A 72,089-nucleotide genomic window follows, 5' to 3' on the forward strand; every position below is an offset into this window, starting at 1 on the left:
TTGGTTTCCACACTAGCTTGATTGTAAGATGTAGCATCTGACAAGCTCTTGGTTCATTGACACACATTCCAAGCCAAGGAAACATAATTTTTTCGATTAGGGTTGAGGGGTATATTGGTGCACAAGTAGTATAGTCGTCAGAGTCTTAGTTTCATCTCTGGCATTGCTCCACTCCCAGTAGGCCTAGACAGTACCTCGGCCGAGTCACATAGGAACACAAGCATGGCTCTACTGCCAGTGAGCCTGGTCAGTACCCCGGCGGAGTTACTTGCATCACCTCTCTGCGTAGGAAGCCTTTCTCTTCGTTCACCTTATTCATTTTCATTTTTTCAAACTTTTTTCACATTTTCATTTTTTCATTTTTCATCTTCGTAAATGTGCATATAACTTATTCATTCCAAAGGCGGAAGAGGGATCCTGACTTATTGAGAGCAGAAGAGGTTGTTCATGCATAGAAGTAGTTTATTATACCTCTGATGTGCTTGTTAAGGTTTTCCCCATCACCTTACTCTACTTGACTGAGCTGACAAGGATTAACCCAAAAACAACTGACTAGAGTAGGTGATACTAGTTGGCGCACAAGCGTTGTGTCTTCACCAAGGTTCACTTTGAACAGTAGGTATTTTCCTTCGATGTATCATGGGCTAAAGTAACAAGTTCTTCATAAAGAGGCAAGATGACAGATAACCAAGTAGTGATAGCAACACAAGGCCTCTTGTACTTTACCCAGATTGCTTCAAGAGTCATACATGGTTTCATGCAAAACTAACCTACAAATGAAACAAGTGAACTAACAAACAACAAAGAAAAGCAAAAATAGAAGTAAAAGGGAAAGCAAACCAAGTAAGAAAAAAAGCAAGCAAACAAAGCAGGTAAGCAAACAAGCATGCAAGCAAACAACTCAAAATCAAACACTACTCCTACCCCTAAGATAACAGTGCATGGGCCATCTCACGTGAAGTGATACTTCCAATGCAGCCACCGGCGCATTGGTTGACCCATGTTGGTGAAGGCACGGTTGGTGAACAAGACAGTTGTGTGAACCGACAAACAAGAAAGATGTAACAGTGAAGACAAGCACACTCTGAGCTTACAAGCGACCACATAACAAAGATGAGCGAAAGTTCATGACATGCATTCTATGGAGCTGCCATGATGTTGTGCTACACTGCATGCAGATGCTGAGTGTATGCAATCTATTGACTGTGACATGCAAGAAAACGTGAGAAAGGTAGAACACTTGTGTTGTGCATGTGTGCACGTTGTGTAAGATTCCTCCAATGCATGAGAGATTGGATCGTGTAGTTCTAGTGGAGGAAGTGAAATTTGGGTGTTTGTTTGATCTTCTATGCAAAGTAGAGAGTGATGAGGAGCCTTGATTGTTTCAACAATTTCCTGACTCGAAGTGAAACCAACCTTAGGATAGCGAGGGCCTAACATAGCCATCAGCTCGGGCTGAAGCGCCTCGACAGTCTGGGGGGTTTCTACTTCGTTGACAGGTAGATCATCGTAGACCAGTGTCTTGGACAGATTAACAACGATTGAATCAACATCGTGATCAGATGAGAAAATGAATAGATCATGACAACCAAGATCGGAAAATTCGAGATGTTTGTCGACATCCTCATGTTTTGATGAATCGGGAAGAGGGGTAGATGGGAAGCAAAGATGTTCACCCTCTCTGTTTTCAGGAAAAATAGATTACATATTGGATTGATTTTCTGAGGAAGATGTGTCCTCTTTGCATTGTAATGGAAGAATAACATCAGACGTGTCCTATGAATGATCAGAAGTAGAAACATCTGGAAATGGATTTGCACAGGGAAAATCAATAGTGGTATAATCACAAGGGATGTCAAGATGAAGCGGATGAGGCGCGGCTGAAAGGGATTCATCCGTCACCATGAATTATTCTTTAGATTCCCGCACACACTCATCATGAATGATGGCATAGGTTGGCTGCATAACACCAACTCCGTCGACAACTTGATCCTTGTTCACAACAGGTGAGGAGTTCGGGATGGAAGAACACAAGACAGTGCAATCCAGAGGATTAACAGAACGCGAGGACGGAGGTCGAGGGAACAAATCCACGTGACAACCAACATGATTGCAAGATGAATCTACGCAAATATCAAGAGTAGGTGGGGTGGGAGGATGTGACAGTTCAACAGAGGTATGTGCATGATCTCCAACATCACTCCGCGACGGTGGAGTTGTATGATGAGGTGAAGGCGAAAAGTCACTTGTGATAGCGACTGTGCCTGCTCATGGTTGTGCAGTTCCATGACCGAAGTATGAGCGGGATTCGAGTGATTTCAAGAATTGTGGATTTTGAGATATGTGAAGAAGATACTAAAATATCCCATCGAGGAATTCCAAATCAATATCATCTTCGGGGAATCGGTATGCAAGATTAAAAAAATGTGTGTAAAATTGTTCAACGGATTCATCAGGTGCTTTCCGTAATTCAAAAATTTCTTTGATGAGTGCTTTATAGTTGAAGTGATTGAAAGCACGGTCTATCTCTACGATCAGATGAGCAAGAAAATGAATACATTTTTTGGGCAGTGTGGCACACTAGTGCATTGGGTGCCCTCGAAGCATGTAGACGAACAATGCACAACTCAAGTATTCTTTAAAGAATCCATGTCTTTCACATGAGCCTACAATGCTGACCACATGCCTAACCAAGGCTATGTAGCCTCCACCATTAAATGTTTTATGATACAAGTTATCCGAGAGATTTTCTGAGATAATGAAGTCATTTCCATGGGACATGCACTCCAGAAGAGAAACTCGGTAGTTAGTCATGATAGATGTGTAGAGATTCAAAATAGATGTGAGGACTCATCTTGTCATCTGGCCCTCCTTCTAGCGCAAAAGTGTTGACGGTGTTGGACCCGCCAACATGTAAGGGGATATCCCCGGTAAGAATTCCTAATTAGACCTCAGACCATTTGGTGTAGGAGTCCCAGCAGTGGGTCGTATGGTAATGCCTTGACCACGAATTCACATAGAGGCAAGTAAGATGACTCTATTGGTAGCAAGGGTGTGACAGCTGCAGTGAGTTAAGGAAGTTGCATGAGAGGTTCTAACACATGGTGGTTGAGATGAGTGCACCACTTGGAAACCTGTAATAGTACTCAGATGGGAAGGGAACACACGAGCGAAGATGCATCACAACCTGGAAAGAAAGTTAGCTGGCAATCCAAAGTGATGGTTAAACCAACAATACATTTCAGAAAGGTTCATACATACTCAGATAGAATAGTCCATACATGCATGCGTAAGACAGAAAATACATATGCCATTTAGAGTAAACAAGATAGCTGGAATACAATAGAACATATTCTATGCATGAAACGTGTTGGCCCTTATTATATAAAGAAGTGTAAGTTCCAGTCATACAATACATCCATGTCCAACCACTAGCTCGAATAGCGGAACGTTATAGCCACATCTGCCTGCTCCTCCAAAGAGATGTACTAGCTTCGTGTAGTGGAGAAGCCAAGGCGTGTTACAATACTGTCCAAGCTCTCTCCAAGATAGTCTTATCGGAAGCTTGGCTGACCAAAAGCCTTTACAATGAGTTATGAGGTTCTATTTATAGCAAAGGGTGGGGTGACCCTTGACATTCCCCTTTGTGACAGTTCATCTACCCTCATGACTCTTCATCTACTCTATGACTGTTACATCCAACTATTGACACTTGAACTTCCACTTGACATGATGTTACATTACAATGCACATGTGCTCACGGGAGACAAAATGGCTTGATCAAGCCATGCAAGAAATCACTGACACTCAGTCTGTTGAGGTGAGACCAAGTCTTTGACATGCTTGTGATGGTGAAGGGGTGAGTTGATGCCGAGCTTGATCGTCTATGATGGTGTGCATGCACCCCATGGTGACATCTTGCCGAAGTGAACTCTTGCCTCCGTTTCATCCGGTGCATTGGTATGGCTCCTTTGTCCAATTGGTCTACTAACATGCACATGGTCTTCTTGGGTGCGCTGAACCAGAAACACACTAGCGAATAGTGTCTGTGTTGATATTCAAGTGTATGCTGGTGGTCATGCACATCAACTTGCCGAAGTACATGTTCAGCTCCAGTTGGACTTTCTTATTGTCTTCGCCTTGGTGAGTGTGTTGAATGGGTTGGATCGCATGTGTGCGCACTGTTAGTCCTTACAATCTCCTTTGCTGAAAAGGAAATCGAGAAGGGTAACCTCAAGCCACTTCAGCTCAGTAGCTAGCCCTACTGAGCATGAGAGGGATCTCTCTAAGTCTCTTGTTAGTGATATGACTTTAAAGCAAATGAATTTTAGGCTAGATATGTGTATTTGTTTGTTTGTTTGTGAAAATTTGGTTTTAGGGTTTGCTGAACTTAGGGTTTGGAGCCACAAATAGGTTTAGGTTGTAGGAGTGCATGGGAAAATATGAGCAGGAGCTAGATATTAGAAGCCATGGTGTATTTTGAGTATTGTCAGTGTAGTATAGAGGATATAGTGTGGAAGAAACTAATGAGCATAAATAAACATGATTTCATTAGCTTAGGAAGACATACACATAACTATGAAAACCAGATAACAGAGCTTGAAAAACAAGAATTTTGTGTATTTTATTGTAAGGCATTCATCAAAAGAAGAGATATAATGTAGATAAAGATGTTTAGACCATTAGAAAAAGGAAAGAATGAAGTACAAGCACCATGAACTCACTGGGCTAGAGTTCCTTGAAAATAGTTGCAACTTGTCTTTGTATTAGCTGAAAATATGATTACATGCAAGCTTCCTTCACAAAAAGTTCAACCTTCTTCCCCTCAAGAGAAATCATACATATAGACTCTCCTAGACCACTTTCCCACCTTCAGGAGTCAAATTCCTTGGTGAGAGTGAGAAGGTGAAACTCAAACACTTCATGGAGAGTTTGTTTAAGAGTTTGCTTCTTTTATGAGGCCTAATAAACATCAAAAACAACCTGTGATGTACATTTAGTCATGCCTATATCACCTAGCCTTGAAACTAGTGCTAATACATAGAGAATCTTGACTTTGACTGAGTCAAACTAGAAACTAGAAATATATAGAGTGAAATTTACAAACTAAAACACAAAAAAGTGCAGAAGTGTAGCGTCGACGTTGAGCTGATTTTCAGGTGCCTTCTAGGGGTCAAATGAAAAACAGAGAGAACGTTAACTAGCCCATCTAGTCTAGTTTCTAGAACAGTTTGAATTTCTTAATTTGGACCATGGGAAGGCCTTAAAATATCCATTCTCCCAAGGTCGCTTCAGAAGCGCAGCGCCTGTCAAAAAATGGTCCATAATGCTAGTTTTTTTGCCACTTTTTTGCATTTTTCTCCAAAACTGAGCCACCTCTGCAAAATCTAAGATAATGGGTTTTTAGAGGATGGCAAGAGCTTTCCAAAAATTTAGACCTTTCCTAAAATGGAGGCTTGAGGAAAAAGCGCAGCGCCAAAGCGTTGCGCTTCTGGAGCAGCGAAATTTCCGAATTTAGACCAAAATTTCTAAAAAAACTAAATGTGCTCAGAAATTGTTCAAAATTGGATGGAAGGTGTAAAAACATGTTTTTTATAGCTTCATAGATTCTTCAGCAAGCATCTCCAAGTTACCCTCATCCTTTTGGTCTTTTTTGGCCTCCTTGAGCTTATTTTCAAGTTGCTTTACTTTGACATTGGCTATCATGTTTTGAGTTTGATAGTGATGTGCCATGTGTTTGAGCAATTGATTATCCCTATTTTCCTTTTCAAGGAGCTTCTCCAAGTGATAATTTACCCTATTTAGCCAATATTCCTTATCTTGATGAACCTCAAGGGAAATCATATCCTCTAGGTCAAGGTTTTCATTCAATAAAATGTGTTCTTGCTCTTCTTGTAGAGCTTTCTTGAGGCCTCTTGTTCTTGGTCTTTTCCTCTTTCCTTTCCCCTTTGATGCTTCAGACTCGCTTGATTCTATGATCTCCTTGCCTTTGCCAACTTGCTGCAATAACTTGGCTTTTTCCTTTTCTATGATCAACTCCTTTGCTTTGAGCTGACTATTTTCCTGTTCAAGGAATGATATGACATATTTTGCTCCTTCCAAATTGATTGTTAACTACTTGATTTGATAGTCCTTATCCCTAATTGTCTGTCGCATGTTTGAAGTCTGATCCTTAAACTTTGAATCAACCAGTTCAAACTCATGCTCAATTGTGTCTTTCTCTTTTGTTGCCGGTTCCTGCTTTGTCGATGAAGAAGGCTTGGCCCCTTTCTCTCCATGAGAAGAAAACACAAGCCTCTATCCTTTATTTTACACTTTAGTCATCTCAGGTTTGGGTAGCTGAGCCTTATCCACTATTTTGCTAAAGGACCACACCTCTATTTGTTTTTTTGGCTCACTAGGAGACTGAGATGCTGCATTTGTTTCATGCCATTTCAGGGCTGTTTCCAAAAAGGCTTCCCAAGCCATACCTTTCTCTACTAGCTGGTAAAGGACAATGGTTTTGATTAGACTGTGATGAAACAAGCTTGGGGAGTGCTCTTTGTCCTTCAATTGTATTTTTTCAGACATTTTTGAAATGCTCCTGGATAGATAGTTACACATGTTGAGTGGCTTTTGAGAGGTGAAATGCATCAGGAGGCGAATATGATAAGCATACAACCTAGAGAATCTACCTTCACAAGTGAAGAACCTCATGACAGTCTTCATCAAAGGGGCATATTTCTCCAATAAATATCTGAAAGGCATAAGGTGAGTATGTGTTTCTCTGTATGGCGTCTTTAAGAAAGGCTTGTAGTGTTCAAGATCTAGGCTCATTCCTTTGAACCAATATTCACCATTGTCTGGTAACCCTGTTGCAAGTCAGATGGAGGTCACTGAAAAACTGAACTCAACACCAGCGATGACAACAGTTTCACCTTTCAGCTGAGTTTCCACCCAATCTGTTAATTGTTCATGAAATCCCACCTCGCTCACTCTTTTGCAAAATTCCAGGCAATGTACATCCTCGAAGCATTGTTTGATGAAAGGATAGGATTTGATTGCATTGCAGTCTGATGGCTCATATCTGAGGATCTTCCCTCCTTTATGTTGTCTTTTTCTCTTTGGAAAAGATTCTGCCTCCATGATGACACAAAATCTTGTAGCTCAACCTAGGATTGCAATAAAACAAGTGATCAAGCTTAAAAATTGAGTTTGGGTGAGTTTCAGGAAATTTTAGATACTTTGGCCCAAGTGCAGCGCAGTGTTCTTGAGCGCAACGCTTTGTTCCTAAGTGTAGCGCCAGTCTTCAAAACCACATTTGGAGACCTTAAACTACTCCAAATTGAGAGATTGATAGCTCGTTGGAAAGCTCTTGAAGTCTGATATAAGATGGACACCTCAAGCATGTAATTTGGACACTCCATGAGGGAGAAAATTGATTTTCCCAAGGTCGCTCCAAAACCTCAGGGTTTCTCTCATAAGAAGCACAGCGCCAACTTGCAGATTACTTTTGGATACCTTCCACTAATCCAAATTACAAGTGGAAGGTACCATTGGAAATCTTAGGATGTCGGCTACACAATAGAGTCCTTAATCATTGCCAAAATCTACTCCAAACCCCTGAAAAACTATCTTGAAGTCAAGTTGTCCAGAAGTGCAAGAACTCTTCCGTAGCAATTGTAGTTTTGGGAATTTATTTCAAATAATAACACCTGTGCATAAAATGAAGGAGGTTTTTGTTCCTTGGACTATAATGGAAAAAAACCTCTTTCACTTTTGTAAAATTATTCTCCATTTTGTCAAAAACATATTTTGAAGAAAACATGTCCCTATGAGGAATGATGAGGCGAGGTAGTGTACTGCAACATTGTCTTATTTGAAATTAAATATTACCTTTACCCTTATTTTGATTTCCCTAAGCTGATAACTCCATTTACCCACTGAACTAACTAATGAACATGTTTTGTTTTGAAATATGGTATCATGACGACACATGGAGTGAAACCCTAGACCATGACCTAAAATGAGGAATTTAACAATTTCATGACCCAAGACATTTAAATGAAGATATGATACCTCGAAGAATACAATGACCATGATGAGTGATGAAGACCATGAGTAAGTGAAGGGAGTAACAATTACCTAGACACAACAACCAGTGACCAAATTTTTATTTGAAGACTCACTGAAATGACAAAAATTTGACTTGACACCCTAACAACACCTTGTAAGAGCATATTTGATCACTAGTGACAGGCTGAACTGACTGACACTAACATTGGCTCCAACTAGGGATGGCAGCTCCTTGGAGGTGTCAAGAACACCGTAGACCAAGTAGCCTTATCCATTGGGCATGGAGTCAAAATGCAAAGACTAAACTCAAACTGAAAACTGATTGACTAACGAACTGACTTGACTATAAAAAACATACTGACTGAACTTACTTATGGCAGTAGACCATCAGGATCTTAGGGCCTTCACCTTAGGCTTCAAATCCTGATGATAACTGCCCACCTACTGAAGATGTATATATAATCATGTGTAATGATCCCTCCAGTGTAACCAATCTAGCAAATGGCTACTTACTTGAATCCTACTCACACTTTCCTTGAGCAAGCAGACAAAACAAAAGCTAGGCAACTCCAAATTCCATATGGATTCAACACTTGTATTGACAAACTTGAAAAATTATTCCTCTACTGATGACTGCAATAAACTCACCAGAGGATCATGGAAAGCATGCAACATATGCTTTTCTGGATGATTTAAAACAGGAAAACAAACCTCATTCCAAACTGTTGATTTGTCTATGTGCTGAAACTAATCACCTTCATCAATGAATGCTGCAACATTGACCTTCATTACTGGCTGTAACAAATTTTCCACAGGATCCTGAAAATCATGAAAAATTGGCTCTTTCTGATTTGGAGGAATCAAGAAACATCCTTCTATTGCAACTAGTCGCTCTTCATGATGAATTTTGGGAAGAGTGTGCTCTTGGTCTTCAAAAAATTCTGAACATATAGATGGACAAGTTTCATCTTGAAACAAAAATTCAAGAAATGAAATATTTGAAGAGAAATCTGATTGACACTCCTCATCAATGTCTTGGTCTCCTGAACACTGCTGAATACCTTCATATAATTCGAGGGAATGAATGTGACCTTCATCAATTGATTTCTGATCAATATTATCTTCAGTCAAAGAAGACATTGTTTGTTGGAATTTTTCCTGAATACAATTCTCTTCTGCAATATGCTTTAGAACGAACTCTTCTCTTTCACTGCTCTTTTCTTGACCCTTGGCAATTTGATCAATTTCATTTTCAGTTGCAGAAATTGTTGTCTCTTGGAGATGTTCTTATGGATCATAAGATTGCTGCAAATCATCACCTATTTTAGATGATAGAAGATCATTTTCATTTATTGGAGAATTCTGCTCAATTTCACTGTCATCCAAGGTAGAATCCGTGATCTTGACATGGTGGTGAAAATGGTTTCATTCAAAGCATCCAAGATTTAATCATCCATAAACTCTTCATTTCCATAAGCACTTTCCATCTCTTGAATAAAATTTTCAAAATTATCACAACAATCTTCAATCAAAAGCAAAGAAGGATAAGCTTCTTTATACTTCTCAAAGAATACTGAGTGAAAATCCTTGAGAGAATAGATATAAGCTGGAGGCAATCTTTCATACCAAGACCGTGCTCTTTCTTCTAATGTGACCATGGACATCTTCATTAAACATTCTTCATGAAAATTAATCCTCAACTTACTCACATGCATATGAAATCTTATTAAATGATGTCTAACATCACCACCTTTTCCATCTCAGAATTTTGGCAAGTATGTTTGCCAATCTTCTTGAGGCATACGATTTGGAAAGCCTGGAACATGATCTTGATGCATAGGAGCATACCTTATGGATTGAGAACTCATTTCGATTTCTGGATCCTGCTACCAGTGGAGTCTTCGGATCAAGTGGTAGTCACCAGGTGAATGGTTCAGCCTTCATATATGTTTGATCATTTTTCACCATCAGCAATCAAATCTGATCTTTTTTGTTCTTTCCCATGGAAGATATGATCTTTCGTTCCCCAGCAGCAGTGCCAAAAATGTTAGTCCTTACAATTTCCTAGGCTGAAAAGGAAATCGAGAAGGGTAACCTCAAACCACTTCAGCTCAGTAGCTAGCCCTACTGAGCATGAGATGGACTTCTGTAAGTCTCTTGTCAGTGATATAACATTAAAGCAAATGAATTTTAGGCTAGATATGTGTATTTGTTTGTGAAAATTTGGTTTTAGGGTTCGCTGAACTTAGGGTTTGGAGCCACAAATAGATCTAGGCTGTAGAAGTGTAGGAGAAAATATGAGAAGGAGCTAGATATCAGAAGCCATGGTGTATTTTGAGTATTTTCAGTGTAGTATAGAGGATATAATGTGGAAGAAACTAATGAGCATAAATACACATGATTTAGTTAGTTTAGGAAGACATACACATAACTATGAAAACTAGATAACAGAGCTTGAAAAACAAGAATTTTGTGTATTTTATTGTAAGGCATTCATAGAAATAAGAGATATAATGTATATAAAGATGTTTAGACCATTAGAAAACAAAAAGAATGAAGTACAAGCACCATGAACTCACTGGGCTATAGTTCCTTGAAAATAGTTGCAACTTGTCTCTGTATTAGCTGAAAAGATGATTACATGCAAGCTTCCTTCACAAAAAGTTCAACCTTCTTCTCCTCAAGAGAAATAATACATATAGAATTTTCTATACCACTTTCCCACCTTCAGGAGTCGAATTCCTTGGTGGAGGAACTGACTCCATGATTCTCTCAACGAATAGTGAGAGTGAGAAGGTGAAACTCAAACACTTCATGAAGAGTTTGTTTAGGAGTTCGCTTCTTTTATGAGGCCTAATAAACATAAAAAACAACCTATGATGTACATTTATTCATGCCTACATCACCTAGCCTCGAAACTAGTGCCATTACATAGAGAATCTTGACTTTCACTGAGTCAAACTAGAAACTAGAAATTTACAGAGTGAAATTTACAAATTAAAACACAGAAAAGTGCGGAAGCGTAGCACCGATTCTGAGCTGATTTTCGGGTGCCTTCCAGGGGTAAAAATGAAAAAATGAGAGAAATTTCAACTCGCTCGTCAAGTCTAGTTTCCAGAACATTTTGAATTTCTGAATTTGGACCATGGAAAGGCCTTCAAATATCCATTTCCCAAGGTCACTCCAAAAGCACAACGCGTGTCAAAAAATGGTCCAAAATGCTAGTTTTTTGCCACTTTTTTGCATTTTTCTCCAAAACTGAGCCACCTTTGCAAAATATGATCAAATGGGTTTTTAGAGGATGGAAAGAGCTTTCCAAAAATGTAGACACTTCCTCACATGGAGGCTTGAGGAAAAAGTGCTGCGCTTCTGGAGCAGCAAAATTTCTAAATTTAGACCAAAATTTCTCAAAACACTTAATGTGCTCAGAATTTGCTCAAAATTGGATGGAAGGTGTAAAAACATGTTTATTATAGCATCATAGATGCTTCAGCAAGCATATCCAAGTTCCCCTCATTTTTTTGGTCTTTTTTGGCCTCCTTGAGCTTATTTTCAAGTTGCTTTATTTTGACATTGGCGATCATGTTTTGAGTTTGACAGTGACGCGCCATGTGTCTGAGCAACTGATTATCCCTGTTTGCCTTTTCAAGGAGCTTCTCCAAGTGTTCATTTACCCTATTTAGCCAATATTCCTTATCTTGATGAACTGCAAGGGCAATCATATCCTCTAGGTCAAGGTTTTCATTCAACAAAATGTGTTCTTGCTCTTCTTGCAGAGCTTACTTGAGGCCTCTTGTTCTTGGTCTTTTCCTCTTTCCTTTCTCCTTTGATGCTTCAGACTCGCTTGATTCTACGATCTCCTTGCCTTTGAAAACTTGCTGCAATAACTTGGCTTTTTCCTTTTCTATGATCAACTCCTTTGCTTTGAGCTGACTATTTTCCTGTTCAAGGAATGATATGACATATTTTTCTCTTTCCAAATTGATTGTTAGCTCCTTGATTTGATAGTCCTTATCCCCGATTTACTGTCACATGTTTGAAGTTTGATCCTCAACCTCTGAATCAACCAATTCAAACTCATGCTCAATTGTGTCTTTCTCTTTTGCTACCTGTTCCTACTTTGTCGATGAAGAAGGCTTGGCCCCTTTCTCTCCATGAGAAGAAAACAAAAGCCTCTGTCCTTTCTTATACACTTTAGTCATCTCAGGTTTGGGTAGCTGAGTCTTCTCCACTATTTTGCTAGAGGACCCCACCTCTGTTTGTTGTTTTGGCACACTAGGAGACTGAGATGCTGCATTTGTTTCATGCCATTTCAGGGTTGTTTCAAAAAAGGCTTCCCAATCCACACCTTTCTCTGCCAGCTGGTAAAGGACAATGGTTTTGATTAGACTATGATGAAACAATCTTGGAGAGTGCTCTTTGTCCTTTAATTGAATTTTTTCAGACATTTTAGAATGCTCTTGGATAGATAGTTACACATGTTGAGTGGCTTTTGAGAGGTGAAATGCATCAAGAGGCGAATATGATAAGCATACAACCTCAAAAATCTACCTTCACAAGTGAAGAACCTCATGATAGTCTTCATAAAAGGGGCATATTTCTCCAATAAATATCTGAAAGGCATAAGGTGAGTATGTGTTTCTCTGTATGGCGTCTTTAAGAAAGGCTTGTAGTGTTCAAGATCTAGGCTCATTCCTTTGAACCAATATTCGCCATTGTCCGATAACCCTATTGAAAGTGAGATGGAGGTCACTGAAAAACGAAACTCAACACCAACGATGACATCAATTTCACCTTTCAGCTGAGTTGCCACCCAATCTGTTAATTGTTCATGAAATTCCACCTCACTCACTCTTTTGCAAAATTCTAGGCAATGTACATCCTCGAAGCATTGTTTGATGAAAGGATAGGAGTTGATTGCATTGCAGTCTGATGGCTCATATATGAGGATCTTCCCTCCTTTATGTTGTCGTTTTCTCTCTTGCGAAGATTTTGCCTCCATGATGACACAAAATCTTGTAGCTCAGCTTAGGATTGAAATAAAACAGGTGAGCAAGCTTAAAAATTGAGTTTGGGTGAGTTTCAGGCAATTTTAGATGCTCTAGCCCTAGCGCAGTGCAGTGTTACTAAGTGCAGCATAGTGTTCATGAGCGCAGCGCCTCTGCTCTAAGCGCAATGCTTTGTTCCTAAGCTCAGCTCTGGTCTTCAAAACCACTTTTGGAGGCGTTAAACGGCTCCAAATTGAAAGCTTGATAGTTCGTTGGAAAGCTATTGAAGTTGGCTATAAGATGGACACCTCAAGAATGTAATTTGGACATCCATGAGTGTTACAGGGAAAAGTGTCTACACAGAACTGCTTATCCCACTAAGGTGTGATAGCTACCTTAGAAACAAACAAAGTAAAGCTACTTTCGTTTTTCCTTTATGAAGTATAGATGAGAGAAGAACAAACAAGACCAACCTCTCTCTTGCACTAATCTCCTAGTTTGATTCCTCTCTCTCTTGATAGTCTTTCGCTACTTGTTCCCTTGCACGCCCAGCTTCACAAAGTACCTGTAAGATCACAGTAGCATAGCACTATATAAGAACATGGATCTATAATCATAAACAATCTAGGATCAGATGTAAATTGACCACACAAATGCAGCAAACATAAATGACACAAGAGTATGGAGGAAAACTTGAATAGCTTTTATTGATAAACAAGAAAGAGCCAAGGGAGTTACAACTAGTTGTTCTGACCCAACATCATCCTCTCAGCAAGGAAGCCCCTCTTCACCTCATACAAAGCTTAGATCACCCAAAAATCTGATGTTGTCTCATGAAACCAACAACAATTCCTTACAATATGCAAAATTCTAGCCTCCGGATCTCTGGGATGAGGGATCCATATATAGATATTTGCAAGGGAGATGAGTCAGCTTGTGATTTGATTAGTGTCTTCCCTCTGATAGTTCTTGCTTCCACTTGGAGATTGATGATCTCTTACTCATCCTTGGTCGAATTCAGAGAGGCAAGTTTCACAGGAGAAGTTTCTGGAAGTTTCCATGCCTCTCCACCTCGTGGAATGACACTGCCACTTGTCACTTCTCGCCCATCGCACCCCATAGAAGGGCTTTTTGAAATGCAACGCACCCACACAGTGTATTTAGGTGAGATGCAACGCACTTTGCCTATGGAGCAGCTGAAATGATCCTGTTTTGACCAGTTATGAGCAGTTTTTTCATGGAGAACTTCTGGGAGAAGCTGTAATCAGTTGACCTTGTTCCTTTAGGGGTTAGAACAACACTTTTAGGGAATTAGGAGCCCTTGGTTTATGGATATTTCATGCTTGGGGTTGTAGTGCCCAAAAATTTCTATAACAGTTGCCCCCTAAAGCATGAGGTCGTTAATCTTTTGATGTCGGGTGAAATGATTTATTATGAGGATCCGAAGTTCTTTCAAGGTGGGAGGAGACCTGTAATAAGATACAATACAATACATTATCTTCATAATATTTTCATGATGTAGCTGAGGCGGGCATTCCCATGCTCGGCTTTATAAATTCATTTTCATGTACATAGGATAGACAACCATCTGAGTGTAGACTGATGATTCTGGTAGAGCCATCATCCCTTTGATTGGATGATTATCTGTGCAGCAATGATGTACATTTGATGTATTTATTTCCCTGAATATATATCGCAGCCCGGATGGATGAAACTAGATCCGGGGTCTTCAATCTCGTTCTATCTTCACTCGAAGTACAAGTCTATCCATGTGAGAGATGTTCTGGAGTCGAACACGGAAAGACATCGCCTGATTACTAGCCAATGATGTAAGATGTTAACAGGCGCGAGAGGAATCACCGATAATGATAATGAACCTCAAGGTACTACAGTACAATTCACGTGGTGTTAATAAAGGACTTGGCGTCGAACACCACACAAAATCTTTCGTTCGAAGGCCATTGATGTAAACTTGTTGCCGGAAGTGAGAAACTTGCCATTGAGACATGCAAGCTTTAGAGTACTGAACAGGGTGTTCCTAGATCGACTTCTTGGATAATGAGCTGATGTCGACAAGAAGCGATCCGTCACAGGAGGGCCTTAATGAATCCCACATCAATGACACGGAACAGAGCAAATGATTTTAATGGAGGTGAAAACGATCTGATGACATAAGGTTCAGGGTGGCGGTCATGAAAGAATGGAGTGTAAATGTATTGTAGTGGGTGAGACACAGGTGAATTCTCTGAATGACTTCTCTTGAACATATCGGCGACACTGACATGATGGATTGGTAGCATTACCCCAAATGTGGATGGTGTGATGGGACCATGGTGATGTGACTGGTGAATGAAACAACCCAACCCGACTTGGATGCGGAGTGAAAGTGTCATGTTCAAGAGCGACTTGCTACCAACAAAGTTTCTTCAAGTTTTCTTCCCAATTTTCCCCAGTCATTGCTGACCAATACCTCTTTATTTTTGTCAAGCTTGAGGAGGATAACATATGCTTGTTCTATGATTTTCCCTTCGGGTAAACCCATCGCTATTTTTTAACGAGCCTAGCGATAGTGAAACTCGTTCTTGTCTGCTATGGACAAGTTTGTCGCTATTAAGTTTTAACGATTTTAACGACAAAGCTAACTCGGTCCTTTTCAATTTTAGAGAGTCTGAAAAGGAACGTAAAGGAAACTCCAAAATTCATTTTTCGTCATCTAATCCCTTAAGTCTGAAAAAGTATAAAACAATACAGAAGGGATGAATTTTCGATACTTTTAACGAGCCGAACAAAACAAGCGCTCGATTTTTTTGTGTAATAATCCCTCAGGTCCAAAAAGATTAAAATTTAGAGGAGGGATAGCACTTTCGGTCCCTTTAGCGAGCTGGAGAGGCCAATGGCTCGGCAATCTTTTCATATTTTATGAGTCAGTTGAAAAGAACTTAAAGGAGACTCGTCTTTGAGGAACGAGTGATAAAATTGGGTAGAAGCTGATTCCAAGTAAGGTTTGGAATTTTCCAATCACGGCAGTGTTACAAGGATGGATAGTGAGATCACTCTTCGCAGCTGTTCCTAAAAAGGGGTAAACAATCAAATTGAGGTGAATGATCGGCCAATACAAAGTGGAGGTGATGATGAGAACACGACCAAGGCTTTTAAAGACTGAAGTACTACATTCACGATGGTTATTTACCGGGAAATAGTTCATTTTTTAATGAGCTTAAACGTGGGGAGAAACATTTTCTCATGGATTATGTTTATTTTTTAACGAGCTTGAACTATGCGCTAAAACTGCTCGATTAATCCAGTCGTATAATAAGAATGTCCCATTTAAAACGACAATCTTTAGAGTTTTTCCCCACATCCTTTCTTTATGGAAGTTAGGAAACGACCAATCCTACGAGTTTAAAGGGTTAGAGGACCTACAAATTTAAAAAATAAATAGTCGCTCTTCGCTTGCATGACAAAAGGTTTGCATGCCCCCAGGTATAAAATAAAGTTTCAAGGCCACCTTTTGTTCTACCGACAAAACATTTGTTTTATCAGGAAAGGTAATCCTCTTTCAGGATACCAAAGATTGTTCTATTCACAGTGCAAACAAAACATTTCTTCGACGATGTCTACCGAAATAGACAAAGGTGAGACAATCCACTCACATAACTTTGACAAGAGAATCTTGTTCCAGTCTAACCCACTCTTCCAATCACGGTCAGGAGTACAGTCTAGTCATATATCTCTCGCGGAAACCTACCCTATACCCGAATTTTTCCTGCCGAAGCAGACCAGGGTGCATGCCCCCTGGGTTTCAGTCATGTCTCCCGAATCACTCGCGCTCATCAGGTAGACGGACTGGAGATTGATGAGACATTCCTTGTGTGAAGAGACCATTCAGGGATGGTATATGACTATTTGCTATGCGTGATTCGGGAAATGAAAGCTGGTCTACGAGCTTGACCACTCTTCCTTCGTGTCGAAAACAAATTACTCTAAAGAGTGATGAGACAATTGCTCCCATGCAATAAATATAGTCTCGTCCAAGGAGTAGATTATAATCCAAGGGTCCTTGGACGACCATTACGTTCATGTGAACGGTTTTCCCTCTCAATGTTATGGGCACATTGGGAAGGATCCCTAACGGTCGACTGGTTCCTTTGTCAAAGCCTGTTAGATTTCTCATCTCAGGCAAAAGCGCTGGCGAACCAAGTGCTTTCCAAGCAGTCGAGGAAAGGATACTCACAGAAGCCCCTTCATCTATGATGGTACCGGCCATAACCATTCTATATACTTGAGCAATAATTCGGAATGGTACACTAGCTGGTAAACGGGGTCTGCCTAGTTGATTCCAGTCGAAGGAGACAACTAGGTTTCTTGGAGGTGGGACCAAATAGACGGTCGGGTACGACTCTGACGAACTTCCTTCCTACGGTAAAGGAATGGGTAAATTGCCCCCATGTTCATCGGAGTCTGTGCTTACGAAAAGAATTTGGACGGTGTCATCCTTATTCTCTTCTGTGACTGTATCATCTGAAGATGGAACCTCTGAAGGCAAGACCGGGTCAACTGTCGCCTCGACCTTTTGACTTTCGTCTGGCATGGGTTCAGATGGTTTGTCTTCAATGATAGATGCTTCGGCCGACCACCTAAGTGGGTCAGACGGCTTTTCAACTAGTCACAGACTCGGCAAGAGTTTTTTTATATCCAGGAGGAAGTCGTAACGGTGAGACCGGACGATCGTCCAAAACTCTTTTAGCCTCGTCTAAGAAGGGACAACGGTGGATGGCATGATCGCCTTCGCAGAGTTTACAAGGAAATCTGTATTTTCCTTTTTGTCTTGGGGCTTCACTTTCACTAGTCAACGGTGTGCTTTCAACATGATCATCAGAGGTTGACGACACCGGGTTGTGAAAACGAGGATACCAGTCCCTTAAGATCCGAGGGATGCAAGGAAAATCTCTATGATAGTGGTCCCCTTTGCAAATGACACATGGTGATTTAGGCCTAGTCGGTGTAGTGTGTGGATTTTCGCTAGACGACGCTTGGTTGCCCCCTTTCGCTTTTGGCTCCTTCTTCTTCTTCTTCTCTTTCTTCTTCTTTTCCTTATTCTTCTGAGGTGCTTGATTTTTGGCTTTACCAACCCCATCAAGCGAAGAAGAAGGAGGAGAGGAAGAATTGGAGGAAGTAGAAGGTTGGTGGGTAACTCTGGATTCGTCTAGTTGCTGACTCGATTGTTCAGGAATTGCAGTGTTCTGAACGACAGAGGTTGAGAAGAGCCATACGGGCAAGCCGATTGTCAATCCTGGAAGCGACAATGTGGCCATATGGGGTGCACCAACATCTCCCCAAGAGGAGAAGGGACTAGGATTTTCTCCAAGGGGAATTCCTTGGTTGGTGGGTTCCATTTTCTCAACCTAAGATCAACGTAGGAAAGGGTGATGATTATTCTGTTTAAAATAAATTTTAGATGCTTTGACACAACTTGTTTTTTCAATTTTTAAGAGTTGAGAAAAAACAAAAGATGACTCTAGTCACCTTCGATTTTTAATGAACCTGAAGTGACAAGTGCTCAGATGGACCTTTTCCGTTAAGGAGTCTGAAACGGAACGAAAGGGACTGCTCTGGAAATCTAGGTAGAGGGATTACCAAACCAATTGAAAAACTGCAGAACACTTTTTACGGTACGGCAATCAATCTTCCTGAATGTTGTGTTTAGTGCATTGCGATCGATAGGGCGGTAGACACGGCTTCCTATGGATAAAGGATTAAGCCTATTGTGCTCTCCCAAAATATACTCGACCGCACGTGGGAGCACAAGTCCGTACTGGCACTTATCGTCTCAAAGTGGAGGAATCAACCAACCATCAGTGAGAACAACAGTTACCAGGCTTTACGACGCCGGAATAAGTCTCTAGCCTAGACTTCTAAATGTTGTGCGCTAGGTTCCAAAGTGTTGTTAGATTCATTGAATTTATTTTATAGTTGATATTGTTTATGAAGTTTTCCTTTCAGGTTCACCGCGAGATGTAGAGGTGTAATTCCTAAAATGCAATCTAAGATGATAAACAATATTTTATCTTCTTTGTGCAATGAAAATCCTAGCTACTAAGGAAAGAGAGACAATATTCTTTCACAAAGAGCAAAGAGCACACTCTAAATGCACTTTCCTAAATCAAACCAATCAAACAGTCTAAATGCAAATGCACATGCATGTATTTGTTTTAGGCTTTCTTAGTATGTGAATGGAGAAAAGAAAGCTAATGCACAAATCTGAATTACTTTTCAAGCGACAATTACCAACAAGTTTCTTTTCGAAATAAAAAATGGAGACAATCACAACACTTTACGATTTGAAAATGAATACTTGCTTTCGACACTAGAAAAATTACAAATTCAGACCAAATACAATAGTAACAGGATAATCGACTATCTACAGCAACCAAACTCTTTCCTATGACTGAAAACGACACTTGTGACGCTTTCAAATCAAAGGACGATAGTACGATTACATTACTTTTGCAAAGGAGAAGTGAAAATGACTCAACAAATACACAAACACATTTACAGTTCTTTTGTACAAAGGAGGCAGAATAACAGCAAGGAAAAGGGGTTTCAAATAGAGATATACTGATCACAGGAAGCAAAATTCATGAATAGAACTGGAAAGAATGAATCACAGAAACCAAAACTGAACAATGCCTAGTATGATCAGCGCACTTGTAACACAGGGAATTTGAAATGCAATGCACCTACTACACTCGGGAAGTGCGCTGAATTTCAGATTCACAGAACAGTACCTGTGCTGGGCCAGAGACGAGACTTTGCTTGGGTTCCGGGTCACAGTTTGCAGTTCAGTTCATGGGTTTTGGCCGAGAAAATGGTAATTAGTAATGCAACAATTAGGGGTAGATCTAAGGAGGATCTAAGAGCTACCACAAAGGGCAATCAGAGAGTTTGTAAATCAATTGTTTAATTTATAAACAAATTCCGGAGATTGACTGAAGCGACATTTATCTACTTTTCATTTGCATAGCAAATGTAGTTCGAAAGCTACCTGGCTCGACTTCAGGCTTCGTCTGTAAGTTTATAAAATAGACAACAAGGAAGATAAACAAACAAACTAATTCTTCCCCAGCGGAGTCGCCATTTTGTTACAGGGAAAAGTGTCTACACAGAACTGCTTATCCCACTAAGGTGTGATAGCTACTTAGAAACAAACAAAGTAAAGCTACTTTCGTTTTTCCTTTATGAAGTATAGATGAGAGAAGAACAAAGAAGACCAACCTCTGTCTTGCGCTAATCTCCTAGTTCGATTCCTCTCTCTCTTGATAGTCTTTCGCTACTTGTTCCCTTGCACGCCTAGCTTCACAGAGTACCTGTAAGATCATAGTAGCATAGCACTATACAAGAACATGGATCTATAATCATAAACAATCTAGGATCAGATGTAAATTGACCACACAAATGCAGCAAACATAAATGACAAGAGAGTATGGAGGAAAACTTGAATAGCTTTTATTGATAAATAAGAAAGAGCCAAGGGAGTTACAACCAGTTGTTCTGACCCAGCATCATCCTCTCAGCAAGGAAGCCCCTCTTCACCTCATATAAATCTTAGATCACCCAACAATCTGATGCTGTCTCATGAAACCAACAACAATTCCTTACAATATGCAAAATTCCAGCCTCCGATCTCTGGGATGAGGGATCCATATATAGATATTTGTAAGGGAGATGAGTCAGCTTGTGATTTGATTAGTGTCTTCCCTCTGATAGTTCTTGCTTCCACTTGGAGATTGATGATCTCTTACTCATCCTTGGTCGAATTCAGAGAGGCAAGTGTCACAGGAGAAGTTTCTGGAAGTTTCCATGCCTCTCCACCTCGCGGAATGACACTGCCATTTGTCACTTCTCGCCCATCGCACCCCATAGAAGGGTTTTTTGAAATGTAACGCACCCACGCAGTGTATTTAGGTGAGATGCAACACACTTTGCCTATGGAGTAGCTGAAATGATCCTGTTTTGACCAGTTCTGAGCAGTTTTTTCATGGAGAACTTCTGGGAGAAGCTGTAATCAGTTGACCTTGTTCCTTTAGGGGTTAGAACAAAAATTTTAGGGACTTAGGAGCCCTTGGTTTATGGACATTTCATGCTTGGGGTTGTAGTGCCCAAAAATTTCTATAACAATGAGGAAGAAACATTGATTTTCGTAAGGTCACTCCAAAAACTCAGGGTTTCTATGAGAAGAGCGCAGTGCCAACTTGCAGATTACTTTTTGATGCCTTTCGCTAATCCAAATCACAAACAGAAGGTACCATTGAAAAGATTAGGATGTCGCCTACACAATAGAGTCCTTAAGAACTGCCAAAACCTGATCCAAACCCCTGAAAAACTATATTGAAGTCAAGATTTCCAGAAGTGCAGCAACTCTCCCATAGTAATTGTATTTTGGGAATTTCTTTCAAATCATGACACCTGTGCATAAAATGAAGGAGGTTTTTGTTCCTTGGACTAGAATAAAAAAAACCTCTTTCACTTTGGTAAAATTATTCTCCATTTTGTCAAAAATATATTTTGAATCAAGCATGTCCCTAGTAGGAATGATGAGGCGAGGTAGTGTACTACAACATTGTCTTATTTGAAATTAAATATTACCTTTACCTTTATTTTGATTTCCCTAAGATGATAACTCCATTTACCCACTAAATTAACTGATGGACATGTTTTGTTTTGACATATGGTATCATGACGACACATGGAGTGAAACCCTAGACCATGACCTAAAATGAGGAATTTAACCATTTTGGTGGGCTCCAGTATTGTAGCAATAATGCTACAACTCCTGGAGCTCCCTATCTCTAATTTTATCAACCCGGTAGTTCGTACAAACTTGGAAGCGACGGTGTTGTATCCACAAGTACTAGCTCTTGTCGCAGCTGTCACTTGGTCAGTTGGCACAAGTCCGCTAGGGCTCAAGCCAACTTCTATATGCTCTCAGAAGAAGCTTTTTAACTGATGGACGAAAGCTAACTCAAAGGAAGTTAATCTACTTGCGAAAAGAAACTGAAAGCCAAAAGGAAACACAAACCCTAGCAAACCCTAATTCTACCAGCTAGTCCTACTGATGCAAAGGAAAGAATGCAAACAACGAAAAGAGATGCCATTACTTCTAGGAAGGTAAAATGCATGTGTCTAAGTTATCACTATCTGAAGAAAACATCTTTTTGTATTTTTGATTAAGTTGTTGAAATTATCATGCATGTGCTTCTAACTAGTTTTCCACTGTGCAGGGATGGATCAAGGGATGAAATGCTTTGGGAAAGGTTGGGATGGTACAGAGAGGGTCTAAGGGATCCCCAGTATTCTTTCTGAGAGTTTCACAAAGTCTGGATGACATGCAACCGTGTTCATGAACTTCTACAGGAAGTCTGCAGGGGCTTCTACAGGAAGTTTCTACAGGATGTTATGTAATTCTTCTACAAGATGTTTACGAATTGGATTTTTGAGGATGGATGGTTGATGGAAGATGCATGGATGGTTATGGAGGTAGGATGGGGGTCTGAAGTGACCTAGGAACTGATGGATGGAGTGGTGAGATGATGTGGAAGGCTGACTTGCATCAACGAAGGTTGAGGCAATGGAAAAGCAAGAAGGTATGGTTACGTGGCAAAAGAGCAGATGGGAGATGAAGAAACAGACTTGGTGATGGAGGAGCTGACCTGAACGAGGCTCAGATGAACGAGGAGGTGATGAAGGTGATAGAGATGCCCTGCATAATGCTTATTCAAACAAATAAATGAATTCTTGTAAACAAACCAAGTCCTAGCTAACTCAATCCAACTGTTAATGAATGAATAAACAACAGCCTTGTTTGAAAAGAGAACCATATACATCACGTGAGCAAGAACATGCCAAAAGATATAAATGCATACAAACTCCTACCAATCGATTCTAAGCATAAAAAGCTACGTTACCCATCAAAACCAACTACAATAACAAAGCAAGATCTAAAGAGCAGATTTTATTTCAAGAACGCAGCAAACACATAAATATAAACAAGGGAGGTACTGGGCGCTTGAGATGGGCCCAACCCCAAGAACTACAGCCTCCCAAGAGCGATTTAGAGCTGGTGAAAAGCTGGATCCATCTTTATTAATCAAGAAATGAAAAGTTACATCAAAACTGTCCACAAGAAGAACTTGAGCATGAGCTGAAAGCAAAGCTAATCTACTGCATAAAAATCGAACTACAAACTAGCTAACTAATGGCTAAAACAAAATGAATAACTGGCTACAAAATGACTAACCACTAGCTAACCAAAATGAGGCCCCAAGCCTTCTCATTTATACAATTTGAGGACCCAACAGTCCTCCTAAAAGTTAGGGACTTGGCTGCCCAAGACTTGTAGTTAACAGCAGTCCAACTTGACTTGCTTGGCTGCCCTTGAGCTGATTGACTCGGTGGCCCTTGAACTCCGAGCTGATGGTGGAGAATTTGAGGTAAGGGTCCATAAATGAGGGGGACACCTTCCTACAAATCCTCTAGCTTGTTCTCCCACGAATTTGGCTGCCAAGTGCTCATTAAGACCTTCAATTTTGTCTCCAAGTTGACCAAAAAGGCTACACAAAGCACCCATTAGACTTGTTGGCATAATGACTAACCAAATTCACTCTATTAACATAAAAATAATAAAAAACATGCAATAAACAAATGAGAATGGTGGACTAAGCCAAATTAGGAGGTTGAATGAGCCCAAATAATTGTACATTTTTGGGGCTCATCATCACCCCCCTACTGAAAGTGTTGCTCATCCTCTGAGCAACCAAATCTCTCCCCTTGTCCTTGATGGCCCTGGTGACTTCCTTGGCTAGCATCTCGGCTGATTTCTCCTTTGGCTTCCCGCTTTTCAAACTTTCCTGTAGAAACTGTTCGCTGGCTTCCTGTAGAAACAGTCTCTGTCTTCCTGTAGAAACAATCCTCTGTCTTCCTGTAGAAACAGTCTGCTAACTTCCTGTAGAACTGTCTTCACTGTTTTGGTCTGCGCGGCTGAGGGTGCCTTCTTCTTGAACTGTGCTGTTGCTCCACTTGTTGTGAAGGATTTTGCTGTTGCATATGAAGATGGTGTTGATCCAGCTGTTGTGATGGCACCTGCTGCTGCTGTTGCTGATTGGAAAGGTGGTGTTGCTGTTGTGGCCACTTAATTTGAGGTTGATACAATTCTGACTGTTGGGACTGTGGGATACTGAATTGTAGCTGATGTGACTGCAATGCCTGTTGGGCTGAATTCAAAGGCTTGGTTATGTCACTGCTCCCCAGTTTTTGTAAGGTAGCAGCAGCCATAGGACGATAGTAATCTGGCTGGATGGCTGAGTTTATTATATCAGGTCTCTGATGCATGTTCATCCATTGGAGTAAACCAACACCAGGCATTGTAGGATTTTGAGAATTAACAATACCAGTCTCCTCCCCAAAACACAGTGAAGATCTCTTGATGGCACTCTCTATTTCTGATTCTTCACCCAACATTCCTGACTGCCGTGGGCGCTTGGTCCTGAAGAAAGGCGGAGGACAAATGAAAAATGGAGTGGCAACAGGCTCAATCTCCCAGATAGAAACTCGATTCTGCCTTTCACCAGCAGTTGATTCATCCCACCCAACCTGGATATTACGCCACTGTGAGTTTGGCCATTTCATAGAATCAAGATCACTGATCCCTGTAATGGTACCCATATATCTGCGCACGCCTGATTCCTCAGTTTCAAACATCATCCTGAACCGCATGCCAAGTGAAACCTGGGTGCCATAGATTGCTTTGTTGTACTTAGACAGAGGAATGACAAACTCTGAAGGGCTTGCCCTTGGATTGTAGAAAACGGCAAATGGGCTATGGTTTGAAGCAACATGCGCTGCTACAGCAAGAACGCCAATATGCATGCTGTCACTAGACGGGACAGATGACAACATAGTTGCTTGTTGCCGATTTGCACGCCTTATACCCATAAGTAGTTGTGATTTTTCATCCCTTATAAAAAGGACAGAGTCACCAGCAAAAAGTCTCTTCTCACTCACAAATACACCCCCTCCCGTTGTTAGAAGATGCCTCTTTGGCTGACCACGATAGAGATGTCTGAATGTCCATGCATGGTTATGCAAATCTCTGGCCACAAGTTCTTGAGCTGGTAGTTGCATCGTATAATCTAGTGGTTTCTTTCTGCAGGGCTGTTTTCTGCCTTTCCTGTAGACGACATCCTGTAGAAACGCCTGTAGAGTGCGACAGGCGGGAATTTTTTAAGGACTTGAAGAGATCTCGAGAATAAAAGGCAGAAATCTTGTAGAGCACCATCGGTTAACTGATCTGGAAATGGTGGACACGCGCTTCAGTTGACTGCAGTTAAACAGAGGGTGGTGAGAGTCAGCCAAGCATCATTTAATTTCAACGTGATTTTTGGTGAGGGAGTGAAGTGGCCAAGTGCACGTTGGCCCCATGCAACTGTTGTCTCCACTGCAGTGTTTAACTAGTTGTTCTCTGCTGTTAATCTCATCCATCAAGCACGCTGAAGTCTAACTGTCCATCACTACCCGTTTTCAATTTCCTTCCTGCGATGGCTGAGCGCACGTGTCTCATTCACCCACCAAGCGCTGTTGAACTAGATGTGGGTGGCCAGTTATCTGGCCACCAATTTGTCTAAATCCAACCATCTCATTGTTCACGCAGTTCTCGAATTGCATTCATGAAACAGAGGAATTAAGTCAGTCACGTACCTGCAAGTCGACTGGCTGCGGTGAAGCTTTTTGCTGCATTCATGTGTTGATCTTCATTTGCTGCCTGTATGGTGGCTTGACTGATGATTTATGGCTGGTTTCCTTGTGCAGGTGTCCTCTGGCCAGATGCATGCAACAAGAGTTCATTTTCTCGTTCAGATCTGCACCCTCAAACTGCTGCCATTGAATTTTCACAGGACCAGCTTGTTTTTGCCATTTCTCCCAAACGGTGAAGCGGATTGATCTGAAACTTGGTGAGCATGTTCCTACCATCATTATGCATCTCCCATAGAAAATTCGTGATCAATGGATGCACGGATTTCGAGAAAAATGGAAAATGGCTAAAGATTTCAGAGGTCGATTTCTCGGAAACCGTGCATCGGAATTGGCTGAAACTGCTTGGGTAGGTTACTATCACGCATGTGCATCTCCCCATGAAACAGGTTTTGAAACAGATGCACGGTTATGGAGAAAATGCAAAAATGGCTGATGGTGATGGAGGCTGATTTCTTGGAAACCGTGCACCGGAATTGCATGAAACTTCTCAGGCATGTTGTCATCAACCTTGTACAATTCCCCATAAAACGGTTTGTCAAATGGATGCATGGTTTTCAAGTTATGGCAAAAACAAATTCTGCTCTATGTGTTTTTGCTTCAAGGCACTTTGCATTTTGGTTGCATGGTATGACAAAATGAATTTTGGCTGTGATGCAGGTATGGAGATGATGGAGGAGGAGTTGGAAGATTGCATGAGGGCTTCTGAACCTTTGAGGACGCTACCATGCTTGCCAAACCACTTTTTGAAATGCATGCCTAGTTTCCCACAATTTCTACAGGAAGTTCCTGTAGAAGCACAATGAGAAGCACGAGGAGGTGGAAAAATGATGGACGAAGGCAAGGGATGGACACACAAGTGCTTGTAGGTCTAATCAACAGATTCCCACCATCAGATTCACTTTTGAAATTGGATTTGGCTCGTCCAAAGGTTCTACAGGATGTTTCCTGTAGAAATACAGAGCTTCCTGTAGAAGGCACAAAAAAAGGCCTTTGACCTTGATTTGAGTGCTCCTCCTGTCATGAAACGTCCTTCTTTAACCTGCAATGTCATTGCTGCAACATGAAATTATTCAATGGAGATTAGCTTTATTTTTCTTTTTCTTTTTTTCTCTTTTTTTTTTTTGAAAAACAACTAGGGCGCCTCATGGAGGTTTTCACCCTAATTACCTGCCTTGGGCGCCTCCAAGGGAGGTTTTCACCCAAAGATCTTATTCTCTTTTCTCTTTTTTTTCCCACCCATTGACCGCCTCATGGAGGTTTTCAATCAATGAGCCAATCTAAGGCGCCTCCGAGGAGGTTTTCACCTTAGATTTCTATTTCCTCTTTTTTCATTTTTTTCTTTTTCATTTTTTTTCTTTTTTTTCTTTTTTTTTTTTCTACCCTACCCTACTTGAAAAACAAACTCATTTTCAAGTATAAGAATACTTCCAATGGAGCCATGTGCACATCGAGATTAGAGACAAGATGATGTAAAGGTTCGGAATGCATGCTTTGACAACTATCCAACTTTCAGAGACAAAATGATCTGACTTTGAAAGTACAAAACATAGCCGAGGAGGGGAGTACTGCTGCAACTTAGTGACCTTCTGAAACCATATCTCAATATAGCTTTGACATCCTTGGTTCTTTTGCTGATCTGGATCATTCTTCATGTCACCTTCTAACATGACTTTCTCATCTTCCTCTTTTTGCTGATCTTTCTCTTGAATACATGGAAGACTTGATGGTAACCATGATGAAGCTTTCTCGATCTCTGATTCTGATCTCTTCTCTTCATCAAGTGCAGCCCATGGTTCTTTGATCTCTTCTTTTGAATCTTCTTTTGCTGAATGTGATCCTTCAATGCTTTCAAGATGATCTATTTTTTGCAATGCTTTTCCTGAGCTATGGTGAAGATCATTGAGCTCAAGAGGAGTCATTTGAATATGTTGTGCCTCAGCTTTGCAATTGGGTTGAGTTGCTCCATGGTATGGTTTTGGAAATGGTGGTATGGGTAGTTGAGTGGAGGGGTGTAATTGAGATGGAGATGGATGGCATTGCGGTTGGGTAGGCATTTGGGGTTGCCTTGGTGGAGGAGGAGGCGATGGTTGTGGATGAGCAGGTGGTGGAGGAAAATGAGTAGGATGAGAGTTGTACTGGGGCCTCCAATCCTGATGAGGTGCATTCCACTGAGGCTGTGGCTGAGCATAAGAGTGAAATGAATGAGCAACTGGTTGGGCGTAATATGGATCTATGAAGGAACAAGGAGGAGGTGTGAACCAGGAAGGATGAGCAGGGGGACCCCAAGAAGGCATGAAAGTGGCTTGATAAGGGTCATAATAGGTCTCGGGTGTCCCTTGCAGTTCCTGCTGGTAAGATCTAGGTCCATGTGGCCTCCTTTGGTTCATATAATAGAGTGATTCAGTGGCTCCCTTGGCTCTTTGATATGCAGCTTTGATTCTGGGCAAGGAAGGGCACTGATCTGTAGGATGGTATTCTTCACATACAAAACACACTTCTAGGGAGTGCATTGGACATTCGTTCCTAGGATGCTTTTTAAGGCACCTAGGACAAAAAATGACCAAAGCCCTCTTGGCTTCCTCTTGCTTCTTTTGGATCCGCAAGGTATCCAGTTCCATGGCAAGAAACTGCCTCATATCACTCTTGAAATCTTTGATCTGATTTTCAAATTCATCTTTGGACAAGATGTTGCTCCCAACATCTCTACTTGTAGCCATTTGCTCCAGAGGAATGTTTCTTTCTTCTTCTCCCCTAGAGGTTCTTCAGATATGTCTTGATGTCCACCCAGGGGTTCTTTCATCACAACCATCGAAGAAGAGATAACGTTGGCTGTGTGAAGCAGTGGGGGGTTGTGCAATCATTTTTTTAACTTATCTCTACTCCTACAAGGCATGAAATGAAATCTTTTTGGTTGATTTTTGTTTTTTTTCTACTTCTACTTGCAAAATTGAAATAAATTGAACTGAAACTAACTATCTTGCTAAAATGAACATGCGGAATTGAAATGAAAGCAGGAAAGAACTAATCTACTTACTCAAATGAAATTGCAGGAATGGAAATGCTAGTCTACGCTTGCAGAATTGAAACACTAATCTACGCTTGCAGAATTGAAATGCGGAATTGAAAGGCTATTCTAGGAAAGCAGGAAATGCTAATCTATGAAAGCAGGAAATGCTAATCTACTTTTGTATAAATGAAATTGCATAATGGAAATGAAATAAACTACTTAGCAGAAGGTTGTAGTAGAAAATAGAAGAATAACAACAATCACCAATACTCTGTCGCTTCCCCGGCAACGGCGCCAAAAAGATGGTGGGCTCCAGTATTGTAGCAATAATGCTACAACTCCTGGAGCTCCCTATCTCTAATTTTATCAACCCGGTAGTTCGTACAAACTTGGAAGCGACGGTGCTGTATGCACAAGTACTAGCTCTTGTCGCAGCTGTCACTTGGTCAGCTGGCACAAGTCCGCTAGGGCTCAAGCCAACTTCTATATGCTCTCAGAAGAAGCTTTTTAACTGATGGACGAAAGCTAACTCAAAGGAAGTTAATCTACTTGCGAAAAGAAACTGAAAGCCAAAAGGAAACACAAACCCTAGCAAACCCTAGCAAACCCTAATTCTACCAGCTAGTCCTACTGATGCAAAGGAAAGAATGCAAACAACGAAAAGAGATGCCATTACTTCTAGGAAGGTAAAATGCATGTGTCTAAGTTATCACTATCTGAAGAAAACATCTTTTTGTATTTTTGATTAAGTTGTTGAAATTATCATGCATGTGCTTCTAACTAGTTTTCCACTGTGCATGGATGGATCAAGGGATGAAATGCTTTGGGAAAGGTTGGGATGGTAGAGAGAGAGTTTCACAAAGTCTGGATGACATGCAACCGTGTTCATGAACTTCTACAGGAAGTCTGCAGGGGCTTCTACAGGAAATTTCTACAGGATGTTCTTTAATTCTTCTACAGGATGTTTACGAATTGGATTTTTGAGGATGGATGGTTGATGGAAGATGCATGGATGGTTATGGAGGTAGGATGGGGGTCTGAAGTGACCTAGGAACTGATGGATGGAGTGGTGAGATGATGTGGAAGGCTGACTTGCATCAACGAAGGTTGAGGCAATGGAAAAGCAAGAAGGTAGGGTTACGTGGCAAAAGAGCAGATGGGAGATGAAGAAACATACTTGGTGATGGAGGAGCTGACCTGAACGAGGCTCAGATGAACGAGGAGGTGATGAAGGTGATAGAGATGCCCTGCACAATGCTTATTCAAACAAATCAATGAATTCTTGTAAACAAACCAAGTCCTAGCTAACTCAATCCAACTGTTAATGAATGAATAAACAACAGCCTTGTTTGAAAAGAGAACCATATACATCACGTGAGCAAGAACATGCCAAAAGATCTAAATGCATACAAACTCCTACCAATCGATTCTAAGCATAAAAAGCTACGTTACCCATCAAAACCAACTACAATAACAAAGCAAGATCTAAAGAGCAGATTTTATTTCAAGAACGTAGCAAACACATAAATATAAACAAGGGAGGTACTAGGCGCTTGAGATGGGCCCAACCCCAAGAACTACAGCCTCCCAAGAGCGATTTAGAGCTGGTGCAAAGCTGGATCCATATTTATTAATCAAGAAATGAAAAGTTACATCAAAACTGTCCACAAGAAGAACTTGAGCATGAGCTGAAAGCAAAGCTAATCTACTGCATAAAAATCGAACTACAAACTAGCTAACTAATGGCTAAAACAAAATGAATAATTGGCTACAAAATGACTAACCACTAGCTAACCAAAATGAGGCCCCAAGCCTTCTCATTTATACAATTTGAGGACCCAACAGTCCTCCTAAAAGTTAGGGACTTGGCTGCCCAAGACTTGTAGTTAACAGCAGTCCAACTTGACTTGCTTGGCTGCCCTTGAGCTGATTGACTCGGTGGCCCTTGAACTCCGAGCTGATGGTGGAGAATTCGAGGTAAGGGTCCATAAATGAGGGGGACACCTTCCTACAAATCCTCTAGCTTGTTCTCCCACGAATTTGGCTGCCAAGTGCTCATTAAGACCTTCAATTTTGTCTCCAAGTTGACCAAAAAGGCTACACAAAGCACCCATTAGACTTGTTGGCATAATGACTAACCAAATTCACTCTATTAACATAAACATAATAAAAAACATGCAATAAACAAATGAGAATGGTGGACTAAGCCAAATTAGGAGGTTGAATGAGCCCAAATAATTGTACATTTTTGGGGCTCATCACATTTCATGACCCAAGACATTTAAATGAAGATATGATACCTCAAAGAATAAAATGACCATGATGAGTGATGAAGACCATGAGCAAGTGAAGGGAGTAGGAGTTACCTAGACACAACAACCAATGACCAAATTTTTATTTGAAGACTCACTGAAATGACAAAAATTTGACTTGACACCCTAACAACACCTTGTAAGAGCATATTTGATCACCGGTGACATGTTGAACTGACTGACACTAACACGCACAATGACATGAATACTGCGAAATTCCTTGCATGCGAGCAACAACACTGCTCACCATGTCTGCTTTGTGCCAGCTACTAGGATGGATCTTTAACTTGTACCAGCGCAGTTTCATCCACGAATGTATGTTGCGCCCCCTATTGTTCCTTTTTCTGCTGCACTCATTCTCTTGTCTGTGAAGCTTCATGTTCTCTCTTGAGTCACTGCTTTAGCACATGCAACTCCTTCCTTGTTCCATTCTCTCTCTTCACGTGATCTTCATGTCGCGGCATCACCTCATAGCCTGAGTCTCCAAAGTTGCTTTCATCCCCAATGGATCTTCTTGAGCTTGAAACTTTGTTCCGCCTCTATGTTGTCAACAACCTTCCTCTCGTGTTCGCTACATCAGGTATATTTCCTTCAGCTGTCGTTCATGATGTTGCTCACTGTGATGCTATTGTTGTCATAGCTTGATGTCCTTTCTTATGAACAACCTGATGTCTTCGTGAGTAGGCAAACTCATAGACACTTGATCAACTACATCACCAAGTATGGTTTGAACGGTGTCTTCGACTTTTCTCTCCTGGAAACCATTTTACTTGTGTTGGGAGCGGGATCCCCCAAGGGCACTTTTGGGGCTAACAGCCCATGTTTGAGTTAAATTTTGTAATAAAATGGTAAAGTCTCCGCATTTTTTGATCCCAGAGCGCGAAGGTGTTATGTGTCATAAAGGGTAGTCCACCCTTAGTTTTGTAAAGTAAAATCGACTGTAAGAGATCTACCCATGGTCCGCGGACCATGGGATTGTATAAAAATAGCTAAGCTCTAAGTAGTTTTAGAGACATAGAATGATGAATAATGTAAGAGAGTCGTAGCTCTGAAGTAATAAGTCTAAGTCTTGGGTCGTAGCGTAGGTAGAGGCTCTGCAACTAAGTGCGCAGAGGCCTAGGGTAGAAGTCCGCAACTGAGTGCGCGGACCCCTGCAACTATGTGTGCAGGGTGGAAAGAGTTTGTAAACACTTGGAAGATATTAATAAAGAAATATATTCTGGAATTTCTGTGTCTTTTTTTTGTTATTGCATCTTGATATGTTATGTATGAATTTCTTTTATTATGCTTATATGAATACAAATACATTGGATAATTGAACGCGATCAAGGATATCTGTTTACGTGGTGTTAACTGTAATTGGTTGATAAGATAAGCAAATCACTTAGACTAATTAGGGAATCTGAATGGCACGCTACCATAGTAGCGCGAAAGTAGCTGAGCAACCGGTAAGGGCTGTGCGAAGGTCAATAATACCCTTTTGCGGAGGTATTAAAGAACAGACTAAAGGGCTCGTCTTGCAAGCCCTAGATCGAAGTGACCTATGCAAGGGCAGGGATAGAGGGAATCAAATGACATCACAACCATCTCAAGGTGTGGAAACTTGGTTCCAGCATCCCCCATACTACTTCGGGTGAGACCTTGGTTCGCACTCCGCAGGCTGATGCCAAAAGGGCTAGTAGTGTAGGGATTTGTTTTCCTAATTAACGTTGAACCTGGGTCAGGTCCCTGAAGCCAAAAAATGGTTCCGTTGCCGAGACTAGAATCTGCATAAGATATGTGTTATGACGTATCACTAGAATCTAACTAAGAAGGAGATCAAAGACTGGTTCGATAAGAAGATCCACGAATTCGCGGCGCAGGAGAACAGAAACCCACGGCTGAAAAAGAAACAGTGGTTGGACAAATACCTATATACAAAGATCCACGATATCTCTTTCTTCCCCTTCCCTATTGAGCTATACGAGTGGATCGCGAAGCTAGCAGATAACCAAGGAATGTGGAAACTTGACGGTCCTATTGTGTGGACCCCGAAGCTAATACAAAAATTGGAAGCATTGGAGGATAAGATCGCCCGCGCTGTCGATCATAGGGTCGATCGCGTCATAGGAGGATTTGTGACTGAATTCGCGGTCGACACCTTAGTCAGCTACAACCAGGCGGAGCGACGCTTTTTCAAAGGACTGCGAGGTAAGTACGTAAAATCTTTGAATGCCTAGATTAAAATGTTATTATGCGAAATACGGGTTATGCAACTACCTTGATGTTTGGAACTACGCGAAGCAGAAAAACTTATAGGAATGAAGGAAAAAACGGTACGGAGTATAGTCCATTGATTTCACCTCCGCGAGGTGACGAGGAAGAAATAACGAAGGTTTCTCCACGAAGTTCTATTCAGTTAATAAGACAAGGATTCTCGCAAATACCACCTCCACCTACACCACCTCCAACTTCACCACCATTGCCTCCAACTTCACCCGTACCACCTCCACCTCCACCAGAATTCAGTATGGCAAATACAGTGAAGTTGCCTTTGTTCAAAGGCTTGGGAAATGAGGACCGGGACCAATTCTGGTTCCTTGTAAGGGCTGTATGGGAAGCTCAAGGTGTTGCAGATGATCATATAAAGAAGGTGACACTGGTCAGTGCTCTGCAATATCACGCACTAACTTGATATATTAAGTACTCTAATGATAACCCGAATGCTGGAGTGGCAGACATCTAGACAAAATTGAATAGAGAATTTAGTAGGCCTAAATCTAAGGTGCAGTTGATTGTGGGATTCAAAGAAATAGCGATAAAACCAGGCGAGACGCATTTGGAACTAGATCAGAGGATGAAATGTACAATTCGCGAAGCCAACATGAACCTAACAGACGGACAGTCGCGAGTGGTTTGTTGCTTCGCTCCTGCCACACTTAAGGGCTGCGTTGTCGCAGCAGAAGATAACCACTCAGGCGGAGGCCTTGGAGATTTCCATGAGACTACATGAAACTCCGATGCAAGATCCAAATCTAGGAGTTCAACAAATCCATGCGTAGTTGAAGAATCTGTGCCTTGAGATGCAAAGTCTGAAGTAGGACAGGATGGTTCAACTAGAGGTGCGCGAGGAGGTATGGTACTTGAAATGCAAGAGTCAGGGGCATGACAAGGACCATTGCCCGGTCTTTGCAAATTATATTTCAGGAGGGGGACCAACGCCTTTAAGGCCAGAAGCTCAAGCAGGACCTAGCGCGGGGCCTGCATTATGGTGCGATATTTGTCAGGTAGCCAGAAAACATGCCACAGATAACTATCACTTGCTACAGAAGTTTGTATAGACACTGCAACAGCTATTCTGCAACTTTTGTAGGTCGGTAGGGCATGATGAGCATACTTGCAGGAGCTATGAATTGATGATGGATAGAACTCCCACCTATAGGGTTCAGGCGAAAATGCGGCCCCCTGACAAGAGCGCAGGGATGGAAAGGATAGGATTTCAGGGGTGCAGACGAGGCCGAGGCAGAGGAGGACTTGGAAGAGGTCGAGGACAGTTGTTTTGCTACAATTACGGAGGACCAGGACACTATGCCTGTGATTGCACTAATGCAAGGCTTCCGTCGTGTAAGTATTGCACGTTGTTTGACCATGAAACGAAAGACGTTCCTACGCTGATAGCTAGGATATGTGACAAGGGGGCACTACCACCTCCGCCGACTTAGAACTTGTAGATGATGAGGTTTGAGCCACACGAAGAGGATCCAAATGTAAATATAGTGCTTAGAAGTGGAATCGCGACAAGAGATGACAAGGGGAAACAACCAGAAGATAGTACATGGGTTTACAAATCTCCGGCGAAGGATGCTGAGCTCGATTTGGAGTGCGCACGTGAAACCTTCATGGAAGCTAAGAAGAGCTTCGCTGAGGCCTCCACCTCAGGAAGCAAGGATAAGCCTGAGCAGGAGATGGACCCCTCTATGCTCACAACTCTCTTGGAGACTTGTATGAAGCTACTGCATGATAGTAAGGTTGTGAAAGGGTTACAAGAGCTCATCAATAGATGCGCTAGAATCACATTGGGTGAGCCGCGCGTAGTACGAAATATTGGCAAGAATTAAACAAGGACGGGACGAGAGATGAGACTGATTGTGCAGATAGGAGAGTACGAGATGGATTAGGTTATTTTGGACCTGGGATCAGACGCGAATGTCCTACCAAAGCAGACTTGGGAACGAATGGGGAGACTTGTGCTGCAATGGTCTCCAATTCAACTAAGGATGGCCAATCAGCAGAAGATCATCCCCATGGGGCGGCTGCAGGGGGTGACTGTGGATATTAAGGGAGCGAGCGTACTAGTGGATTTTAAAGTAATAGAGATAGTGGATGATAAAAATCCCTATCCTACACTCCTATGAATTGACTAGGCCACTGATATGAAAGGGGTAATCAATCTGAAGAAGCGGGAGATGATCTTTGAGAAGAAAGCGCAACGCGTAATAGTACCTCTAGATCCTGTTGAGGGATCGCGCTATATGGAACCAGTCCGTGATTGTGAGAGCGATGACGATTTGGAATATATCTATAAGATAACGGCACGAGATCAAGATTGGGTGAATCCCACCACGGATGGACGAATTACATGGGATTGCGAGAGTTCCTGCACTTCGGACTCCGATGAAGAGTTAGAGCGCTGGAAGAACCGGTTACATGAAGTGACTACACTGAACTACAACATGATGACCCGATCGCTGCGCTGTGTGTCCTCAGAGGTAAGAAATCTACCTACTTATGATGGTATGAATGAGGTAGATATATTTTTGGATGTGTTTGAAAGGGAGGTACCAAAAAAGCAGTGCTTCTAGGCGTTGGACTGGGCCTTGCGCGCTACGCCTGCAAGATGATGGGGTACGCACAAGGGAATCTTTTATGATTGGCGCGAATGTAGGAGAATGATGAGAACTCACTTTGGGAGGCTGAATATGCGAATGATAGACAAGTATGATGGGCAGGATGATCCACGTGCGCATTTGGCCAAATGGACCCAGGATTATGGAGAAAAGCCCCAACCTGAATGGGTGCACTTGTTCTGTCACACCCTGGATATTGTCCCGATGAACTGGTATGTAGAAACTGAGCTCTGCCATGGGACAGGCGAATGGGATATCCTGCGCGAGGGATTCATGATGACATTCAGTTTTGAGGACGGGTTTGACAGTATTGATGAAGCGCTACAAGAAGTGAAAGCAGCAATCTTTAGGATACCACAGGATCCTTTAGACCTGATTCAGCCTGAATGGGCTACTCAGTTGAGTCACATGCTAGAATGTTATAATGTAACTGTTGAAGAAGAGGACAAGGATCTGCAGAAGATTAACATCCCAGAAACAAAGGGTCACCGTGAGGTTCAAGGACCATAGATTGAGAACCTTGATATAACCGCGCTGTTGAAAACAAAACAAGTAAACATTGGTATGGAGGCAGAACCCAAATTCGCGAAGATTGGAGACTACTGGGACGATGCAACGGTGGATAAGGTCATTGAATTGATCCACGAATAACAAGATTTATTCCCTACCAAGTTCACGGATCGAAAGGGGATAATCGAGGACCTAGGAATGATGAAAATCACGTTAAAGCCCGACATGAAGCCAATTAAGCAAAGGCCTTACGGTTTCAATCCGAAATATAAGGAAAAGGTCCTCTTAGAGCTGGACAAGATTCTCGTGGCAGGCATCATTGAGCGTGTGGAAGAATCTGACTAGGTAAGTCCAATGGTGGTACAGGAAAAGAAGCAGAAGGATGAAATAAGGATATGCGTGGATCTCAGAAAGCTTAATGATGCTTGTGTACATGATCCTTTCCCAACTCCATTCACTGATGAATTTTTGGACAATGTCAGTGGCCAGGAAGTATATTCCTTCACTGATGGGTTCTCTTGGGTACCACCAGATCAAAATCGCGCTGAAGGGCAGGAGCAAGACAACCTTTGCGACTGAGTGGGGTCGTTTTCAGTACACTATAATGTCGTTTGGATTGAAGAATGCACCTGCGATATTCTCACACGTAGTTGTTGTTGCATTCAAGGAATTTATTCATAAGTTCCTGGAGGTATATTTTGATAACTAGACTGTGTTTGGGCTGGTTAAACGCCATGTAGCAAGCTTGCGCTTGATTCTAGATACTTGTTGAAGATACTAGATCGCGCTCAATCTCAAGAAGTGTATGTTTTGTGTTGCTTTTGGGAACCTGTTGGGGCATGTGGTTTGCAGATAGGGACTGATGGTAGATCCTGCAAAGATAGTGGTGATATTAAACTTGGAAGCACCGAGGAGTGTGAAGGAGCTGCGCACTACCCTAGGACATACAGGATATTACAAAAAGTTTATCAAAGGCTATGCCCATATCACCGTGCCTATGGAGAAATTGTTGAAGAAGGATGTCACATTCTATTGGAACGATGACTGTAAGAAGAGCTTGGATATATTGAAAGAAAAGATGGTCACCGCACCGATTCTAGTCTTCCCGGATTGGAAGAAAGAGTTTCATGTACATGTCGACGCGTCATGTATAGTGCTGGGAGCAGTATTGACATAGGCTGGCGGAGAAGGCTTGGACCATCCTATCGCATTCACAATCCGATGATTATCCAAAGCAGAGAAGAACTATTCCACCACTGAGCGCGAAGGGTTAGCTATGGTGTATGTGCTCCAGAAGTATAGGCACTACTTGCTGGGAGGCCATTTTAAGATGTATATGGATCACTTCACGCTGAAGTACCTGGTCAATAAGCTTGTGTTGGGGGGGGGGGAGAATTTGCAGGTGGCTCTTATTTTTCCATGAGTATGATTTTGAAGTTATTGTGAAGCTTGGATAACTGAACACAGGACCAGACCATCTGTCGCGCATCGAAACAGGGGAGGAACCCACCAATTTGGACGAGGGATTGCCTGACGCGCAACTATTTGCAGTGCGCGTCGCGGATGGTCATTTTGAGTATATAGTACATTTCCTAATGACAGGTACTGCACCGGAAGGATATATTGTCCAACAGAAAAAGGAATTAGTGGTGCGCACGACAGATTTCTTTGTCATTGCTGGGCATCTGTATAAGATGGGGACTGATGAGATATTGCGACGATATGTACTTGAGTTCGAAAGAAGTAGCATCCTTGCGGACGCTCATGGGGGCGCCACAGGAGGACATTATACAGGGAGAGCGACCATGTAGAAGATTCTACGCACAGGGTTGTGGTGGCCCACCCTCCATCAAGACTAAAAAGCATATTGCAGGGCGTGTGATGTGTGCCAAAGGACTGGAAGGCCATCAGAGAGGGATGAGATGCCTTTAAATCCACAGATGACATTGCAACCCTTTGAGAAGTTGGCGATAGATTTTGTGGGACTCATTCAGCCCCAAAGAAAGACGGGAGCGAGGGACATTATCACCGTGATGGAGTATTTGACTCGTTGGTCAGAGGCACAGCCGGTGAAGGATTTCATAGGCGCGACTGCTGCGAAGTTCCTATTTGATCACGTACTGATGCAATTTGGCTATCCAAAGATCTTGATGAGTGATCATGGTACGCACTTCTTGAATGAGACGATCAACGCGTTGACAGAGGAATTTCAGGTATACCACCAGAAGAGAATGCCTTATCACCTGCAGGCTAACGGGACGGTGGAAGCGTTCAAAAAAGTGTTCGAAAACGCGCTGACCAAGGTTTACAATGCTCAGGAAGTGATTGGGACCTACGCATATCTGCAGTATTATGGGCTTATCGAACGACATGCAAGAAGTTGACCGGACAAACCCCATTTAGGCTCGTCTACGAAATACATCGTGCCTAGTTTGCGCATAACAATGCTCATAGGTATGATGGATCGTGGAGCCCTGGAGGAGTGGCTCGCATAGATGGATGAGCTTGAAGAAGAGAGATTTTTGGCTAGATTTCAGCAGCAGGTCCAAAAGAAGCGTGAAAAGGCATGGCATGATCAACACATTAAGCTGCGCACATTTAAGGTAAATGACTTGGTTCTGTTGTATGATAGTAAGTTCGATAAATTTCCAGGGAAGTTCAGGATGCACTTGTTAGTGACTTATGTTATTAAGGATCTTGCTGACGGAGGAGCGGTACAGCTGGTCAAATTAAATGGAGAACCCTTCCTAGGAAAGGTGAATGGTAGTCGCTTGAAGCCATACACCGGCGGTCCGGCCATGTGACTAAATGACGGTAGCACAGCCTTAGCACTCCAAGCAGCTGAAAGGAGGTGCGAGACTATAAACTACAATGCCTAGGTTAGGGAGCTATGCGATTGGAAGATGGTGAGAGGCAAGGAAGTGCCATCGGGTCCGTGGCAGCGCGGAGGGAGTTACACTACCCAGGGAGAAATCGTGCAGGTTGGCCAAAAAGTGACCGTTACGGTCACTGTTCATGAAAAGATGGCAAAAGTAAGGCCAAATGGAGTAGGATACCGACATTTAAGAAGAAATTTATGGCTCATATCCTTGAAAATATGTCGCCAATCCAGCAGGTCGTTGAGGAGGCATGCAGAATGGTCCCAGAGTTGGCCATTCCGGAGGAGGAGCCAGTCGAGGTCCGCATCCGCATCCGCAAATTGGCCACAGGGGTGCGCGACAGTCGGACTAAGATGGCATGGCTTCAGCTAGAGTTGAACCTGTAGATTACAGGGATGCAGTTCAGGGCCCAGCTTTCAACACCGCCAAAAGTAAAGGAACAACGGGCGACCGCTGTCATAGAGGCCATCACAGTGGTGGAAAGTGCAGTAGCAGACTACACGTAATTTTTTAAGTAATCATTTGAGGTCCTGACAAGATTTCAGGAGGACCCAAATGTACAGAGGTTGGAGATGGAAGCGCACGAGCTACAACAAAGATACGATGAAGTTAAGGGCATAGCGTGAATCGTCACGTTGACACAAAGGCTAGCCAAGTTGTAGGAGGCCAAGCAATTGAAGGAACAAGTGGATGTAGCGCTGCACAAGGAAGCGGTGCTGAAGGCGCGACTAAAGCCCTGGCTGTAGGAAGCTTACGCAGTCACAGGAAATATTGAAGGCAAGCTTGCAGCTTTGCAAGCGACACAACAAAATCTTCAGGCTAACAGCACAGGAGTAGTGACCGAGAAGACAATGGAAGATGCGAAGCAGGCGGAAGCTCAATGAATGACTGTGGTAGTGGTCATACGGGTTGAGCTAGATGGGCTTTGCGCAAAGATCTCCGCACCTACCGAGTGACTCGAGGGTGAGTCACGATGTTTATGTTGGGGGCTTGTTGGGAGCGGGATCCCCCAAGGGCAGTTTTGGGGCTAAAAGCCCATGTTTGAGTTAAATTTTGTAATAAAATGGTAAAGTCTCCGCATTTTGTGGTCGCGGAGCATGAAGGTGTTATGTGTCATAAAGGGTAGTCTGCCCTTAGTTTTGTAAAGTAAAGTCGGTTGTAAGAGATCTACCCATGGTCCACGGACCATGGGATTGTATAAAAAGAGCTAAGCTCTAAGTAGTTTTAGAGACATAGAATGATGAATAATGTAAGAGAGTCATAGCTCTAAAGTAAGAAGTCTAAGTCTTGGGTCGTAGCGTAGGTAGAGGCTCTGCAGCTAAGTGCGTAGAGGCCTAGGGTAGAAGTCCGCAGCTGAGTGCGTGGACCCCTGCAGCTGTGTGCGTAGGGTGGACAGAGTTTGTAAACACTTGGAAGATATTAATAAAGAAAGATATTCTGCAATTTCTGTGTCTTTGTTCTGTTATTGCATCTTGATATGTTATGTATGAATTTCCTTTATTATGCTTATATGATGCGCGAATGAATACAAATACATTAGATAACTAAACGTAATCAAGGATATCTGTTTACATGGTGTTAATTGTAATTGGTTGATAAGATAAGAAAATCACTTAGACTAATTGGGGAATCTACATAGTACGCTGCCATAGCAGCGTGAAATTACCTAAGCAGTCGGCGAGGGCTGCGCGAAGGTCCATAATACCCTTTCGTGGAGGTATTAAAGGACAGAATAAAGGGCTCATCTTGCAAGCCCTAGAGCGGAGCGACCTGCACGAAGGTAGGGATAGAGGGAATCAAACAACATCACAACCATCTCAGGGTGCGGAAACTTGGTTCCAGCATCCCCCCATACTGCTTCGGGTGAGACTTCGTTTCGCGCTCCGTGGGGTGATGCCGAAAGGGCCAGTAGTGTAGGGATTTGTTTGGATAATTAATGTTGAACCTGGGTCAGGCCCCCTCAAGCCAACAACCTGTGTTGCTGAGAGGTAGATGAACACCTATGATACTTGGAGACATGGAAACACTCATGGCAAGTAATTTGTCAGTGGAAAACCAAACTAAACTTGAGAAATGATTTGCAACATACCTGTATGACTGATCATGAAGGTCACGCAATTTCGACTGGGAGGTCAGGAGACTGAGTGTGAAGACTGTGCAAGGCACAGTCTAGGTCGCTGGGAGGCTGACTGACTGCTAGAACTGTGCAATGCACAATCCAGTCTGGCTGTTGACTGTTGGAATTGTGCAATGCACAATCTTAGCTAGAAATGGCTGCAGGCTCAGTGACTGCATTGCATAATTTTCTGGGCCAGCAGTCACTGTCCCTCAGAAATGTGAAAAACAGTCCTGGAGGACAGTTGCTGGGCAGAAATGCACATTTCTTGAGAGGAATATAGAGCCTTCCTTCCCCAGATTGTGCAATGTTGTCTCAGTGAAGGCAGAGTCCAGGCCAAGGTTGGCCGGACTAGCCGATGGGAAACTGAAAGTGAATGTGAATATGAATGCATGGCGATACTGAGTGTAAGCATGAGTGAATGATCGTGCATGCAAATGGTGAATGACAGATTCAGAAATGGAACAACATGCATGTGGGTGAGGCGAGTCACCAAAACGGTGACCATTCGTGAAAAACAGTTTCATGCATGCGACAACAGTGAGATGTTGACGAAAACTGAAACGGTACTAGTACAAGCTATAATGTATCAAAACGATAACAAGCGCCCACTGAAATCAAGTAGACAACGCTCATACGAAGCGAAATACAAAAAGAGCCAGAAATGCAACACAAGTCATTGAAAGCGGGCTTACTCCAAAACAATTGAGCTGAGTGTGCCGAAAAATCCTAGAGGTGATGTGGGATGTCAGGGATGCAAGGTGTCTATGAAAAATGAGCTCTGCGGTGTCCGATTGATGAGTTTTGATAACATCGAGGTTGTGCCGCGCATGCCACAACTCTAGGGAAAGTGACACTTGGTGGGAGGTTTCTGAAATGATCCTTGCATGTAACCTCCACCTACTAAAAATAGATCCTTGAAACAAGGGATGCCTTTGCATGCTACCTTGGGAGAAACAACCCATGCATGCAAGTTAGTTTTGCTCGGTCCTAGAGGGAACCAGTCAACTCAACTGCACATGCAAGAGACTGCTCGAATGGTGGGAGAAAATGTGCATTTCTGGATGGGAGCTGGGTTGGTTGCCTAGGGGATTTACACAATATTTGGGCAAAGCATCTGATTGTTGCCCAGATTTGTGAAAATTCCAGGCTAAGCAGCCCTGTTGGGGAAAATTGTGCAATTTTCATTGTGAGCGTTGACTGCCAGAATTGCACAATTATGGAGCCCAGAAGGTTTCCAGTTAGGACTGCACAATTTCTGGAGGGAAGGCTGGTTGCCCTCCAGAATTACACAATTTCTTGGGGGAGCTTCTCAGCCTGCAGCTGGAACCAGTCTGGGTGATCAGCCTATGAGGGGAATGCATCGAGTTGTGATCGATCGGCTACCTTTGTGCAAGAAAAACATTGAAGCTTGTGTACTTTACAAAGCAACACATGTTGTTGTGAAGGTTGGAAGGGAGGCTGCAAAACAAAGCTAAGGCAAAATTTTGGAGGGTGGTTGTAGCCGCTACAACACTTGGCGACACACTGGTAGAACTCCAGCTCTCTGAATGGACCTTGTTCATGAAAAGCAAGTCTAACACCTTCGGAAGTATTGTTTAGTTCTTAGCTCCTCTTGCTTTCCACACTAGCTTGATTGTAAGATGAAGCATCTACCAAGCTCTTGGTCGATTGACACACATTCCAAGCCAAGGCAACACAGTTTTTTCGATTGGGGTTGAGGGGTATATTGGTGCACAAGCAGTATAGTCGTCAGAGTCTTAGTTTCATCTCTGGTGTTGCTCCGCTGCTAGCAAGCCTGGATAGTACCCCGACGAAGTCACATAGGAACACAAGCATGGCTCCGCTACCAGCGAGCTTGGTCAGTACCCCGACGGAGTTACTTGCATCACCTCTCTACGTAGGAAGCCTTTCTCTTCTTTTGCCTTATTCATTTTCATTTTTTCAAACTTTTTTCATTTTTTCATTTTTCATCTTTGTAACTGTGCATAGAACTTATTCATTCCAGAGGCGGAAGAGAGATCCCAAATTATTGAGAGCAGAAGAGGTTGTTCTTGTAGAGAAGTAGTTTATTATACCTCTGACTTGCTTATTAAGGTTTCCCCCTCACCTTACTCTACTTGACTGAGTTGACAAGGATTAACCCAAAAACAACTGACTGGAGTAGGTGATACTAGTTGGCGCGCAAGCGTTGTGTCTTCACCAAGGTTCACTTCAAACAATATGTATTTTCCTTCGACGTATCATGGACTAAAGTAACAATTTCTTCATAAATAGGTACGATGACAGATAACCAAGTAGTGATAGAAACACAAGGCCTCTTGTACTTTACCCAGCTTGCTTCCAGAGTCATACATGGTTTAATGCGAAACTAACCTACAAACGAAAAAAGCGAACTAAAAAACAACAAAGCAAAGCAAGAGCAGAGGCAAAAGGGAAAGAAAAGAAAGTAAGAAAACAAGCAAGCAAATAAACAAGAAAACAAAGCAATCAAGAAAACAAGCATGCAAGCGAACAACTCAAAAGAAAACACTACTCCTACCCCTAGGGTAACAGTGCATGGGCCATCTCACGTGAAGTGATACTTCCAATGCAGCCACCGACGCATTGGTTGACCAATATTGGTGAAGGTATGGTTCGCGAACAAGACAGTTGTGTGAACCAGCAAACAAGAAAGATGTAACAGTGAAGACAAACACACTATGAGCTTACAAGCGACCACAGAACAAAGGTGAGCGAAAGTGCATGACGTGCATTCTGTGGAGTTGCCATGATGTTGTGTTACACTGCATGTAGATGTTGAGTGTATGCATTCTCTTGACCGTGACATGTAAGCACACATGAGAAATGTAGACCACTTGTGTTGTACATGTGTGCTTGCTGTGTAAGATTCCTCCAACGCATGAGAGATGGGATCGTGTAGTTCGAGTGGAGGAAGTAAAATTTGGGTGTTTTATTTGATCTTCTATGAAAAGCAGAGAGTGATGAGGAGCCTTGAGTGTTTCAACAATTTCCTGACCTGATGTGAAACCAACCTCAGGACAACGAGGGTCTGACATAATCATCAGCTTGGGCTGAAGTGCCTCGATATTCTGGGGGTTTCGACTTCGTTGACAGGTAGATCATTGTAGACCAGTGCCTTGGACAGATTAACATCGATTGAATCAACATCATGATCGACTGAGGAAGTGAATAGATCACGACAACCAAGATCAGAAAATTCGAGATGTTCATTGGCATCCTCATGTTTTGATGAATCAGGTAGAGGGGTAGATGGGAAGATAAGATGTTCATCCTCTTTGTTTTCAAGAAAAATAGATGACAGTTTGGACTCATTTTCCTAGGAAGATGTGTCCTCTTCGCATTGTAATGATAGACTGACATCCGACGTGTCCTATGAATGATCGGAAGTAGAAACATCCGGAAATGGGTTTGCACAGGGAAAATCAGCAGTGGTAGAATCACAAGGGATATCAGGATGAAGCGGATGAGGCGTGATTGAGAGGGATTCATCCTCCACCGTGAGTTCTTCTTTAGATTCCCGCACACACTCATCATGAATGATGGCACATGTTGGCTGCATAACACCAACTCCGTTGACAACTTGATCCTCATTCACAACAGGTGAGGGGTCCGGGATGGAAGAACATAACACAGTGCAATCCGAAGGATCAACAGAAGGCGAGGATGGAGGCCGAGGGAACGAATCCACATGACAACCAATAGGCTTGCAAGCCAAATCTAGATATCAAGAGTAGGTGGGGTGGGAGGATGTGACAGTTCAACGGAGGTATTTGCATGATCTCCCACATCACTCCGCGATGGTGGAGTTGTCTGATGAGGTGAAGGCGGATAGTCACTTGTGGCAGCGACTATGCTTGCACGTGATTGTGCAATTCCATCGCTGGAGTATGAGAGGGATTCGAGTGATTTCAAGAATTATGGATTTTTATATATGTGAAGAAGATACTCAAATCTCCCATCGAGGAATTCCCAATCAATATCATCTTCGAGGAATCGGTATGCAAGATTACAAAAACGTGTGTAAAACTGTTCAACGGATTCATCAGGTGCTTTTCGCAATTCCAAAATTTCTTTGATGAGTACTTTATAGTTGAAGTGATTGAAAGCACGGTCTATCTCTGCAACCATATGAGAAAGAGAATGAATAGATTTTTCGGGCAACGTGGCACACCAGTGCATTAGGTGCCCTCAAAGCGTGTAGATGAACAATGCGCAACTCATGTATTCTTCAATGAATCTGTGTCTTTCGCATGATCCTACAACATTGACCACGTGCCTAACCAAGGCTACGTAGCCTCCACCATCAAATGTTTTATGAGACAAGTTATCCAAGAGCTTTTCCGAGATAATGAAGTCATTTCCATAGGACATGCACTCTGGAAGAGAAACTCAGTAGTTAGTCATGATAGATGTGTATATATTCAAAGAAGATGTGAGGACTCAAATTGTCATTTGGCCCTCCTTCTATCGCCAAAATGTTGATGGTGTTGGACCCGCCAACATATAAGGGGATCTCCAAGATAAGAATTCCCAATTAGACCTCAGACCGTTTGGTGTAGGAGTCCCAGCAGTGGGTCGTATGGTAATGCCTTGACCACGATTTTGCACAGAGGCAAGTAAGATGACTCTGTTGGTAGCAAGGGCGTGACAACTGTAGTGAGTTAAGGAAGGTGCATGAGAGGTTCTAATACATGGGGGTTAAGATGAGTGCGCCCCTTGGAAACATGTAATAGTACTCGAATGGGAAGGGAACACACAAGCAAAGATGCATCACAAGCTGGAAAGCAAGTTAGCTGGAAATCCAAAGTGATGTTTAAACCAACAACACATTTCAGAAAGATTCATACATACTCATACAAAATAGTCCATACGTGCATGCGTAAGAGAGAAAATACATATTCCATTTAGAGTAAACATGATAGCTGGAATACAATACAACATATGCATGAAACGTGTTGGCTCTTATTATATAAAGAAGTGTAAGTTCCAGTCATACAATACATCCATGTCCAACCACTAGCTCCAATAATGGAACGTTACAGTCACATCCGCCTACTCCTCCAAAGAGATGTACTAGCTCCGTGCAGTGGAGAAGCCAAGGCGTGTTACAATACTGTCCAAGCTCTCTCCAACATAGTCTTATCAGAAGCTTCCTTGACCAAAAGCATTTACAATGAGTTATGAGGTTATATTTATAGAAAAGGGTGGGGTGACCCTTGACATTCCCCTTTGTGACAATTCATCTACCCTCATGACTCTTCATCTACTCTATGATTGTTACATCCAACTATTGACACTTGAACTTCCACTTGACATGACGTTACATTACAATGCACATGTGCTCATGGGAGACAAAATGGCTTGAGCAAGTCATGCAAGAAATCACTGACACTCGGTCTATTGAGGTGAGATGAACTCTTTGACATGCTTGTGATGGTGAAGGTGGTGAGTTGATGCCAAGCTTTGCCATCCGTGATGGTGTGCATGCACCCCATGGTGAAATCTTGCCGAAGCAAACTCTTGCCTGCGTTACATCCGGTGCATTGGTATGGATCCTTCATCCAACTCATCCGCTAACATGCGCATGGTCTTCTTGGGTACGACTGAACTGACAACACACTGATGCATAGTGTCTGTGTTAATCTTCAAGTTTGTGTTGTTGGTCATGCGCATCAACTTGCTGAAGTACATGTTCAACTCTAGTTGGACTTGCTTATTTTCTTCACCTTGGTGAGTGTGCTGAATGGGTTGGATCGCATGCGTGCGCACAATGACATGCATACTGTTGAATTCCTTGCATGTGACCAACAACACTGCTCACCATGTCTACTATGTGCCAGTTGTTGGGATGGATCTTTAACTTGTATCGGTGCAGTTTCATCCATGAATGTATGTTGTGCCCCCTGTTGTTCCTTTTCCTGTTGCACTCATTCGCTTGTCTGTGCAGCTTCATGTTCTCTCTTGAGTTGTTGCTTTAGCACATGTAAATCCTTCTTTGTTCCATTCTTTGTCCCACCTCTGTGTTGTCAACAACCGTCCTCTCGTGTTCCATGCATCCAGTATACTGCCTTCAACTATCATTCATGATGTTGCTCGTTGTGATGTTGTTGTTGTCATATCTTGATGTCCTTTCCTATGAACAACTTGATGTCTTCGTGAGTAGGCAAACTCATAGACACTTGATCGACTGCATCCCCAAGTGTGGTCTGAACGGTGTCTTCGACTCTGCTCTCCTGGAAACCATTGTACTTGTGTTGCTAAGAGGTAGATGAACACCTGTGATACCTGGAGACATGGCAACACTCATGGCAAGTAATCTGTCAGTTGAAAACCAAACTGAACTTGAGAACTGATTTGCAACATACTTGTGTGACTGATCATGAAGGTCGCACAATTTTGGTCGGGAGGTCGGAAGATTGAGTGTCAAGACTACGCAAGGCACAGTCTGGGCCGCTGGGAGGCTAACTGACTGTTGGAATTGCGCAATGCATAGTCCAGTCTAGCTGCTGACTGCTGGAATTGTGCAATGCGCAATCTTAGCTGGCAATGGCTGCAGGCTCGGTGATTGCATTGTGCAATTTCCTGGGCCAACAGTCACTGTCCCTCAGAAATACGCAAAACAGTCCAGGAGGACAGTGGCTAGGCATAAATGTGCATTTCTGGAGAGGAAGACAGAGCCTTCCTTCCCTAGATTGTGCTATGTTGTTTTAGTGAAGGCAGAGTTCGGGCCAAGGTTAACCAGACTCGACGACAGGCAACTGAAAGTGAATGTGAATATGAATGCATGGCGATAATGAGTGTAAGGATGAGTGAATGATCATGCATGAAAACAGTGAATGAAAAATTCAGAAAATGGAACAACATGCATGTGGGTGAGGCGAGTCGTCGAAACGACGATCATTTGTGAAAAACAGTTTCATGCATGCAACAACAATGAGATGTTGAAGAAAACTGAAACGGTGCTAGTACAAGCTAGATTGTATCAAAACGACAACAAGCGCTCATTAAAATCAAGTAGACAATGTTCATATGAAGCGAAATACAAAAAGCGTGAGAAATGCAACACAAGTCATTGAGAGCATGCTTACCCCAAAACAACTGAGCTGAGTGTGCCGACAACTCCTAAAGGTTATGTGGGATGTCAGAGCTACAAGTTTGATGTGAGGAATGAGCTCTGTGGCATCCAGTTGATGAGTTTTGATAACATTGAGGTTGTGACGCGCATGCCACAAATCTAGGGAAAGCGACACTTGGTGGGAGGTTTCTGAAATGATCCTTGCATGTAACCTCCAACTACTAAAAATAGGTCCTTGAAACAAGGGATGTCTTTGCATGCTACCTTGGGAGAAGCAGCCCATGCACGCAAGTTAGTTTTTCTCGGTCCCGGAGGGAACCGATCGACTCAGTTGCACATGCAAGAGACTGCTCGATTTCTGGGAGAAAATGTGCATTTCTAGATGGGAGCTAGGTTGGATACCCAGGTGATTTGCGCAATTTATGGGTAGAGCAGCTGACTGCTGCCCAGATTTGCACAAATTCCAAGCTAAGTATTCCTACTGGGGAAAATTGTGCAATTTTCACAGTGAGTGTTGAATGCCAGAATTGCGTAATTATGGAGCCCAGAAGGCTGCCAATTAGGATTGTAGAATTTCTGGAGGGAAGGCTAGTTTCCCTCCAAAATTGCGCAATTTCTTAGGGGAGCTGCTCAGCCTGCAGCCGAACCAAGTCCGGGTGATCAGCCTATGAGGGGAATGCATTGAGCTGTGATCGACAGGCTGCCTTTGTGGAAAAACACTGAAGCTTGTGTACCTGATGAAGTGAGACATGTTGCTATGAAGGTTGGAAGGGAGGCTCCAAAACCAAGTTGAGGCAAAATTTTGGAGGGTTGTTGTAGCCGCTACAATAATGCTTTAGGGGGCATTTGTTACACAATAATTTGTCATTTCCCTTGTACTCCCTATTCTTTGATCTTGGAACACCTCTACAGTAAATCCTGTGTACTTCCCTATCATGAAGAACATCTCTCTGAGTCACTTTCCATCTGCAAAGCATTTTCCATTTATATCATTTCCAGAGATACTTCCTTTAAACCCAATTTTAAAGGTCGGCGCTATCCCTCAGTTTCTTCCCCACGCTGATTTACTGAGAATAACACTGAGCCCCATGTCGATCAACACTGTTATCCCTTGATTACCTGCGTCGATCCTCATTTGGAATTTTTTTAGAAATGGAGTCGAAGCTTCTAGGTCTAGAAACTTCGTGAACAGAAGTTTGATAAATGGTTAGTCGAGATAGAGCTGAGAGACTGTTTGGGCTCCTTTCCCCTACTAAAAAGGAACTAAACCAAGATATTAGGCTCCTTATCATCATAAGAGGAACCATATCCCCTCTCTCATGCCTATATAAACTTCTCCTATTCCAACCTCTGCTGGTCTAGAATGGAAGGGCAGGAATAATCTGCAAAAGCTTGCTAGTCTTAGCTCTTAGTTTATGCTTGTTAAAGGGAGAATAGTTTGTAGGATTTTTTGGTGTGAACAAGGAGAAAGAGACCTTAAAATCCCATGATTGAGGCGTTTGAGGAGATTTTAGAGTGATGCTTGGGATCTGGACCCATCAAAGGAAACCTGCAATGCTAAGGTGAAGGTGCTTGATTGACATTAAGGAGCTGATCACTGGAGCAAAGACACAAGGACTTCATCAAATAAGGATAAGCAATACAAGAGGTAGGATCTTATCCATTCTCAATCTAAGGGAACTTATATTAGATTGTCTTATTTGTGGCTAGACCCACTCTCTTAGGCTAGAGGGATCGTCTTTGTCCACAGAGAGGATATTCCTACACCACAATTCCACATTACTAGTGTGGACCATGTCTATTGTAATCAAATTGTAAAGTGGAATTCCAAAGGACACACATGAATATGAAGAGTTATGTAAGTTGAAAAGTCATAGGAAGTTGAAAAATCATGAGGGTAGTCAAAGAGTCACAAGGGGGAAGCATCACCCCTTGGTTATATACACCCCCTCATTGTGTGAAAAAAGGACTTTTCAACTTGGCTCCTCCCGTAAGGCATTAGAGAGATCAACTAGTTCTTTGAGGAGCAAGGAGTGGCTCCAATGTTCCACTACTGGGGCTAGTGATGTACATTGTAAACATGTGTCTTGGAACGTTTTCTTAATAACATAAGCCTTTTAAGGCCAACACATTCTTCATGCATGGACTATGAATTTTTGTAAGACTATTATGTGGATGTTTTTATTTCATGTTTTCTTTCACATGTACTAAGATAGTTTAACTATTTAAGTTATTTTAGTGCTTATCTTATTGAGAATGTGATGTAATGGTTGTTATCGCTATCCCATCCTTGTGGAATATTCTGCGGGATACTAGACAAATATTTCCTTGTTTTTTGGTTGTAACGATAGTCGCATCCGTTGTGGACTATTCCACTGGATTTTATACGAATCTTTCCTTGTTTATTGGTTGTGACAACCATCACATTTGTTGTGGACTATTCCACTAGATGCTTGATGGGTCCTTCTGGTTCATGTGTGTCTCTTCCTCGGTGGTACTATTGCCACTCACTTAGAATCTCACTTTTCTCTCCCCCTTTGTAGTAGAAGAACCTCAATAAAGTTGCACTGCACACTCGTCAGGAACACTCCTCTTTCTTTTCGAAGACAGCATTGCATCACTGTCTTGTGCTAACAACTAGAGCCGAGGTAAATCTTTAAGGATTTAGGAACCATGCCTTAATATTGGATGGGACTCCTACACCAAACAGTGTGAGATCTGGTTGGGACTTCATATCGGGGATATCCCTTGAATGTTGGTGGGTCCAGGACCATTAACAGATTCTTAATTTCCTATTTGTAAAATCTGACATCTTTATTTTCTGCAAATCGCTCCTTTACTCCAGGACTCTACAACTCTCAGAGTTTTTCTGGCCATTCTATTTTAGAAGTCTAGGGTTTTAGAACTAGAAGTTTTGGTTGCAAGCTCTCATGGACTGTTATTCTAGCCACTAATTTTAAGAAAAACTTTCTATCAATTGTAAGATGTCTTGGTCACTGGTTGCCCCATAGCCAAGAACTGTATTCGAGAGTTACAACATAGGGAATAGGGTTCCTATATTTGAAGGATGTAAGGTGGGGAATGCCACTTTCTTTGACAAGATAAACTAGCATTATCCCTCATTAATCAATGATTTTCCTCTAGATGTGACATAAATTCATCTTTCCCTATGCATGAAGTAGCAAGAATGTAGTTGTATCCCTTCTTGGACCTTAAATTTTGGCTACTGGTAAGGTTCCTTAGCCTGTTGGGGATGCTTATGCTAGTTGAGGTGTTTCTTGGTTTATTGAAGGTTATTTGTAGGATAGGGTGAGTCTTCAATTTGCACCACTATTGTGAAAGGTGGTTCCATTTACCCAAAGATCCATTTTTATCTTATTCTTTTCCTTTTCTATACCTAGGGATATAAATCTATGATTGGTGTGCTCCTTGTGAATTTTGTAGTTTTCCTTAGCTTGATTAGGGTGATTGAAACTTCCTTATCTAAGTTTTATATTTTGATATTTTTATTTTCCTTATGTTTGTAGAACCCTAAACCTGTGAATTTATTCTTTCCCTTTTTTGTAATATCCTTATCCTTCATTTCCTCTTGGTTCTCCAAGAAATCTTTCCTATCCATATCTCTAAAATCAATCCAAAACAAAATGTTCTCCAACTTATCCAAAGTATGGAAAACCAGTAGTTGAATGAGCCCATGATGGGATAACAACTCATGTTTACCCCCCTTTTTTTCCTTGGAAATCATTCCATTTATGGATTGTAGGAGGAAGTATGGCACATTTATGGTCTCTACAAGTTATAAGTGTGGTTGGTGTCTAGTTGGTATAGGAGTTTGAATTGATAAACATAAAATATACTTAGCCTTCCTTCATAGGAGATGTATTTTAAAAATATGATATGCTACCTCATCCTAGATACCTTAATAATAATTCTTTTAGTCACAAAAATTTCAAGCCCCTTAACATTAGCCACATATCTATTTTTTCCTTTTTTTTTTTCAATTCATGGAAAATTCCCCGGCTACATCATCATTATATCCTCTTAATTTGTTAAAATAATCTATCCAGTGGTATCTCTCGAAAATTTCCACCACATCGGGGTGTTGGCAAATCCTAGAGGGATCAGTGTGTTCCCTATGATTAAAGGTTTCACCCATTTCAGAATCATGTATTATATAATTCTATAAGAAGGTTGCAATGTTGAGGGATCTTATAGATGATTGAGGTCAAAAAAATATTTCGAGAGGAAAATCCCAATTACATATATAAGTGAATTCCCTTCACTTTTAGAATAATTGGATCGAAGAGATTCATTTGAATATTCTATTCAGTTGAGAGGAGTGTTCTATTAGAATGGTTAACAAGAAATGAGTACACAACTTCCCTATTGCATTATATGTTTCCTAAAAAAAATTGTGGTGAATTCTCCTTTCTTGATATGTAAATATTTATACACCCTCCTCTAGATAAGTATGCATAAATGTAGTGCAACCACAAAAATGAAATATAGTTAAGGAACATGAGTTGTGAGCAATTCAAAAACTTATTGATATATGACAAAACTAACTTATAATGTGGTTCACGATATGAGGTGTATTAGTGCTAGTGCTCAAAATGACCCTGTAGTACCCAATTTTGTAGTGTCCATTATCTTGTAATATCAAAATTTTATAGGAGGGAGAGGAATTATGATAGATGTTTTTTATCGGAAAAGAATGATTTAGAGAATTCATTACCATGGGATTTTCATATGTTAATTGTCTTCCTCATAAAAGTTGCAATTCACGAATTGGGGTTGGTGCATAGTGTACGATGATTACAATGTAAGTGCCAATAGCATATTTATTATTATATCATATTCAAGACTAGAGGTAGGACTCGGGCTAGTTTTTACAAAATTACAAAATTGCCATGGCATTGGCTTTCGAACACAGTAATAGAAAAAAACTAAGGAATTTCAATACTGGTTGACATAGATATAATTGAGAAATTCGATGAGCTAATAGAATATTTATTATTATATTATATTCAATACCAAAGATAGGACTGAGCTTGGATTTTACAAAATTATAAAATTTCCATGACACTGGACACAGAAATAGAAAAAACTGAGAAAGACATTTCAGTACTGGTTGACAGAGAGATAATTGAGAAATTCGATGAGATTTCCAGAGGATGGAAAATCGTTCATAGACCATATGCCACAACCGATTGAGCAAGGTTTTTCAATCAGCAGAGGGTCATCGCTACAGGCATTGTGAAGATTCCACAACAAGGTCACAAGCCCTTCTTTTAACACAACCACGACCCCACGGTCCTAGCCATGCTTTGATACTTCCATGATCCCAAGACTCCGCCCATGCTTTGACACTACCATAACCCCATGACCCTAGATATGCATCTACCGATGGCCATCCTACAGTCATGAGCCCATTTGCAGACATCGAGCATGAACCATGATATGAACCTCAGCTTCAAGCAGTGACCCTTCCTAATTTGGCTAATTCGCACCCCCATGACATGGTTATGAGAATTGGCCCCCGAGAAACCAACATGGAAACGAAGGCGATGAACCAGAGGACTTCTCATTAGTGTCGAATCAAGTTTAATGGGCTTGGAGCACCCAAGAGCCGCCATGGTGCCGTACTTAAGTGCCAGGATGGCCAGAGAATTATGACTGTGGCTTAACGAATTTGTCCAAATGTGAGTACACCCGCCATTTTCCAAATACATTGGACATGGAAATATAGGCTTAGTGTAGGGTTTGTCTCCCATGGAGATGAAAGGAAGTCTATCGGCCTTCGAGGAACCCATGACCAGTGGACAGCGAATCAAATTCTCTAGACGGGAGAGAAAAGCGGTATCCCTAACATTGGCGTTGAGTCGGACTGAGAACAGTCGCTATTGCCTTGTTTTTCCTGAAGCGACCTTTTTATTGTGATTGCCCTTCATTTTCACCCACGGTGGGGGTTTTCTCATGTAGTTTTTGATATCATTGATAAAGGAGTTGTCTATAATGCGACTTTTTGGAGATTCCGGTGACGAAATCTGGCGGAAGAAATTGAGGTTAAATCTGGATTTGTTGCAGTTAAAATGGTTTTTTAACTGCATATTTGGATTCAGCACCCTGGAAAACCCTTGGGACGCTTTCATTGTGCAGAAACTAGCTATCAAACTTGCGATTCCAATAAATTCCTGCCGGATTTCGACCGTAAAAAACCGCCGGAAAGGCTTTCAAAAAGTCGCGTTATAGACAACTGCATTGATAAAAGAAGGATATATTTCACTGATGTCACTTCTTATAGACACTTCTTTTTTTTAGACGCTAGCATTCGTCGCATATTCGATGGAAGAGGTACATCGTCGAATATTTGATGCTTGTCGGTTGGATTACTCGTCAGATAATCAACACTAGAATTGACGGACTGAAGCATCGGTAGTTTAACACTCTCGTCGAAGTGAACTATCTTCTGTGACATATAGGATGCTTCACCATCGGCCTGCAAGCATCAAAGTGATAAAACTTCTGACGCACAATTTACCTATGTCGTTGATTACCAGATGACGAAACGTTGATTTTTCCCATCGGACAAAACAACTTATGTGTCGAATATCCAACTGTTGACTGGTGTGAGACCTGCCAAATATATAAGCAGTTGTCTATAATGCGACTTTTTGAAAGCTTTTCCGGCGGGTTTTTCCGGTCGAAATCCGACAAGAATTTATTGGAATCGCAAGTTTGATAGCTAGTTTCTGCACAATGAAAGCGTCCCAGGGGTTTTTTAAGGTGCTGAATCCAAATATGCAGTTAAAAAACCATTTTAACTGCAACAAATCAAGATTTAACCTCAATTTCTTCCGCCGGATTCCGTCACCGGAATCTCCAAAAAGTCGCATTATAGACAACTCCAATATTTAACGTTCGATCCATTGGATATTGGACGATTTATAGTGTCACAAAATTGACTTATAAATGTTCGATTTTCAATTATCACTTTGGCCTTTTTATGTGTTTGATAATCGACATCCGTACCATCGAATATCTGACGGTTACTAAATTTTCGACTATTTGACAAAATTCTAGCGATGATTTGATCAACATTAATGTGTCAGATAGCCGACACTAATAAGTCACATATCCAACTAATAGCCTTCGTATTTTTTCTCCTTATCATTATCACCTTTTTCCTCATCTTGTTGTTGATTTCATCCTTAATAGCCACATCTTTTATATCTAATATCCTATCTTTTGATTCAGGTATGAAAAACCTTTATGTCACTCCAATCCACTAAGTTTTTCTTACATTTGAAAGGATAATATTTTTTTTGGGTGTTATTATTGATAGTATGCTAAAGAAAATGTTTACATGACAATCTAGCTAGCCCAGCCCAGGATGTTGTTACTCTTGGTTAATACGATGTTGTTACTCCATTGTCTTCAAGATGTTGTTACTTCATGCCATAATGATGTTGTTACTCCAAGATCCTACTTTGTTATTACTCCAACATATCTAGATGTCGTTATTTTCCCTTGTCATTATTTCCAAAGCCTTAATGTTGTTCTGGGTATTTGTATGTACACTATTACCTAGTGTGGTTAGCACACTTTGCTGTGTCAGTGAGGATTTGATTCTCCTAAATGTTGTGGCCAATTTGGCCACGGTGGTCATGATCCCCCTTTTTTCTAGAAATAATTGTATTTGTAATTATTTTTTTGTAATTGGCCATTAAAAAACTCTTTGCTAACTCTATTTGAACAACTTCAGAATTAAAAGATTCTCAAGGGTATCCTTGTTTGATTTATTTCTAGGATTTTATGTAAGGGAAAGCCTATAAAATGGATCTCCCTATCCCGAGAAGCGGGTTGGAATTATTTTCTCTCAGAAATTGCATATATACTTTTTCAACATTGAGGTTCAACAAGTTTGTGGCTCATTTTTATGAAATAGTGTGTAATCTATAAGTTGTGAGTTTTCCTCCAACTCCCATCTAAGGAGAAAGGGCCCACCTCTTTAATAGTGATTGTTGTGACTGTACAAAGTAGCATAGTTGTTTGTTCATTAGCTTATGGGTTGTGAGTTAGATTTTTGGGATTGAAATAAATTGTTGTTACTAATTCTCTTTGTGATTATCATATTGTTGTTACTCATGATTTTTGTAGGAGTTCTTGAATACAAGTCCTTATTACTCAATTGTATCCATTATAGGTATTTATCGAATTGTATTGTTACTATTGTTACTTCATGTTGTTACAGATTGTTATGGTCTATTATTGTTACAAAATGTTCAGGCTAAGTTGTCACATATTGATTACTATTTCTTAATTTTACTTTATTATTGTTATTAATTACTATTACATGTTACTATCATGTAATGTTGTTACGAATCATTTATAGAACAATATAGTAATGTTGTCCTTTATTATTTCCATCCCGATATTATTGATGCAGTTACAGTAGTAACGTCTCATTCTTTTGATTGGTTATGTTACCTGGGTTTGGTGAAAGATTTCTTATTAATTGAGGTGAAATATTTCATTTATGCGAGTGAATATCTTGCTATGTTGGGTGACTTAGTATTATTTGTTTTCTACAAAGAGTGAATGAATTTTATTTCTTTTCTACAAAGAGTGATTGCATGTTGTTTCTTTCTTGCAAAGAGTGATTTACATTTCCAAAATAGAGTGTAAGGTTCTTTCCTTTTTATGCACGTTTACAACTGTGAGGTTTAAATTCCAAAATTCAATGAATTGTATTTTCAATTCCTACAAGTGTGGAATAATTTACAGCAAGCACTAGAATTTGATTGAGGTTTGTGTTCATGTTGACGAAAGCATAATAGGAGATAGTATATTACGAAGTATTTAATGTCAATTAATGATTGTTGCATACACATATTGTGTGTGATAACCTTGAAATAAAATACCTACCCTAGTTGATAATTCAAGTGGATTTATTGTTTTTAACAAGAAAATAAAATCCACAACAATTTGGCGTCACTGTCGAGGAGTTTATGAAGGTACAAAACCATAGCTGATAATGATTGCTTATGCAAATTAAGGTATGTAGGATGCATGAATAAAGAAACTTTGTGGCACACAATATATTAACCATGTAGGAAGAAGGGGACGGTGAGGAAGGAGAAATCAAGACTTAGGATGAGTGAGATTTATCCAAAAAATAATCTCAAAAGCAAAAGAAAAATTATCTACCCAGAGAGTAAACTCGTGGAAAATAGGATCTCATAAAGCATCCACTTTTTGAACAATCTCTCAGGGTGATCCGGATTTAAACAGGAACACAACAAAATACAGAGATAACCATATACACAAAGATGCAGCGGAAATAATGCTTCATTTCATTAATGGAAAATACTGAAATATGCTTACAATCAGAAATGGAAATAAACCAGCTAGGGCGATGGTAGCTTATCTCTGAGAAGAGATGTGGCGGCTACATGCCTCTGAACTCTGTTACAATGAGGCTCGAAGGCCTATTTATTGTTGAGAAACAATGGAAAACCCTTAACATTCCAAAACTTAACCCTAGAAGATGAAACGCCAAATTGTGGGCCCCGTTTGGGGTGAGTTGGACAGCCAACTTCCCGGGGCCGCGAATTGGTCCTATTATCTCCATTTGACGCGCATGATATCCCGTTGGAAATATCTCTCCGAGGACTATGACGGAAAAGACGATTTTACACAGAAAATTGCTTGCGGCAATATATTTCCCAAAAAACGTCGTTTAGGGCCTCAAAACAACTCCGAAAGTTTAGGACCCGAAAAACTGCTAAAAATAGTAAACTATGCTATAATTAAGGAAAATGAAAAATTGAAAGAGACAGTTGTGGGGGTCCAAATAGGATAGGTGGGTGGCCACCAACATCCACCTGGATCATTCCTCCCCCCTTAGGAAGCATTGGTCCCCATTGTGTTGAGTTCCTCCCTGAGATGAGGAAGCTTCTGCTGAGCTGGGTCTTTGGTGAGCTATTCTGCAATCTCTGATGTGTCCAGGAAAGGTGGGAAGAATGGTTGAGGACGGTCCACATTGAACACTCAGTGCAAGCGAAGGAATGGAGGAATGATGTGCTTCAAAGCATTGCTTCCCGTAGCCTTGTTACTGGTGTAAGGACCATGTCGAAGTGGTCTGAGTTTCTGATGAGTTTTGGTAAGGTGTTCTCTCTGCAGAAGTAACCAAACTTTGTTGCCCACCTAAAACTTGTGTGGTACTGATATGGGTAAGGAGAAGTTGTTCCTATGTTCTGTCCTGACTGTATCCCTCTGTTGCTGCTGCTGCGTGGAGGAACCCTTTGCGGGGGTCATGGATGTAGCAACGATCTTCTCCTTACTTTGGGAGCGAACCAGACAGAAAATAAATTTCCTGGTCTATGAGATGAGCTTGCTGCCTTTCTTAGCAGTGATCAAAGAGGTGTCGGTAGGTGGAGATACCTCTGGTATCCTGTATAATGAATTATTCAAAGAAATAATGACAGCAGGAGGCCTTGACTCATACACAGCATGTCGCCTCCACAAGTATGGCTGGCCTAATAATACGTCACAAACATCTAAAGGTGTAACATCGCACAATACCTCGTCTGTGAAGGGCTTGATGTTGTAGGGAAGGTGGCGTTGTTGGCGAACTTTGAGATCTCGTCCTTCGTGAAGCCACCCGATACTGTACGGCTGTGGGTGTGGTGTAGTTGGTAGGCCCAACTGCTTCACGACCTCTGCTGAAATGAGGTTCTTTTGGTTGCCACTGTCGACAATGAACTGCAGCGGCGAACCCTTCACCCACATCTGTGAGTGGAAAAGATGTTCCCCCTCCTATGGATCTTCAGGCTCATTTTTCTGGATCTTAGTGGTGGCAACAGTGGCACTGGGCTCCGCATCAATGATCTACTTCCCTTTGCCATTCCCCTTGTCAGGTTCTGGTTCAGGGTCGGAACATGCATCTGATTCGGTAGCCTTCAATTCGGCCACCAATGACTGCTTGGTCCAACACTCACTTGTGTCATGAGTGGGACTCTTGTGGAACTCACACTACTTTCCCGTGTCCTTCTTCGGCTTCGTGGTGTTGTTCTTTTCTTGCGGCTTCGAGGGGTTGTCTTGGGTCACCCCGCCTTGGCTTTGTCCTTTGGGCTTCGGATTTGCAGATCCAAAGTCTCGCTTCATCTGTTTGAACTTTTGCTCGATTTTGACAATGTATCGGTATGATGTGCCGAGTGAGGAGATGTTCAAGAACTCCATCTCTTCTTGGATGTATCTGTGTAGGCAGCTGCGGTATTTGAGTACTAGATGCAGCTCAAAATCTTTGATACCTAATTGTGTGCGAATGGTATGAAAAATGTTTGTGAACTTGGGCACATCTTGGTCTCGTCCCTGTCGCAGTGTGGTCCATTTGATGTATTTGTCCTCATAGCTTTTGACAGGGCAGTACTGCTCCTTGATGGCATCCCGAAAGTCATTCCAAGTGGGTGTGGCTGAAAATAGTGAGACTGTACTTTCATCCTTCTGCTTGCAGTAGGTTTCCCACCAGTCCTTGACATGGGGGGCTTCTTTGAGAAGAGCGAAAACAATCTTTTCCCGACTTGAAAATTCATGAATAGAAAAATACCCATCTAGTAGATTTAACCATTTATCTACGACATCTGCGTCTTTTTGACCCTCGAAGATGGGGATTTCAAAATTAACTTGTACCTTAAACGGTGTGGCATTTCCACAGTAACTGTTGGAAGTCGATGTGTCGCCTCTGGGTAGCCGCTGAAGGATCTGCGCAAAACTATCCATCATCACGTTCCTTTGCCGCTTAAGCGCTTCTTCGAGCAAGATTTTGATAGGATCTCTTGCCCCCTCATCTTTCTTATCATCCGCCATGGGATGCTGTCGGGATTTGCGAGGCTGGTCTTGCAAAGGTTCGACCAGTTCAAGCTCTAACTCCTTATATCTTGACCTCGTTGGGGACATGTAAAAAAAAACAGAGAAAAAGCAGACCGTATGATACCACTGATCCGGATTTAAACAGGAACACAAAAAAATACAGAGATAACCATATACACAAAGATGTAGCGGGAATAATGCTTCATTTCATTAATGGAAAATTCTGAAATATGCTTACAACCAGAAATGGAAATAAACCAGCTAGGGCGATGGTAGCTTATCTCTGAGAAGAGATGTGGCAGCTACATGCCTCTGAACTCTGTTACAATGAGGCTCGAAGGCCTATTTATTGTTGAGAAACAACGGAAAACCCTTAACATTCCAAAACCTAACCCTAGAAGATGAAATGCCAAATTGTGGGCCTTGCTTAGGGTGAGTTGGACAACCAACTTCCTGGGGTCACGAATTGGTCATATTATCTCCGTTTAACGCGCATGATAACTCGTTGGAAATATCTCTCCGAGGACTACGATGAAAAATATTGTTTACTTGTAAAATCGCCAGCAGCGGTAGATTTCCCAAAAAACGTCGTTTAGGGCCTCAAAATGGCTTCGGAAGTTTAGGACTCGAAAAAGTGCTAAAAATAGTAAACTGTGCTATAATTAAGGAAATTGAAAAACTGAAAGAGACATTTGTGGGGGTCCAAATGGGATAGGTGGGTGGGCACCAACGTCCACCTGGATCATTCCTCCCCCCTTAGGAAGCAATGGTCCCCATTGCGTTGAGTTCCTCCTTGAGATGAGGAAGCTTCTGCTGAGCTGGGTCTCTAGTGAGCTGTTCTGCAATCTCTGATGTGTCCAGGAATGGTGGGAAGCATGGTCGACGATGGTCCACATTGAACACTCAGTGCAAGCGAAGGAATGGAGGAATGTTGTGCTTCAAAGCATTGTTTCCCGTAGCCTTGTTACTGGTGTAAGGATCATGTTGAAGTGGTTTGAGTTTCTGATGGGTTCTGGTAAGGTGTTCTCTCTGCAGATGTAACCAAACTTTGTTGCCCACCTGAAACTTGTGTGGTACCCCTATGGGTAAGGAGAAGTTGTTCTTGTGTTCTGTCCTAAATATATCCCTCTGTTGTTGCTGCCGCGTGGAGGAACCCTTTGCGGGGGTCATGGATGTAGCAACGATCTTCCCCTTACTTTGGGAGCGAACCAGACAGAAAATAAATTTCCTGGTCTGTGAGATGAGCTTGCTGCCTTTCTTAGCAGTGATCAAAGAGGTGGCGGTAGGTGGAGCTACCTCTGGTATCCTGTATAATGAATTATTCAAAGAAATAATGACAACACGAGGCCTTGACTCATACACAGCATGTCGCCTCCACAAGTATGGCTGGCCTAATAATACGTCACAAACATCCAAAGGTGTAACATCACACAATACCTCATCTGTGAAGGGCTTGATGCTGTAGGGAAGGCGACATTGCTGGCGAACTTTGAGATCTCGTCCTTCGTGAAGCCACCCGATACTGTACGGATGTGGGTGTGGTGTAGTTGGTAGGCCCAACCGCTTCACGACCTCTGCTGCAATGAGGTTCTTTTGGCTGCCATTGTCGACAATGAGCTGCAGCGGTGAACCCTTCACCCACATCTGTGAGTGAAAAAGACGTTCCCCCTCCTCTGGATCTTAGCAGTGGCAACAATGGCACTGGGCTCTGCATCAATGATTTGCTTCCCTTATCCATTCCCCTTGTCAGGTTCTGGTTCAGGGTCAGAACATGCATCTGATTCGGTAGCCTTCAATTTGGCCACCAACAACTGCTTGGTCCGACACTCACTTGTGTTATGAGTGAGACTCTTGTGGAACTCACACCACTTTCCTGTGTCCTTCTTCGGCTTCGTGGTGTTGTTCTTTTCTTGCGGCTTCGAGTGGTTGTCTTGGGTCACCCTGCCTTGGCTTTGTCCTTTGGGCTTCGGATTTGCAGATCCAAAGTCTCGCTTCTTCTGTTTGAACTTTTGCTCAATTTTGACAGCGTATCGGTATGCTGTGTCGAGTGAGGAGATGTTCAAGAGCTCCATCTCTTCCTGGATGTATCTGTGTAGGCAGCCACGTTATTTGAGTACCAGATGCAGCTCAGAATCTTTGATACCCAATTGTGTGTGAAGGGTATGAAAAATGTCTGTGAACTCCGGGACATCTTGGTCTCGTCCCTGCCGCAGTGTGGTCCATTTGATGTATTTTTTTCATAGCTTTTGACAGGGTAGTACTGCTCCTTGATGGCATCCCGAAAATCATTCCAACTGGGTGCGGCTAAAAATATTGAGCTTGTACTTTCATCATTCTGCTCGCAGTACATTTCCCACCAGTCTTTGACGTGGGTGGCTGCTTTTAGACGAGCAAAAACAATCTTTTCTCGACTTGAAAACTCATGAATATAAAAATACCCATCTAGCAGATTTAACCATTTATCTATGGCATCTGCGTCTATTTGACCCTCAAAGATGGGTATTTCAAAATTAACTTGTACCTTAAACGGTGTGGCGTTTCCAGAGTAGCTGTTGGAAGTCGATGTGTCACCTCTGGATAGCCGCTGAAGGATTATGCAAAACTATCCATCATCGCGTTCCTTTTCCGCTCGAGCAGTTCTTCAAGCAAGATTTTGATAGGATCTCTTGCCCCCTCATCTTTCTTCTCATACGCCATGGGAGGCCGTCGGGATTCGCGAGGCTGGTCTTGCAAAGGTTCGACCAGTTCAAGCCCTAACTCCTTATATCTCGACCTCGTTGGGGACATGCAAAGAAAAACAGAGAAAAAGCAGACCGCTCTGATACCACTGATTCAGATTTAAACAGGAACGCAACAAAATACAAAGATAACCATATACACAAAGATGCATCGGAAATAATGCTTCATTTCATTAATGGAAAATACTGAAATATGCTTACAACCAGAAATGCAAATAAACCAGCTAGGGCGATGGTAGCTTATCTCTGAGAAGAGATGTGGTGGATACATGCCTCTGAACTCTGTTACAATGAGGCTCAAAGGCCTATTTATTTTTTAGAAACAATGGAAAGCACTTAACATTCCAAAACATAACCCTAGAAGATGAAACGCCAAATTGTGGGCCCTGATTGGGGTGAGTTGGACAGCCAAGTGCCGGGGTCACGAATTGGTCATATTATCTCTGTTTGACGCGCATGATAGCCCGTTGGAAAGATCTCTTCGAGGACTACAATGGAAAAGATGATTTTACACAGATTATTGCTAGCGACGGTAGATTTCTCAAAAAACGTCGTTTAGGGCCTCAAAACCGCTCCGGAAGTTTAGGACCCGAAAAACTGCTAAAAATAGTAAATTGTGCTATAATTAAGGAAACTGAAAAACTGAAAGAGACAATTGTGGGGGTCCAAATGGGATAGGTGGGTGTCCACCAACATCCACCTGGATCATTCCTCCCCCCTTAGGAAGAAATGGTCCCCATTGCGTTGAGTTCCTCCTTGAGATGAGGAATCTTCTGCTGAGCTGGGTCTCTGGTGAGCTGTTCTGCAATCTCTGAAGTGTCCAGGAATGGTGGGAAGCATGGTTGATGATGGTCCACATTGAACACTCGGTGCAAGTGAAGAAATGGAGGAATGTTGTGCTTCAAAGCATTGTTTCCCGTAGCCTTGTTACTGGTGTAAGGACCATGTCGAAGTGGTCTGAGTTTCTGATGGGTTCTGGTAAGGTGTTCTCTCTGCAGATGTAACCAAACTTTGTTACCCGCCTGATACTTGTGTGGTACCCCTATGGGTAAGGAGAAGTTGTTCCTGTGTTCTGTCCTGACTGTATCCCTATGTTGCTGTTGCTGCGTGGAGGAACCCTTTGCGGGGGTCATGGATGTAGCAACGATCTTCCCCTTACTTTGGGAGCGAACCAGATACAAAATAAATTTCCTGGACTGTGACATGAGCTTGCTGCCTTTCTTAGCAGAGATCAAAGAGGTGGCGATAGGTGGAGCTACCTATGGTATAATGAATTATTCAAATAAATAATGACAGCACGAGGCCTTGACTCATATACATCATGTCACCTCCACAAGTATGGCTGGCCTAATAATACGTCACAAACATCGAAAGGTGTAACATCACACAATACCTCATCTGTGAAGGGCTTGATGTTATAGGGAAGGCGACACTGCTGGAAAACTTTGAGATCTCGTCCTTCGTGAAGCCACCTAATACTGTATAGCTGTGGGTGTGGTGTATTTGGTAGGCCCAACCGCTTCACGACCTCTGCTGAAATGAGGTTCTTTTGGCTACCACTGTCGACAATGAACTGTAGCGGCGAACCCTTCACCCACATCTGTGAGTGGAAAAGACGTTCCCCGTCCTCTGGATCTTCAGGCTCATTTTTCTAGAACTTAGCGGTGGAAACAGTGGCACTGGGTTCCGCATCAATGATCTGCTTCCCTTTGCCATTCCCCTTGTCAGGTTCTGGTTCAGGGTCGGAACATGCATCTGATTCGGTAGCCTTCAATTCGGCCACCAATGACTGCTTGGTCCGACACTCACCTGTGTTATGAGTGGGACTCTTGTGGAACTCACACCACTTTCCTGTGTCCTTCTTCAGCTTCGTGGTGTTGTTCTTTTCTTGTGGCCTCAAGGGGTTGTCTTGGGTCACCCCGCCTTGGCTTTGTCCTTTGGGCTTTGGATTTACAGATCCACAGTCTCGCTTCTTCTGTTTGAACTTTTGCTCGATTTTGACATCGTATCGGTATGCTGTGCCGAGTGAGGAGATGTTCAAGAACTCCATCTCTTCCTGGATGTATCTGTGTAGGTAGCCACGGTATTTGAGTACCATATGCAGCTTAGAATCTTTGATACCCAATTGTGTGCGAAGGGTATGAAAAATAGTGAGCCTGTACTTTCATCCTTTGCTCACATTACGTTTCCCACCAGTCCTTGATGTGGGGGGCTGCTTTGCAAAGAGCGAAATCAATCTTTTCTCGACTTGAAAATTCATGAATAGAAAAATACCCATCTAGCAGATTTAACCATTCATCTATGGCATCTGCGTCTATTTGACCCTCGAAGATGGGGATTTCAAAATTAACTTGTACCTTAAAAGGTGTGGCGTTTCCAGAGTAGTTCTTAGAAGTAGATGTGTCGCCTCTGGGTAGCCGCTGAAGGATCTGCGCAAAACTATCCATCATCTCGTTCCTTTGCCGCTCGAGCACTTATTTGAGCAAGATTTTGATAGGATCTCCTAGCCCCTCATCTTTCTTCTCATCCGCCATGGGAGGCCATCAAGATTTGTGAGGCTGGTCTTGCAAAGTTGCGACCAGTTCAAGCCCTAACTTCTTATATCTTGATCTCGTTGTGGACATGCAAAGAAAAACAGAGAAAAAGCAGACCGCTCTGATACCACTGATCCGGATTTAAACAGGAATGCAACAAAATACAGAGATAACCATACACACAAAGATGCAGCGGAAATAATGCTTCATTTCATTAATGGAAAATACTGAAATATGCTTACAAACAAAAATGGAAATAAACTAGCTAGGAAGATGGTAGCTTATCTCTGAGAAGAGATGAGGCGGCTACATGCCTCTGAAATCTGTTACAATGAGGCTCGAAGGCCTATTTATTGTTGAGAAATAATGGAAAACCCTTAACATTCCAAAACCTAACCCTAGAAGATGAAACAACAAATTGTGGGCCCCGTTTGGGGTGAGTTGGACAGCCAACTTCCCGGGGTCGCGAATTGTTTATATTATCTCCGTTTGACGTGCATGATAGCCCGTTGGAAAGATCTCTCTGAGGACTATGACGAAAAAGATGATTTTAGACAGAAAATCGTTGGCGGCGGTTGATTTCCAAAAAAACGTCGTTTAGGGCCTTAAAACGGCTCCGGAAGTTTAGGACCCGAAAAACTGCTAAAAATAGTAAACTGTGCTTGTTACGCTGTAATTTGTCACTGTCTCCCTGTCAGTCTCCCTACTGTGTCATGAAATCAAATGCACCAGGCTCATGCTCTCTAAACTGGCCAAATGACCCACTTTGCCAAAGTTTATTTCATCAGCGCGACTGTTATTAAAATAACCGCGCTGACTGGCGGCTGATAATGTAACTGATGCGCTGCCAGCGCGGAAGCACACGGGTTTTCCGCGCTGGTCGAATTTCATGAACCAGCGCATCCTATGAAAGTATTAAGCCGCGCTGACACAGACTGCTCCATTATTAAGATGCGTTGTTAGCGCTCCAGTTCAGTGTTACACCCGCGCTGATCCAGTTTGGGCGAATTTGTTCTAACAGCCAGCCTTCCAGATAACTCCAGACCTGGTTGTTAGCCTTGTGAGTATCGCCCTCCCTTCTATGGCATGTCTGTTCGTCATTTGAAACCACCTTCCTTGAAGATAAGCTCATCCTCCCACCATTCATGGAGACTCCTTCTCCTATTTAAACCTCCACCATTGCCATGAGCAGCTAGTTTGGATAGTGTGGAATTCATAGTGCTTAGACTGCTGCTGCTAGTAGGTAGTTGGTGTGACAAGTGTGGTTTTGCTAGAGGAAGCTTAAGGAAGGTTGTGAGTATTGCTTGTGTGAGAGAGAGCTTTGTTTTGGGAGAATCTACCTCCAAGGGTGAATGCTTAAGAGACTTGCTGGCTGGACCCTCTAGAGAAGGACTCAGCGTCAGAACTTTGGTTGTACCTTTCTCTGTTATTGATTAATAATAGATGACTATTGTTATGGTTCCATTCTCATTTGTCTTTGTAATGGTTAATGTGAATTACATCCTTTTTGACTGATGTATAATTGCTTTTATTAGATTTCACGCTTGTGTTTGTCTTTCTCTTCATGTGTGCAGGTATCTATTCACGGAGATCGTGGAGGATCGTGACCGGCCAGAGCGAAGGAGCGAGAGCGGCATTTCTTCATCAAACAATAACGTTGGAATCCAAGTAGGTGTTCATTGCCTCTCTTTTATTTGCAATTAGGAACTTGCACAGTAACATTGATTGATTGTTGCTAGACCCATTCTAGGCTAGTAGGGATCGCCTCTACCCGTAGAGGGGATTTACCTCTCCAACAATTTGGCGACTCCGCTGGGGAGCTGGCCTTTGTCTCTTTTTGTTCATTCTTGTGTTTGAGTTTGATTGTTACTCTCTTTTCAAGATTGGGGATTAGTTCTCTGCTTTTAGACTTCCTGGTTCAGTCTGGGAGGTGTATAAATTGTTTAAAGAGTTCTGGCCTTGGTTTGGGAGTTTTTGGCTTGATTCTGCCTCTTTTTTAGCCTCAGCGCGGTTTATATCAAAACAGTCGCGCTGACAGCGCATAGCTGTCTCTTTGACCCCGTTGTCATCGCGCTTGTACGTAAAACAGTCGCGACGGTTCTGAAATCGAACCAACGCGCTTAAGTCGTGTTCTTCCGCGCTGACAGCGCTTTGTTGCTACGCGTGACCTCTTGTCAGCGCATTGTTGCTGAGCGTTACCCGCACTGATCCTATAAAATTGAATTTGTTTCAATTTTGACTCCTGAGCCTGTTGGTTTGACTATCTACAGCTCTTTCTGCTTGGTTTATGATTTGATCTTTATTGTTTGAGTTGTGAAACACTTGCTTGCGAAGTCTTGTCGGACGAATTTCGTTTTTGTGTCTCGTGACCTAGTGCCATCATCCCACTTTCACTGGATTGACCTTGTTTTATCACTCGTTCACAAAGATTCGTTGCTTGCCTTTGCTTTTGCGGAAACCTTCCTCTTTTTGCTTTCTTTTCTTGTTTTTTTGAGGTGATTGTCATTGAACCGATCCTCGGATTGTTTCACTACCCAGACACAGATCACAGTTGCTAGGGTTCAATCAGCTCTTTTCACGCTTGTTGTGTTCGTCATTGAGTGATTTTACTTCTTTTTACTCTGTGTTGCTGTCTCTCAAAATTCATTTGAAAGTGCACAATGCCATTGGAAAGGAAACCAAGCTAATGTCTTTTGCATTCGATAGTTAATGAAAAGAAGAGCATTTCATTGATTTGTGTTCTCAAAAGAAAAATTTCATTTCTTTGTCATTAGCTGCATTAGATTGTTTGATTGACTGAGTTCATTTTGTTTGATTGAAAACTCTTAACCCTCTCATAGTTAGAATTCATCGAACGAAATGGTATTCTTTGGCATATAGTTTGCATCTAGGTAATTGCGAGAGATCACACGATAAGGCCTGAAACCGAAAACTTAATTCAAGATCAACCATAAAATAAACTGAATGAACCTAAAAACACATTGGAACTTAACGCAAACATCTAGAGGTCTAGGTTAGAGACGTGTTCCGGCGTCTTTAAACATAGTCACTGTTGTTTCACATTACAGTTGGTTGATTCCTCCTTCTGTGACTCGACAATGGTCTAACACGGACTGTGCTCCCACGTACCGTCGCGTATATAGGGAGACCCCACTAGGCTTTTATCCTTGATCCATAGGAAGCCAAGTCTGCCCCCCTGCGAACCGTAACGCACCGAACACAGCATTCGGGAAGATTGACTGCAGTACGGAAAGTCCTTGGTTCTCATACGATTACCAAGGTGTATAAGCAGTTTTACGGATTTCTTGGTAAAACCTTTGCCTAGAATCTCCAGAGCAGTCACTTTTGATCCTTTTTGGACTCCCTAAAAGAAAAGGTGCCAGTGAGCGTCTTGTCACTTCATGCTCATTAAACATTCGAAGGAGACTAGAGTCATCTTTTCATCCTTTTCTCGACTCTTGAAACATGAAAAGGCCAAGTTTGGTTCTTGTGTCTTAAAAATTTATTCGGCCACGATAAAATTACCTGGTTAGTTCTTGTGTGCGTTAGCTTGAGTAGGGTCTTTATCGTTAGTTTCCTTTAGGTTTTTGTGTGGGGTTTGTCATCCTGGCTGACCCGTCAACTCTCGGTCCAAGTGATCAAGGTTCTCCATATTCTGTTGCTCCTGAGGTACCAGTTGTAAGCGATACTCTTCCGGTTATCCCGAGTATCCAGCCTATCAACGTACGTGCCCCGGGCGACGCGGATTACGAAGAAGATTGGAACCCTATCTGGGAGCCTGACGAGGACGATACTCCTGTTACCCCTCCCGGTATGTCGTCTCCGATGTCCACGTCCCACATGGACGAGACATCCCCTAGCGCAAGTGAGACACCCGTGGTGTCAAATATTGAATCTCCCATTCCGACTACTTCTCCACTCCCCCCATGATATCAGTCGATGAGGGATAGAATAGCTGCCAGAATGCCTTCTACGACTATATGGGATCCTAGTGTCATTGCCACCACGGAGCCTTTTCTTTCGCAACCCCCTAATACGCCTGTTACCTCAGTTCCCACGATTCCAACTGTTTGTGTAGCATACTCAACTCCAGTCGTCAGTGCTGTGACAACATCTTCATCTACGAACCCTGGGGCTGGTCCCTCTCACGGTCAAGTGAGTAATGGCCAGCCGGGACTTTCGTCTGGAGTCATCGACCCTGCACAAAGTGCTCAGCCCTCTTCTGGTCCTGTTCTAGGAGGGGGGCCGTATGATGCCCATGGGCAACCCATTGTGGACCCGAATTACCAAGGTCCACTCTTTTATTATGATTCTACCGGTCAGTACCTCCAGTTCGCTCAATCCGCGCCTCTTCAACATTTTGTTGAAGTCTCGGTACCATTATCTATTACTTATGACGCCGGTACTCATTCTTTTCATGGGGGCCAGGCAATTCCTGGACAGCCTCAAGGACCACCTAATCTAGGCCAGCCACCTTATGTGCAAGCCCCCCAAGGGCAACCACTTTATGGCCAGTCTTACCCAGGACAATCTGGGGGCCCACAAGGACAACCCTACCCGGGACAACCTTCGGCCATTGGTGGTCCATCTTTTTCCTATCAGAGTCAACCTTCTGGTTATCCGGGGCAACCTGGTACCCAGCAAGGCTACCCGTCTGGGCAACCAGGACAGCCTTACATCCAACAGGGCCAACCTGGTTTCCAGCAAGGTTATCTCGCTGGACAAGCTGGGAAAAATTATATTCCTCAAGGTCAACCAGCAGTCCAACAGGGGTATCCTTCTAGGCAAGGGGGACAACCCTACGTGCAGCAGGGCCAACCCACTGCTCAGTCTAGTCATCTTTCTGGGCAAGGGGGGCAACCCTACGTACAGCAGGGCTAACCCACTGCTCAGCCCATGCAACCTTCTGGGAAAGTGGGGCAACCCTACGTACAGCAGGGCCAACCCACTGCTCAGCTAGTACAACCCTCCGGACAAACGGGCCAGCCCTCTGTGCAGCAAGGCCAACCCACTGTCCGCCCTAGTCATCCATCTGGACAGGCCGGCCAACCGCAAGGTCAACCAGCCATCCAGCCTGCTCGGCCATCTGTTCCGCAAGGACAACCCTTGGTTGCTCAAGGACAACCTGGCACCCAGCAAGTATGTCCTTCTGGGCAAACAGGTCCATCCCAAATTCAACCAGGCCAGCCTTCCGGCCAGATGATCCAAGCCCAGCCAGTTCAAGGACATTATTCTGGGCCCCAAACTCAAATGGGTTATCAAATGAAAGGTGGGCCACAACCCCAACCTTCCTAGCAAGCGCAACCTGCTTATCAGGCTCAGTATGGAGCCCAACAAATGTATGGCTACCAGTAACCCCAGGGGCAAATTCATTTTACCCCTTATCAGAATTATCAACAGATGCAGGTCACTCCTTACGAAAATTATCAGTATGCTGCACCTGCGGGTCAAGTTGTTAATACATGGGGCGCTGGGGGGAAAAACCAAGGGCAACTGTCTGCATATGGACAAAATCCGTATGGACAGAACCCCTACGGGCAAGGTCCCTATGCGCCAGGCCCTTTCGGGCCCGGTCCATCTGGACAGAGTCCATGGGGGCAACCACCATCTGGTTGGAACCCTAGTATTGCCTCGAATCCACAGCCACAAATGTCCTTTAACCCTCAGTTGCCATTCTTAGCGACGTTGGAACTTCCGGATGTGTCCAAGTTGACGAATGATCCCGTTCTACATAATCCGTATTGGCCACCAGTTTCGACTAAAATACCTGGTGATTGTCAAAAATTTGATGGCAAAGCTGGTGAAGATCCTCAAGCCCATGTCATGACCTATCATCTCTGGTGTTCATCGAAATCATGGCTTGATGACTCTATCCGGCTCTGCCTCTTTCAGAGAACTCTCACCGGCTCAGCCACTAAGTGGTACATTGAGTTGAATCGCGGCACGTTTCAAGATTTCAACTTGCTGGCTATGGCGTTTTTAACTCATTTTCAGTTACCCATTCGGTACGAGACGGGGACACATCTCCTCACGTCTCTCAAACAGGACACGAGGACCCATATATCTGATCATATACATGAATGGAGAAGGCGTCATCGCTTGATCAAATTCTGCATTCATGATCAACTCTTGACTGATTGGTTCACAACTTCCTTTGTCCCTGCGATTGCGCGAGACATAACCATGGGAGCTTGTGTAACTGAAGAGCAAGCAATCGCGCGAGCTCAGTACCTGGACTTAGTATACTCTCATTCGGGTACTCTATATGATTATTTGCCAGA

The 72,089-nt window shown here is 42.4% G+C and overlaps 1 pseudogene; it reads right to left on the minus strand.

The window, feature by feature from the left end:
* Positions 1 to 24,059: 24,059 nt before the first annotated feature.
* LOC149256034 (auxin response factor 19 pseudogene) lies at positions 24,060 to 25,835 on the minus strand (annotated as a pseudogene).
* Positions 25,836 to 72,089: the final 46,254 nt, after the last annotated feature.

Source organism: Pinus tabuliformis, chromosome 7 (assembly GCF_031772625.1).
Source record: "Pinus tabuliformis cultivar Carrire ecotype Pingquan chromosome 7, CPIR1, whole genome shotgun sequence".
Taxonomy (NCBI): Eukaryota; Viridiplantae; Streptophyta; class Pinopsida; order Pinales; family Pinaceae; genus Pinus; species Pinus tabuliformis.